The sequence below is a fragment of the Ostrea edulis genome, chromosome 7, assembly GCF_947568905.1.
Source record: "Ostrea edulis chromosome 7, xbOstEdul1.1, whole genome shotgun sequence".
NCBI classification, from domain to species: Eukaryota; Metazoa; Mollusca; class Bivalvia; order Ostreida; family Ostreidae; genus Ostrea; species Ostrea edulis.
In genome coordinates, this window is record NC_079170.1 from 77,422,774 (window position 1) to 77,494,862 (window position 72,089).

The 72,089-nt window shown below is 33.6% G+C and overlaps 2 protein-coding genes across 2 annotated transcripts in view; both read left to right on the forward strand.

Annotated features, from left to right (window-relative positions):
• Positions 1-9,599: 9,599 nt before the first annotated feature.
• LOC125653706 (ryncolin-1-like) lies at positions 9,600-27,683 on the forward strand. Its single transcript, XM_056145394.1, has 6 exons — positions 9,600-9,734; positions 10,159-10,290; positions 13,711-13,856; positions 17,665-17,764; positions 18,882-19,052; positions 27,381-27,683. The coding sequence occupies exons 1-6, from the start codon at positions 9,647-9,649 to the stop codon at positions 27,632-27,634; spliced, it is 891 nt and encodes a 296-aa protein (XP_056001369.1). The 5' UTR covers positions 9,600-9,646; the 3' UTR covers positions 27,635-27,683.
• A 38,101-nt stretch (positions 27,684-65,784) lies between these two features.
• The window catches only part of LOC130048539 (microfibril-associated glycoprotein 4-like), a 15,950-nt gene continuing 9,645 nt past the window's right edge, over positions 65,785-72,089 (forward strand). Inside the window, exons 1-2 of the mRNA XM_056145395.1 lie at positions 65,785-65,880; positions 66,306-66,437. Coding sequence (XP_056001370.1) covers positions 65,793-65,880; positions 66,306-66,437 — 220 coding nt within the window. The 5' untranslated portion in view covers positions 65,785-65,792. The remainder of the gene's footprint in view (positions 65,881-66,305; positions 66,438-72,089) is intronic.

The following is a 72,089-nucleotide window of genomic DNA, read 5'->3' on the forward strand; positions in this document are numbered from 1 at the left end:
TTCCCATTTTATGACCTTTGACCTTAATTCTCTTCATCATATTTTTTGTTAAAAACCTTTTAAAATGATTAAGATTTATTTAAAGATTATATTTGTAAAATAATGTGACATTTACTAATCATCGTTCAATGTAATTGTGTTTAAAGTGTGTCAAATGTATGTAGAAAGGCAAATTTTGGTCAAAATTGTACTACGAGTGTTGTTACTTAGCAACCGAAAATATTTGTTTGTCAATAAAATTGATTAATTTTATTGTGATGCGTTTGTAGTATTTTCAAAGGCACATCAGTTCATACACTTAGGATTTCCTATTTTTGACTCCAATCTAGTGAGGGGGTTCGTAATATATATATTTCAGAGAAAACAATTGCAGAAATGTGCACATATATGACCTGTGACCTCGTAGATCTCTTTGAGGATATGGGATACCTTGACAAACTTTATAAGAAATTATTCCCTGTCCAATTCCTAACAAAATTATAAGTCAAATGCCTATCCCAGATCGTGAGACATGCAGATTTTATTCGATGTAAAAATATTGTCATTTAGTCTTTAAAAACCTCTAAAATGTGCCGGTAGAGAAAGGGTTAATTTAAAGAACCTGATTCACAAACCCCATATTATGGCCCTTAAAATATATAAAAAGAAAGTAAATGTTGAACAGGAGTATTGGTGTTATAAATATGTATCAGAATCCGGGGTTTAAAAAACATGTTAGATTTTAGAAATAGGAGAACAACTAAATCTGTATACATACTAGAACCGGATATGGTACCGTATTTTTGTCATTTTTCACCAAAAACTGGTTATTTTGTAAAGATATTGGCATACTGGTTTCATCTCGCCCAAAATATTTAACGTATTTTAATAATATACACCTTTTCAATTGAACATACATGCAAAAATATTTTAGGGTGAGCTAGGAGCACTATTTTTATTTTTCAAAAAACGATATTCCGGATTGCTGAAAAATGTCACGGTTATAATGCGCTGGTGGTGGTAAACTTGAATTTTACAGATAATATGGCTGATTTAAGTATCTTATGGAGAAAGAAACTAGGTTTTTTATTTCGTGTCATGTATAGGTCATTTTAGTTCGGTGTTTATTTTTAAAGCAAGGGAAATCCCCTCACCTAATAATAGTTTTTGGTTGCAGCTTGTTTTGCCCTTTTACTAGGTTATAGATGTTCATTTTCAATACCTAGTTGTTTTCATCTTTTAAAGTCGTTCAAAAAGCATCTTCATTGCATCGTTGCTTAAAAACTGTGTACAATTTTGGCAGTTTTACATTATTATCATAAACATTATCATTGAACGAAACGAGTTACCGAAACTGTTAGGCCTAGTGACTGAAATGTTCATGGCGTCTTCTGTCACTTTGGGATATATCAGAAAATATTCAGGCTTCACGCAAGTATTTTTGTATGGTACTGATATCATATCGAATAATTTTTGCTTTATTTATTTTACAAAATTGTTAGTACGCAGCTTTAGACTGTCAACATTCGAAATAACTGTTTTATTTAACCTAACTTCACGTACATTGGTAGCGAGTCCTTCTTTGACCTACAGTACATCCAATTTTCGGGCTGAATATTAGCATAACAGATTTAAACTACAATATGACTTACCATAGCATGCAGCATTGTAGCCAGTTAAATCCGACACAGTAAATTATGTAAGCAATTCATAGATAGATGTTATCGATGAGACATGACGTCATCTGTTGTAAGACATTCATGACGCATTTTATTATTCGATAGGCGGATCAAGTAACCCCCATATGAAAATACTAGATATACCGGTTTTTTTTTAAATCTCACATATGATATCGTCGTACATGTCAAGATTTTTTTATTCATTTTTATTTTTATGTAACTTTACTTGTAAACAAAGACTGTGCGTTTTGTTTTTTGTTTTTGTTTTTTTTTATGGGGAGGGGGTAAGACAATACAGTATTTATTGTGTATGTTTAATTTCGTTGATTATCTATTTCATAGACCTAGTTCGAAGGCCTATCAACGTATCAGTGTTCCATTGTCCAATGTAAAATTAGAAAAGGAAAAGTAGTGTCGACTTAGTTGTCAAGGAGGTATGTCCCCATACCAAGTTACATTTATACAATATAAACAAATATTTTTTTCGGCGTGCTCAACAAGTCAAATTGCGTGATACAAGTAAAATTAAATTTTGACATACGGGCTGAATGCTATATTATATATGTTTTGCCAATTAATAAACTGGACATGTGTTTTGCCAATAAATATATCTTAATTTAATAATCCAGCCTACAATAGCAACAGGAAATTGTGCTTAAATTGACCAATCTTCAAAACCTTAAATTGTGTACATGTGTGTGGTGGCGGTGGTGGATGGTGGTATTCATCCACTCAAACTGTCCCAATCCCCCTCCCGAATTCAATTTCTTTAAGTGTGCAGTGTCGACCCATCCAAGTCTGCTGCTTTGAAATATCGGTGTCAAATGCAACTAGTTTACACACAAAAAAATAGAGACAAAATGATTTGACGATTTGCATTTTAGTTGCTTCTATTCATACACGCTATACAACAGTATTGAATGTATAACTGAGAGAGAGAGAGAGAGAGAGAGAGAGAGAGAGAGAGAGAGAGAGAGAACATCAGTAATTGTATACAGGTACGGGAAGTTTAATCAAATCTTGAAATGAACAATATTCTTGTTATTAACTAACCATTCCACTTCATTCTGATATATTTAATTTCCCTTTTTTTCCGTGTTAAATTATTCGGCTGGCACAAGTTAGGACTGCCCCCTCTCTTTTTAAAACCGATGTTACGTGCCTAGCTATCTAACGCCCTCTCAGTCAAAAATAAAAAATATATATAATCTATATTACAACAACTTCATTGGATTTACTAGTTTTTTTTTTTACCACCGTAATACATGTTTATGCAAGCGGACAATCTAGGCATTTTTAAAAATAATTTTTTCCATCTTCAATAACAAAATGTATTCAGTCCATTAAGAGCAGAATGGACCCAAAACTCAATGCTTTTATTTGTCATTTTATGGTCCATATTTCTTTGAGCTGGTATAACTCATGCTATTTATCAAATTGAAATCATTGCCAATTTATATCATGTGATATTCGATTGTTCATTTTTTAAGGCAAATGATCCTGAAAGTCTCTTATTTGGTGAAGTCGTGCTACTCGTGCTGTGAAACAATGTGCTGACTAACACGTACAGGTGTTTGTGTACGGGGTGTCGAGAGTTTAGCTGTGGACGTCTACGGGGAAGTCTGCATACGGATATGTATCAATATCTTGATATATCTATATACAAGAAATAATCCCGATTTACAAACATGTTGAGGTTTCTACTTAGAGATAATTAAAATCCATTTAGCGACACTGTCCACTCAAACATATAAACGTGAAAAACTAATACATAACGAACGTCATAAGTTAAGAGTAATTAAGATGAATTATTTCTAATAGCAAACTCCAACATGTAAACAATTTAAGTAAGTTATCAAATCAGTATGATAATTCTTTAAAGATAGACAGTGAAGGTGCATTTTTTACAATTAAATAACTATTTCAAATTTACAATAATATATATCATTAAATGATATGAATATATACAAGTCGCCGTTTTATACGTTTTAATTTTCACCCACTAATATTTCGCTTAGTATTTATTATCTTTTTTTATCACACGAAGGTGCACGTTGGCACAAAGGAGACACAGATGCCAAATATCCACTTAGATCCTCCGTGGACTTAAAGGTCTACCTCGCTCAGAAAATTAAGACTTCAGAGGTGCCGACAATTTTAAAGGTCCACCGTGTTTTATTTAAAAAAAATTTAGTTTACGAGGTGGATGTTCAAAAAATCCATTTTCTAATTAGTTACTATAATTACTCAAGTTTAACCAAAATTATACAGTTGTCTCTCTTTTTTTTTTTATCGTCAATTAATATCAATTTTAATGGAAATTGATACGAATAGATATAAATGCAACTTGAAAATAGAAACTCGTCTTTGAGATAGACTGTAAACCAATACTATTTGCTGTGGTCCTTTCACTGCAAGGAATTTTAATTTTTGATCACGATTTTTAGATTATGTCCAATACAGCGGGAAAAAATTGTAAAGTGTTATGTAGTGGGGAGGGGGGGGGGGATATATCACAAATTTAAACATCGTGATAGAAAATATACAAGTTCGTAGTATTTTAATAGTTGTGATTTACAACCAAAATAAGCTCAAAGAATATATATTAACCTATGCGTCCATTTTTTGTGTATTACACTGTGATTCTCACAACGTCAACATCATGACGTTATATAGCTTTTCTGCTGAAAAACAACACAAAGTTTAAACGACTTTAAAACGAAAACTAGAAAAGATATAGTTGTAAAATAAATTGTTCTATAACCTATAAATCCTAGAGCATCAACTGTGAAAGTCTCATTTATTTTGGCGAAAGGGCCAATTTTAGTACTTTGTGGCTCTGGTTCTTTAATATACAGACCAGCCAATGTTTATTGTATGGTGTTAAAGGATGCAACTTTAAGTATTATTTGATATGTATGTGACTTGTTAGAGAGGATTGTTTTGCTGAATAGATGATTTTAATAAAATATCTATGTATATCTTTCAATTTTTTTAATATATAGTTAATGGTCAAACACACTTGATGTTGTGTTAAGATATGACACATTTACAATGATTTGATTGGTATTTTATTTGAAAAGACAAATATTTATTTTCATGGTAAAATGTCGCGAATTTTGAGCTTTGAAAGTGGCGGTAGAGTATAAAAGCTGTTACCCAAGCATGTAATAATTTCCACTTGGACCTTACCTGGATGTCGTTGAAAGCCGGAGGATAGTGTGGCAGTGGTTTTTATAGGTGAAACATCGCCCATGTTTCTTTGTGGAGGTGACACACTTGAGTATATAATTGGCTAGTTGGTCAGTTTACACCTTACACAGGGGTCATGTGTCGTGATGATTAAAATCATATATAATCCGACTTAATAAAATTTATCAATTGTTTTGACTCGACAATGAGAGAGGAAGTTTTATACATCAATTTAGTTAAATGTCTCGAGTTTGTTCTTTGTTGGCCGTGTGGTATTAATATAGACACAACACAATTGATTTTTTGTTAGGTTCTATATTTGTGATCTTGAAGATGAATATAATATATACAAACACCCTACAAAACATATAACAACATATCAATTACAGTATTAATATAAATAGATTATCACATTGTTATGATAAAATCGAGATATCTTACGTTTATCACAGGGAATGAAATAATTGCACTACCCTGAATTAATATGTACTATGTAATAGAAATAACTTCTATTTTACTCAAGCAAAATAGATTGAACATAATATATCTCAATTATAAATATTTATACAATGCTAATATATAATTCGTCAATACAACCTCGCATTGGGTCAAATGCTGTCTGACGTGGTTCATACCGATTGTTAAGCCGTTCTTGGCACACTGATTTTGACTGCGGATAACTCCGTTTACCTGATCAGGATATGGGGCTCACGGCGGGTGTGACCGGTCAACAGGGGATGCTTACTCCTCCTAGGCACCTGATCCCACCTCTGGTGTGTCCAGGGGTCCGTGTTTGCCCAACTATCTATTTTGTATTGCTTGTAGGAGTTATGAGATTGATCACTGTTCGTTATCTTCACCTTGCATAATACCATAAGCAATAATTACAATAGTTACCGAATTGTGAATTCAGGCAAAAGAAAGAATTGGAACCATCTCCATGGTGTATTTACAACATATCAGACATGTATATAGTAATACACACATTCACACTTTATGTAAACATATATAATAATGTCTTACATCAAGGCTGGTATTATCACATCTACCGATACATAACATTCATTCTATATCAGTGTAATTTACTTTAAAAACTATAGATACATTTATATTTGATGATTACTCTCTTTCTCATACATACATGTATAACTATAACTCATCATTTTCATACTTCCATTCATACTCTAGAATTTTTAATGGAAATTATTAAAGAAAGAACTTACTTTCAAAGTCTTCAATAGCTTGTCCAATTTCCGTCAATTCTTAGATAATGGCAAAATATATAGCACTGGCAATCTCTATGACTGCTAACTTCAAAGTGATTTAAATTTACAGAATAAAACTCTCCAGAACTTTGACCTTCAAGACCTTCCAATAAAATTCTCAGGAATACTTACGGTGACCAATCAAAGACTACTGACCTCTAAACTAGTCCTTTGCCTATACTTGTCTTGAATGAATAAAACACTAAAGACAACTCTTATTCTAAACAAAGATAACTCTGGTTATAGAAACGTGCAGTGCTGGTTAATGATATGTACATGTATTTTATTTAAGTATTAAGTTTGTATTATTATTTGCAAGTATTTAATTGATATATCGATACTTAATTTTAGATTATTTTCAGTTTTAAAACACTTCAAACTAGTACGGGGACTACATTTAGAAAGTGATGTCATTTGTCTTAGTACAAGTGGTTTTGACCATATCTATCTGTGAAGCGTCTAAATATATAACTATTTCATAACTTTCAGTCCATTTCATGCTAAAACCGTTCAGTTATAGATATTTGAAAATTATGTTTTCTCCTTTTATTATTATATACAAAGTGGGTTGTTTTTGCATGTGTATGTACAGAGTTATACCTATAGATACATGTACAATGACTCTATTATATCTACAACGGGATTATGTCCGTGTCTCCATCGTATACTTCCCATATTTATGTAGCAATATTCCATTACAGTATGACCTGTAAATGGTGTTTATAACCTCTCAACTAATTCGTTACGCAATATCTTGTTCTGCGTATGATCAGATTTTGAATCGATCCGAGCTATTGACAAACAAGTTGATGGCACAGGGGTTTCAATAGTTTCGTTTAAAGTCATCATGTCGCAAGTTCTGGAATATTTTTGACAATCTGGTTTGTCGATGCAACCTATCGTTGGGTCGGGTGTTGTAGGGTTGTTTTGTGCCGATTGTTGGACTGTTCTTGGTACACTGTTTTAAATTGCGGATGGGTGTGCGTTTACCAGATCATGATGTAGGGCTCACGGCGGTTGAGACCGGTCGGCATGGGATGATTGCCCTTCCTAGGCACCTGATCCCACCTCTGATATATCCAGGGAGCCGTGATTCTCTCTATTTGTATCGCTTATAGGAGTTATGAGATTGATCATTGTTAGTTATTTTCACCTTTCATACACTAGCTACATCTTCCGCTTTCACGCATGATTAAAAATTAAGTGCTTTATAATTTTTTAAAAACATTTACTTGTCAAGATTGTTCAGACAATATTGTGAAGTCAACTTCTATTTTTTCCTGATGAAATAATACTACTTGCCTGATTATAGCATGAAAGGTGAAGACAACGAACAGTGATCAATCTCATTACTTCGGTAAGCATATGCTTTCATTGACTTTTTAATTCTAGGTGTCTGTTGTTTTTAAAACATGTCACTTCTGAAATTCTCAGTATTAGTTGCATTGTAACTTGGACACAATACGGATGTAACACACACCTTCCCAACTCCACAATACAACGAATAATTCTCCAATACTTTGAAAAAAACCTAGCCTTATGTTTGTCTTAGACATAATTCAACATGTTAAACATAAGTATAATAAAGAAATTAGTAGCGTATGTTTTACTATACACAGTTTGTTGATATTAATTATGTGAAGGTTAGGACCACAATAATAAATACACCGTCAACTCCCGGTGTAAGAGGGGTAACCGCAAAAAGGTATAGGCATCTGACACGTCTTCATAATTTATCTGACAAGTGATGTCTGACCTATACCAGCACAATTGTGCCATATTCATTACACTAAAAAGCTTCCCTGTTTTGTAAATCAAATTTCAGTGGTAGAGGCTATGTTGGGCGCATATTTTAGAGGGAAATGGGGAGTTCCGAATCCCACCTCTACCCCGAGTTTGGTAAAAAATAAATATATTCTGTAAATTCCTAAATATAATCGATTAATTTATTATCGCGTAAAATCACGAGAAACATCACCCGCGAAAAATTGCTTCTCTCTTTCATTTTTATATACACTTGATCAGCAGAAGACTCGTGATCTTTTTTCTCTCGCGATTTGACGTCCATGAGTCATTTCGGGGTAATAAATACACGCGTAAAATAAGGATCTACAGAATTCTATTTTATGTACCCCAATTGTAGTACAATGTATATTAAGTCTTATTCTCGAGAATAGTTGGGGAGTAGTGTTTGTGGGGACCCCATCCCCTCGGTAAAATATTCTGGATTATCTTATGTGTACAACCAAACTAATGCAACGTCAACATACGATTATTAAAGTTATGTCTTATAAATCTAACTACATCTACAACTCTTCAAAGTTTATAACGCAAAAAGAAGGACAAATCCCTCAGCCTGTTCGTGTACATGTACTACAGTGAACTTACGATTTATCTAGGATACATTCAGAATATGCCTAAATATCTTTCATTGCAAAATATTTCACTTCAATCATTTTCATACCCATGAATGTTACAATAACTTAACGTTAGGCCTACTCCATTTTTATAAATAACTTCCACAATTATGAAAAAAAAAATGATTGCAGATAAATAATCACTTGATAATTACCATTCACGTACAATGTGGTAAAATCCCAAAAATGCTAATAACATGAAGGTGCTTTTAAATTGCGTAGATGTGCCATCCTTGGCAGTATAGACAATGTACATGTAAACAAATGCCGTTTTTACCTTCTACATCTAAAAGTTATAACGGGAGGTAATTTGACCGTAAAACTGGCAACATATCGTGGATATAAATATTGTTTATAAACAAGTGATTCGCGTATGATTTTTTTGATAATTCTATAATAAATGCCATTATAAGCAAAATATGTGAATTAACATTGATATGGTTATTGATTTGTTCTAAAGTCCACTGGATTTACTGCTTTTTAAAAGCAAAATTATCTCCGAAAAATGAATATGATGTGTGAGTGAAATGATAAAGGAGCTCTTCTTAAAAACAGTTTAAGATATTTCTTACGAAACGGATTATTCATAGCTGAACAATGCATAGCTAATAAAACATAACTATTGTATTACTCAGTATTCTTTGCAGATGAATTATGTATATCATTAAAAAATATCATCCACGCACTCAGTGTTTGCTACTTTGTCTTTGGTAGATGCAGGTTTGTAGTTTTCCTATAATTTATATATGTAACTGAGGCACCTTACAAGGACATTATACTCCGCCTATTGATTTTCCATAATATTACCATGAATGTCGATTATTTTAAATTTTTTTATTTTATTAAAACTACACACGTTTTACAATACTTTACATATGATTGAGTATACACTGATATTGTGTTAGTGTTTAGTTTAATATGTGGTAAATGAAAATAATAATTCAAATTTTAAAACAAGAATGACAACATACGGTATTATGGACTGTGTAAAGATTGTATTTCATATTAATTGAATGTTTGGATGTCAGAACAATGCTTTGTGATGGTATCAGATATCGTGACGCACACAAGAGCCGTGTAATCATACCAGACGGTGTACGTCCTCCGAGGAAGAATGTTGTGTTTGGTGCCGTGCGTCCTATTTCTATTTCATCCATTACTAACGGATTCTTCAGGAATTAAACCCCATGCCTTTGTCAAAAGTAAGAATATAATAATCATATTTATAGCATTCTACATGTACATACATTACATATACCAGGATGTTTATCTATAACTTTGAAAGCTAATATATAATTTTATCTGCATCAAACCATTTTAAATGAGTTCCATATACCAGGATGTGTATGTATAACAAATTGAAATAATCGGTAATAGTCAGTGTGATAAAATAATTAATTTGAAATTAGCTAAACTCGTAAAACCGATATTAGATCTACCTGGAATTTATTTAGGTATGTTTTTATTCGTATACATCTGCACAGTCATATTAAAAAAAATCTAAATTCTTCAATGTTAAGAAACAATTCAGAAGGAATACAATTTGAAATATTGCGATAAGTGGTCTTTTCCTGAAATATTTTTTCACTACACATCTTTTATTTCATACGCCTTCTGTCCCAACAGGTGAGGTTGGTTCTTTTCTGAAGCATGCGCCGTGGAAACACACTGATATGTCTGCATCTCTCAGCGGTCCAATGATTTTGACTCTCCAGTCCAAGTATAAGTTAGGTGGTGGTCTCGTTTTCAGAAAGAAATGTAAGTATATAATTAACGACATTGTCAATAATTAGACTTGCTGTTTAAGGAACGATGTTTTATTGTACGTGCATATGTGTACTATGTTTAATTAGAATGTAAGCAATGAATCAATAGATGTTCCTTTAGTATTCTTTAACGATAAAATATGTATCCACGAGATAAAAAAACAAGATGGATGAAACTAGCGCAAAATACTTCTGTGATTATATATATTCAGTCAAATATCACTTTCAATGAATACCGGTGGGTTTTGTTTTTTGAGTACAAATATGGAGACAGTACGAACTTTTCATTTTTTCTGAAGTCAGATTTTACCTAGATTTTGGCACAAATGCCACACATTCGAAATATGCACTAAACAAGTTTATTTCAAATATAAGAATTATATCTTCTGTTTGTGTATTTGTGCTGTCTTTAATTCATGGATACACGTTTAAACAGTCTACGTCCTGTCGAAGCCCAACATTGCGCCGTTCAAAATGAAGACTTGAAAGGATTATCAATTCATACCAAGATGAATAATTGTAAATATTTATCACACTGAAAATTGTTCTAGAACAAACAGATAATATGAGAGGATCTATAACTATCGCCATATATGGTCAATAAACATTATACTGGCATTAATGGGTACATTTCTGATTTCTGTTTTTACAAATGGCAAAAACAGACAATTTTAGCATCCATCTCTTCACCTATAATATGGACATAAAATCAAAACCAGGGCACTGTCATGATCAATAACAATGGTATATATATTTGTTTGGAGATGGAAAACAATACATAGTTTGCGTAAATAACTGGAATCATTGTATTGTTCCATCACATAATGCAGCATGGGAATGTATCGCTAAAATATTCAAACACTTGCTAGATCCTTTAATTAGTTATGATCAAATACGGTTTTCCCCAGAAAAAATACAGTAGAACATGCTTTTGATAACTTCTAACTCGCACGAATTAATATTGATATATGAAAAATTTAAGTATTTTGATTGAAGCCCTTTATCTTCCTCTTTGTCAAATCCCTTGAAAATGATATATACTTTCCTCTGTATCACAATTAATATCCTGCACAATTCATTTAAGCTTGAACGAGGGTGGTAGACACAAGAATATCCAATAGGATCTTTCATTTCACTGTTGTGTTCCGAAATATTTTCAATGAAAAAAAAAAAAAAAACAAGCGCAAAAAAAAAAAAAAAAAAAAAAAAAAAAAAACAAGCGCAAAAAAAAAAAAAAAAAAAAAAAAAAAAGCCAAACCAAGAAATGTTCAAGAAATCGAAATTGATAATAATTCGCACATTAAAGGGGCATCGACACAATTTGAGCTACACATTTTTAAATTTTACTTTTTCCAGTTTTATTGTTTACAATGCTTATTAATGGTCAACCAAACTTTGAATATCAGGTGTTGAGTTACAAGCAAGATACAGCATCCTCAATTCTTTGTTATGCAAACAGGGCTCGTGTCATGTTTTTGTTTACATATAGATGGTTTAATAAAAAATAGCATGTTTAAAACACAATGAGATTTGCCAATCTCTAGAAACTGTTTAATATGCTTTAATTGAAACTTTTACTATTATATTTAACCTGCATAAACAAAAACATGGAACGAGCCTTGTTTACATTACATGGATTTGTCAGTTGAATTACAATCAAATTACGCATACCATAGTTAGTTTCTGATTTTTTAGGCATTTGAAGTGAGTGGGTAGTTTTTTTAATCTGGTTAAGACCCCTTTCTATATTTATGGTATCACAGAGTTCAGGGACATATGGGTTTAGCTCCTGTGGTTAAAATAGGTAGTGCCAGTTCCATTGCCAAACGCTCAGCACCAGATGTGAACGTTAATGGTTTGCAGAGATGACCTTAAAACGGATGTCCCGTGTCACAGTCGGTGTGACACGCTAAAGAACCCTCATTGCTGAATGGCCGTAAGTGTCGAGCAAAGGCCTAAATGAAGTCCTCCCCCGGTCTTGGTAACGTCTCCAGATGAGTGAAAAATTCTCGAGAGGAACGTTAAGCAAGATATAATCAATCAATATCTCTAAAGGTATCGCATTGAAATGATTTAACGAATCATTCTTAATTTTTATGCTTCGTTCAAGCAAATGACACTCTTACAGATGCGCCCCAGCTTTAGATCGTACATTATAATTGAATGTATACCAAATGATTAGAAGCGGCATGTATCCGAAGAATGATAAAGAAATATAACCTTAAATATCATTATAGATACACAATTTCATTAGAAACATTGTTTAACTTCGATGAATTTGTTAAACCAATAATTGATTACAGCAATTGATTTAGATCTTCAGTTCTGTAAGCAATAGTAAGTTCAAACTAGCACTATGAAGTACTGAAAACAATTGATGTCTTGTGATTATGCACAATACCTTGTAAAGGGTATGGAGTATATGAAAGGTGAAGGTAACGAACAGTGATTAATATTACACCTCCCTTAAAAATTACAAATTATACTTCGTCGGGTTTGTAGCTAAATGAAGAGTGAAGATAACGAATAATGATCAATATCATAACTCCTATAAGCAATACAAAATTAGAATTTGGGCAAACACGAACTTTTATGTAGCAATATTTAATTAGTGCTTTTGTATCGTACTATATATCTCAAATGGTTTAATATGCGATATTCTATTCTGTGTAAGTTGAAGATAACAGAGATGGTCGTAAAATGGATGTCCCATGTCATATTAGGTGTAACCCTCACTGCTCAATGGTTGTTGTAACTGCCGAGCATAGACTTATATTTAAAGTCCTTCACCGTAATGGTGACGTCTCCAAAATCATCGAGAGGGATGTTAAACAGGACACAACTAATCAATCAACAGAAAACCTGGTATGAAGAAACAATACCACGTTGCCACTTGGTCATCCTAACTACATTTACAAATTTTGAGATGATCCACATTGTTTATTAATGTTGACGGTGGTATAACTCTTGTGAAATTTCTACTGACATTATGAATACCTCTATTCTTTTCTGCGCAGCTACACAAGTCATTTATGGAACACTGCTATTTTAAATGACCTTCATTGTCTGCAGAAAAAATCTCGAAAAAAGTGCGAGCTGTTTTTTTTGTGTGTATGTTTTGCTCATCACGAACTAACGACAGACTATAAAACGGAACGTATCGAACTTAACGTCCCATCACGTTCTTTGTGCTCATAAACGTCCGCGTTGTCAAAAACTCCATTCATCGGACAAACCCATAATGATATATTTTCAATTTTCTATGAACTTTTTGTGTTTCAGACTTCTTAATGCTACCGTATCTTAATTTCTGTAAATTTTATTTTCATTTCTGATATTGTGCCTGATTCATATATCTTACGTAAAACGCCACATGCATTGATTTCTAAATATTTCTATTCTTTACCAAAAGTTCCTGAAAAGTACAAAGACTGCTCAGAAATTTTGAAAATGAAACCACACAGAAAAAACAGAGACGGTGTCTATACCATCTACCCCACTGAAGGAAAAAAGAAAAAGGTGTTTTGTGACATGACAACAGACGGAGGGGGGTGGACGGTAAGTCAATTATTTATAGCTTTTTATGATAACATTAACTCTTCAAAATTACACAATGAATTATATCGCTTGAAGATTAGTAACTAGCAAAAGCCGGTAACGTATAATCAATCGACATAAGTATTCGTTGCTGACCTCAAAATAATGGTTGTTTGTTTACATTATCTAATCAACAAAAACTACTCTCCTGCTGTTGTTTTACCTTAATATTTAGTGAGATGACCTTTAATTTCAATAACTTCTTGTAGTCGTATTAGAATCATGGCTTGTAACTGACGAATATAATTTACCGGTAGGTTTTCCCCAAAAAGTGTGACTTCCGTGATCAGCTGATCTCGTGAATTGATGGAGTTAAGTTAGGTTATAAGAAATCATCATAACTTTACGACACCCTATCTTCAGTTAAGATATTTTTTTCGCAAGTTAATGTCTGTCAACTATTAAAATAAAAATAGCTGTCCTCATACTGTTAGATGTTCCAGATATTTTTTTGAACGAAAATGAAAACAAACCTCCTCGACCTCGTTAAAATTTTCAAGACGGAAGAAAAGTTGAACGCTATACGTTTTCGAAAACATGTAATCTTCGCTTGACAGACAAAATAAAGAAAGTTAATTGGGAATTCCCCAAATGTCTACGTCCAATAATACTTTTAAGATACCACAGGCACATTTTGACACGGGGGAATTTGAAGTTCAATCTCCACACAAAAAATGATGAAATATGTGACGTCATGGTCTTTCGTTTTGACATCATAAAGCAAATGATAAAGTGGCGGATATAATATCAAAGAAACTGTTACAGAAAATACAAACCACATCTAAAATTAGAGTAACAACCGCTCTCATGTGGTATTCAATTTCAACCCCTCGTGCATTGAATGGTAAGAATTTAGGATGAAATAAACCTAAGCAGTTAATAAACGATCACCCCCCCCCTTCTTCATGCATTATTTGAAGCTTAGGGAATATTTACTTTTTGGACAATAATTGTATACCATTGTGATGTAAATTTGTGGGTCCCCTCCACCACTTTGAAAAACGGTCTTATATCCCTAGACCCTAAAATTAAACCATGATACTTTAAATACTGGCAACATATGTTACCAAAAGCTTGACATCAAATGATGATGATGGTCAGCTAGATCAATTCTAGTATTTTGAATGAGTCTCAGTGTATCCTTACAAAAACGAGGGGAGAGATCCTAAAACGCTGTAACATTTAACCATTGTATTAGATATTCGGTTTTTGTACAATATGGTATTGTTCTAATTTATTGTTTGAAAATACACCAACGCTACACTAGGATTATTAAACATGTATAGAATTTCAAGATTATCACAGCCTTGTTATTAACCTTTTATTCTATATACATTCAACATGGGGGTAGGTGAGGGTCAGAACGACAATCCCAGTGCTTGAGAGAAAATGAATAGTTATTTGAATCTACGTATAGAGGTAGGGGTACATAATATTTACCCCTCCACCTGGTACAACATAGATATATTTGCCTATTCCCAATGTACGTGAATTTCTACTTTTAGAACACTAGGGCGCGCTTGCTCTCTCTACACCGATCATAAAGTGTACATCTTTCCGTGGTGTATACTTTTTTGTTGTTCACTTTCTGCACCCTGTCCAGCGAAATTGCATTCGTAAATGCACCGAAAAGTTCGATATGGCTTAAAAATGGCGGGACTGCATATATTTCTCTCCTAATATATGTATATATTAAGAGGATAATTCCAATGTATTATAGTTATGTCAGTTTACCTATAGATACATGTTTATGTGCATGTAGTCATTTTCAATAGTTTAAGATGTATTTAAATAATGTATAAAAACGATTGATATTCCATATGCAATTATCAAAAAGAAAAACCTAAAAACTAAAAATCACACACCCCCCAAACCAACAAGTTCGGTGACTAAAATCGACAATTATTCTTGAGGATGATGGTCTATTTTCAGATGTATGTAGGTATTAATAGAACACATTTTCCTACAAAAATTTTCTTAGATTCTTGTAAGAATTTATTTGGCAATTTATTTCCATTATAATCGTTAATTCTCCATAAAGCATCTTCTCAGCTGTTGAACGCCAATATTGAATATGCAGGAACGTTGTGCATCCTAATGTTCCTTTATGGACCGACATTAGTTAAATAAATACATGTATCATAATTATGATAATTATGATATATACTATGAAAGCGAACGTAACAAATGCGCTTCAGATCGTATGTTAAGAATATTTCGTAAGTTAAGTTTACGATGTAAACTTATGAACACTTTAATGAAAGAGAAGTGTCGTATCTTAAGTTAAAACTTACGATATTCTTAAGTCAGAATGTGTTTGCGTAAGATGAGAAGTTTAGTGCAATACATGGATACATTAGTACTTCCCTTTATCGTAAATATTTTCATTACCAAGGATGATAATCATGATTCACAGTCAAAACAGATATTGAAATTGTAGTGGGCTTGAAACGAAAACAGATGTCGACTTCCTTTCTATTAATAAATCATGTAAAAATCACTAATGCATGTTTTATTGTCTATTGATAAAGTGTGTCAAAATCACGGGTACCTTTCTTATTTTATATTGATAAAATGTCTAAAAATCATGAGTATCTGTTTTATTTTTATTGATAAAGTATGTAAACATCATGGGTACCTGTCTCATTATCTATTGATAAAACGTGTAGAAATCACGGTTACCTGTCTTATTTTCTATTGATAAAATGTGTAAAAATCACGAGTGCCTGTCTTATTTCAAAATAAACCGTTGACAAAAACCACGTCAAACAAAGTTATATACAGAACTAAAATTTGCCGAAAGAGTAGGAAATACACTTGAAAGTGTCGCTTCAGGTTTTTGCTGACTACTTTTCCATTGTGTACGTGCCGAAAAAAAAAATTAAATCTATGACAATCAATTTTACAACAATGCAATTTGAGACTATATTCGTATGAAATAAAAAAAAACAAAACTCAAAATTCTGTCGATCTTCCAGGAGGATATATTAAAAAAAAGGAAGTGGTTGATTATATAACACTATGAAAATTAAAAAGCCTGGACCCGATAAAATTCAATCACAATATTTGATTCATGGAAAAGGTGTATTATCAAAATATATGTGTATTATTCAACAGTATAATACAACTAGGTGAAATTCCCTCTGTATGGAAACAAAGCTTGAATGAAAGGTGAAGACAACGAACAATTATTAATCTAACAACTCTTACAAGAAGTACAAAATAGAGAGTTGGGCAAATGTGAACCCCTATACATACCAGAGGGGAGATCAGATGTCCTTGCAATATAGAAAGGTGAAGATAACGAACAGTGATCAATGTCATAACTTTCAGAACTCTCAGAAATTTCTTGATGACCTCAATATATAAGGTATATTTGCTAAAACCACTAGACGTTGCATTATGACGTCAGTCTAATATACGTGATATTAGATATCATAATCCTGAATATGTACATTTGTAGTTCATCATATTTGATACAATATCAGCAAATTTCCAAATTTTCCATCCGTCGTAATGAATGATGTCTTTCAATTGCATATTTTCGGCGAAATTTACCTTCGTCACCTTAACTATGTTGCGTCTTGATTCTCACATATAAATGTGATTGTTTGGTGAAGAAGCAATTACTGCCTTAGTTTTGAAGCAGTCATGGCAAGAGCGGGGTTCAGGGGTTTACACTCATGACCTCTCGGTGATAAAGCGAACGCTTTACCACTGCGCTACTGGCATATATCATGTATTATTCACTTTTCCATCCATTTTTCAGGTGATACAAAGACGAATGGATGGAACCATAAACTTTCAAATCAAAAAATGGAAAGATTTTGCAGAAGGATTTGGTCGTGCGGATCACGAATACTGGCTTGGTTAATGTTTGATTTTTGTAGAATGTAAATTAGTTTTATGCAAGATCACTAGCAACTACAACTCCACAGACAGCGTGATCGCTCTATAATCGTTGTAACGAACGATCTAGTTTGTCATTGTAACCTATCATTGGGTCAAATGCTATCTGAAGTCTTTCATGTCGATTGTTAGGCAGTTTTTGGCACACTGGTTTTGACTACGGATTACTTAATTTACGTGATCACGATATAAGGATCACGGCAGGTGTGAATGATCAACAGGGGATGTTTACTCCTCCTAGGCCCCTGCTCCCACCTCTGGTATATCCAGGGGTCCGTGTTTGCCCAACTATCTATTTTGCGTTGCTTATAGGAGTCATGAGATTGATCCCTGTTCGTTATCTTCACCGTTCATGCTTGAATGGGATATTATACAGCTTCGTGGATAAGGTGCCATGCTTATGATATATATATAGCATGCACCCTTTCCAACCTCTCGGGGTAACTACTAGAGGATTTTAAGAACGGTTCCGGGTTCATTTTTTCTGCGGGTCAAAGCTTGTGTAATTTTATCAATCCTTCATATACAGATAATGTTAGCGTTCATCGTTCCGGGTAAATCGTCCGCCGCATCGTGTAAAACATTCAACGTTCGTTTCGGACTGGTCAGTGCCAGTAATGTAGCTGAAGGATGAAGGGTCTCTAAATAAAAGTGGGGGAGCGGAATAGAATATTTATTTTTATCCTCGTTACTTCATTTCTAAGATCTTTTCGAAGATAGTATATACCATGAACATATATATTAATTGATTTATATCTCTAGCATATATATTCTAAAATATTCTTAGATATTTGGAAATTTTAGAACACGTATTGAAAGCAAATATACAATTTCAATTCTTAGCTGAAAAGTAAGAAGTGCGCCACAGTATACTTTACAAATAAAGACATAATATTAGAAATGGTTGTTTTTACAAACATGAAATATTAAGAATATGTAATGCATTAAGTTACTGATTGATCACTGTTCGCTATCTTCACCTTTCTTTATTTACGTACTTTTGCAACGAAATGTTAGGTAAGATGCATGTCTATATCTTCAGACATCAAAGCTGGTATGTTTTTAAAATTCTTTCAGGTAACAATGCCATGCATGATTTAACAAAAAGCGGGAAAATGAAGCTAAGAATAGATATGAAAAGGTTTAACGGGGAACAAGGATTTGTACAATACTCCACGTTTGTTGTCGGAAGTAGATCAGATAAGTACAAGCTGAAAATAGCGGGGTTCCGGGGATCCTTCGGAATGAGTAAGTATTTATTGTTATTATTTGTTTTATAATTCATTGGATTTTTGTCACATATATACATACATATACTATCCTCTCACACTGATTCATTCATTTTTTAATATAATTATTAAAGAATTAGAAAGTACTTGCTGTACAAAAATAAAAAAAAAAAAACAGAAAAAGACAAAATAAAAAAACCGATAAAGACAGGTGAAAAGTAGCTAGTAAAAAACAAAAATAAACTTCCATCTGATCCACATTTTATCAAAGCTGTGTATTTTAAACTTTTCGATTGCAGCATATTTTTCCACATGGTATTTAAACCTTAGATGACATAATAATCCAACCAGGTTTAAAGTTTGTTATTAAAAGGCAATGGAAATTCACCTAATATGATATTGGACACATTAGAACCAACTCTTTATGAAGTATTTCTGTATACATGAAGACTCAACTCACTCCACAATATTTGGATTATATCACATGAAGTAAAAATATGTATCTTTCTTTCCACATTTTTTGTAAAAAATCTACAACAGTCATGTGTTTTAACATTAATTTTCTGAATATAATACCCAACAGGAAGGATTCTATGTATAATTCTAAGCTATAGCCGTTGAGCTGACGAATCAGTTGTTGTTTTGAAACAAATCTTTAACACACCTTGCTCAGAAAAATCATCTACTCATGTGGAATTAATTCAGCCTTCCACTTGCCTTTTGAAGTTGGGATATCCTCGTTTTCATTCAAAAGATTCTAAATGATTTTGGAGCATTTTTCATGCAACAAAACAGGTTAAAAATATTGGCATACATGGATTAAGGATTTTTTTGGTTGAATGTCTATCGAAAGACAAAGTGTTTAAGTATTTTGAAATTACTGTTATAATGCTATTATATTTCATTACATATAGTTTTTTGAGATTTTAAGTGGTGTGAAATTTATCTAAGGTTAGGAAATTACAATCATCATACAAAAATCTTGAATAACTTTAACTCCTTTCTCGTACCAGTCTTTGATAAAAACTGGTTTACCAGTTATTTTTATATTAGAATTGTACCACACTGAAAAATTTTGAAAACTGCCTTTTTAATTTGGAGGATTCTGTCTAATTTTCAGACAGGAAAGCCAAGAATTCAAAACATCCTTCCAAAATGTATTGTTTTCTTTAAGTAAACATTCTACAATAAAACTTTCACCAAAGTCGTATAATTTCTTTAAGATATATTTTCCATAGACTGCAAAAAAGATATTCATCCACAGTTTACAAGCTTTTGTAAGTCTCTTAATCCATGAACATTTCAGGGATGTAATAAAGTTGTTTATATATACCATTTTTATATACCCCTGATAGGGATTCAGGTGAACCATCAAGTGTTAATGAAGTATCATCTGTATATTTCGATATTTATGTTCTGTGTTTTCTATACATATGCCTTCAATATTATTGTTTTGTTTTATCAATATTGCAACAATTTCAACACACACGAGAAATAAATATGGTGCAATAGGGTCCCCTTGTCTACACCCCTTTTGTATGTCAAACTGTGCCGATAAATATCCACTCTGGAACATTGATGCTCTGAAATGTGTGTTTAAAATCTTTATCCATTGAATAAAGTGTTCCCCAAAACCAACACACTTTAATACCTTATATATGGATGACCATGACATTGAGTTAAAAGCCTTTCAAAGTCAATTAGTACCAGAAGACCAGGGATATTGTTGCATTCAGTGTAGGACATGATATCGTTTATAAATCGAGTATTCTCCCCATTATATCTCCCTTTTAAGAAACCAGACTGTGTATCAGATATAATTTAATCTAATACTTGTTTGATTCTGAAGCTAAGACAACCTGATATGAGTTTGTACAGTACATTTAAGAGAGTAATTGGTCGTCATTTTTTTTAAGTATTGTCTGGCTTTATCATATTTAGGTAAACATGAAATAATTCCAAGTCTTTGTGAAATAGGAAGTTCTTTCTTAAGGAATATACAATCAGTGGCTCTTACAACATAGTTTTTAATATCTCTCCAATTTTGTAAAGGAATACAGTCGTGTATCCATGACTTCCAGGGGATTTATTGGTTCTTTTTCACATTTGTTAATACACAAAGAACATCTACTTCTACAATGTTAATCTCTAGACTTTCAGCGATATTTGTTTCTCACTTAGATGCATTGTAATTGGAAATGATGTTTTTCAGATCTACATCAACTAAATTTGAATAATTATTCTAATATAAAGTTTCATAATATTTTTAACGTTATCTATTATTTCTGATTGTTTGTATATTGTTTCAGTACCCTCCAATTGAATTTTTTGATAGTTGTGTTTAAATTATTACTAGAATCTAAATTACAAACTATTTTGAAGGTTTTTCCCCTTCCTCCATTCAACGGGCACGAAACCTTATCATGTGACATTGTAGCTTTTCTTTTCTGATATTTGCAAGAGCAGTTTTCTTCGCATTTAACAAACTAAGATTAATAGAAGATTCTGATTCCAAAACCTCAATTTCTCCCAAGAGTTATTTTTCTTTGCTGTTCTTTTTCCTTTATTTATATGTTAAGTATGAAATGGTAACTCCCCTGATTTCCATCATCAGAACCTCAAAAAAAAAAAAAAACTTTCATCAATGCCATTTTTGCATTGAAAATTGACTACTGACAGATTGAATAGTTTCTTTGACCTTAACATAGTCTTTATCTATTGATCAATTGTTATCAAATTTCCAAAGGCTACGACCTCTCTTAAAGGGATTGAATCTTAATTCAAGTACAACAATAGAATGATCAGATATATATCCTGGCTGTGTGATACAGTTTTCTACCAAATTTGACAAACTATCGGAACTAAGAAAATAGTCAAAACGACTTTGTTTTAATGGATTTCTTTTTACGTCATATGTATTTTTTAATCTGGATTTAGAACTCTGAAATAATCCAGGAGATGGAAGTCCTCCATTATTTCTATAACTTTGCTACGGGCCTTAGGATTATTAATTCCACAATAATTGTAAGTACCCTGTGAGGGGTTTAGTGTAAGATTGAAATAACCCCATATAATGAAATATTCATTATCGAATTCTAAAAAAAAATATTTCTAACAGTTTCATAGAACTGAGGGGTATTAGCATTTTGGCCGTATATGTTTATAAGAGTTACCTTATTCTCTTCAATCGTCAAATCTAGTGCAAGCAGATTACCTTCACTATCTCTTTTTTCACAGTGAATTTCAAACTCAAAGTTGTTATTGAACAAGATACACACACCCCTTAAATTCGAAATGTATTAATTAAAAACGCACTGAGCTTCAACATATGGTTCGTGCTCAGCGATAAAATGTGTATCTTGCAAACATATGATAGAGTAGTGTGTTCGTTTTAAGAAGTTAATAACACTCTTACATTTAGATAATGTAGCAAGCCATTGAGAGTTCACTGTTGCTATTGTTATATTTTCAGACAATGGCATCTTGGAAAAGATTGTAAAAAATAGAACATGTACATAATTTAAGCAAGTAACCACTTACCAGCATATCATTTGAACAAACACTCACTCACGGAACAAATACATGTACACACTTATCTTGTATGGCGACCCCGATCCTATAGATTGTCAGAGTTTATTGTCTTCCAATTCCGATTGAATTGTTGCTTCCGCACTATGACCTAAGGTTTATTAAGCTTTCTGCCGTCTGTATCCATGATGTCAAACTTGCGACGAAGCTCTTTTTGATCTAACGCAAAGATTTTTCCGTTGAATTGCCAAGCACTCTGGATTCTCGTGTCATTGTTCAGTTCTCTTAGAAGTTGCGAGTTCATCTGCGTTAGATGGTCAAACATCATGAACCGGTTTTTTTTTCACTTCCTCATTCGATCTATTTTGGATTATTTTGATTTTCGTTTCAGAGATTTTGAATTTGGCAAAAACTGGCCTGGTTTTTATTTCTGACCCGGGAATCCTTCGGATGGCTAGTACATCTGAAGGGTCGATGGTCACGCCTGACGTGTTGTTCATTATGGCGTATAACTCTTCACGAAGATTTTCCTGCGCCTTCTCCTTCCACCCTAGAAATTTGATGTTGTTTTTCTGGGAATATTGCTGATTATGATTCGCCAAGGTTAATGCAGACTCTGTTAACGTTTGGTATTTTTTCATTCTGTTTTCCTATGATCTTAATTCTTTCATGTGCTCTTGGATTTTTTCTCTAATGTTTGTTAAGTCCATGTTCACACTATCTGCTATCTCTTTAGGCTCAAACACAAACTCTTTAACTTTTAAGTAAATTTTGTTTTCCAATTCGTCTTTAACCTGGGTTTTAACACTATCTACGATTTCTTATTTCAATGCCTCTTTAACATCTGTAATAATGTCATTTTTTATACCCCCTTTACTTCCGACAGAAGTGTTCTTACTATGCTTTTTATATCTTCATTTTTCAACATCGACTCCCTGATTTCGGATAGACTTTCATGAATGTGCCTTAATTCATCTGATAAGCCAGTACCCGGAGTGAGAAGTTCGGTGTTGGAGCTGCTAGTACGTTGTTGTTTTAACAGCCTTTCATCTGAGACAATGGGACTTTTTACAGATGACGGAACTGATTGTAAATCTAAATTCAGCTGACTCTGTACCAACCTTTCATCTGTTGATTTGCTGCTCTGATCTGCCGGGTTTTTTTTTTTCATTCTTTTTGTTTGCCCTTTGTTTCGTGTCCATATTTTGTGACATGCTAAGTCCAGTGAGTGAGTACTCACGATGATTTTTGCACTTTAACGAAAAACGATGTCAGATCCACGAAGAATTATCACAAATATTCACAAAACATCCTAGAAACGGACTTTTCTTTAATTAAGCGCATTTTGAAGCTTTATAACGTTTTTAAGAAACAAAAATTAGATTTGTTTGCGGAACACTGAAAAGTCCGTCACTCTACCACCATCACACAACAGGAAGTCGTCCCGTATTTATTGTTATTAATACGCATCACTATTTCCATAAATTAATTAATATGGTGATTGTCTATGGGATAGTGCTACAGAACAAACTATCAAAATGATGTGTCTCTACAAGACACTGTCATATTTCTAAAGAGATATATAATATAAAGTATTCTGTTTATAGCGTATACAATTTGGGGGTCGATCACATTACAGAAATAAGATTAAATAATTTCAAACAAATTTATGTAATTGTGCCATGTTCTTTACATACCACAACTTTTGATAATTTGACTTGTAAATCTTCTAACGTTGTCATTGAGTGTAGCCCGTGTGACTTAATTTATGTGGCAGAAACCAAGGGTTCACTTAATCAAAGAATATAGGGTCACATATTTCAAATCAATAATGGTGGTAACCAACTTCTTTACAAGCATTTTAATGCACCGGAGCACTCCATTTTGTCCATGAGGGTAAGGATATTGGAAAAAATTACCATCGCACAAACAATCCAACATTAAGTACCCCTTTTCGCAGACAACGAGAACATCACTGGATCAGGACCCCAGGCACTTCTTTTTCATATTTAGCCCATCGTCTGGCATAATCTTCGACATATTTCATAATATAGATGAAGTTCTGTCGTCAATTAAAAGACCGAGGTTCTCTGTATTTAGGACCTTTTAGAATAAGTGAGCTGAGGTCCTCATTTTCAACTCTCTCAACATCACCAATAATGACATGTCCAGCTGGACTATAGTTGAAAGGAGATGAAGAACAAGAACACATTGGTGGATTACGTATAAGATGGTCTATATCTAGACACTGCAAAGCTTATTTATAATTAAAAAGTTTGGATGCAATATTAGAAGTATAGCTGTAGGAAATACAGGGTGTAGACTTGAACTTGAAATAAGTTGGAATACACGATTGAACCCTTTTATGGTGAAGAATGTTGCTTATGTTGACGGCATATATTCCTTTGTATGTAAATTGGAGCTTAGGGAACTAGTGACATTATTTGGAAGGAATATCATCCATGGTTCGTGCTGGTGTAAAGAGCCTGTGATGGGCAACATCCATAATCATATAGTTCAGTTTATATTCAGGTGTTGAAAAATCCAAGTATAGACAAGCCATAGATTCTTCAAATAACGTGTGTAAAACTCTCAATGAAACAGAGTAAAGTTTTGTACGACTATGATGTGGACCTAATTGTCTGCTGACGCACGGCAAAAGTGAATCAAACGTGACATCATTTATACTTGGTCTTTTATATGAACGATGTCCATGACTGTGTTTCCGTCTTTGGTTATTGGGAAAGAGTCCCATCACGTTCACGTTGTTTCTTTGTGGACTAGTCATATTTGCCACATCATACACATTATCATTGCATCCATATGGAAATGCAGTAAGAACTTGAAACATTGTCAGAATGGGTTAAAAGCATAAGAGAAATATTAAAATCCCTCATTCGACATATGAAAACAACAGTACCTACCAACCATCCTTCTGTGTTTAGTAAACCAGAAGTGATAAAAGAATTAGATAGGTTACATGAGAATATGTTTTGGTTCCAGCTGACAAAGCTAGTAACAACATTGTCTTTGTTTATAGGGCTCATTATTACAACTGTATTTTCAACGAACTTGGCATTAATTCCACTTTTGGTAATCGTACTTATACTCCAACTGCCCTTTCAAAAGATGAAATTCTTTAAAACCATGCTTCAGTTTTACACAAATTTCATATCCCAATCAATGGGTCAAATGAATATGAGTTACCGTATCTATACTGGATTCCTAAACTACATAAAAACCCTTACAAACAAAGATACATTGCTGGATCCAGTAAGTGCTCTACCAAGCCCCTATCTTTGCTCCTCACGAAAATATTGACACCTTACTGTGCAACTAAATATGCCAGAAATGGTGTTAATCAAATGTGGATTTTAAAAAAATCTAAAGAACCTTTAGTAAACTTGAAATCGCAGAATTTTTCCTAAAATTAATAACATTAAAACCTATGACTTTTCAACACTATACACGACCATTCCTCGCGATAAATTAAAGACTAGACTTTTTGATATCATAGATAGTTGCTTCTTCAACAAAAATGGAAAACAGAAATATTCATATCTAGTGATCAGTCATTCAAAAACTTACTTTGTTAAACACCACTCTGAGTCCACGCAAAAGTACTCTGAAGTTGAAATGAAAAATATGCCAGAGTTCCTCATTGACAATATCTTCGTGGTTTTTGGTGATCGGGTCTTCCAACAGTCTGTTGGAATTCCCATGGGCACTAATTGTGCTCCTTTCTTAGCTGACCTGTTTCTATATTGATATGAATCAGAATTTATTCAAAAAAATCTATCGCTGTGGCCTTCAATTCGACATTTCGATATATCGATGACGTTTTGTCTATTAACAATCATAACTTTCATTCATATGTAATTTTGATATATCCCTTTGAGTTCGATATATAGGAGACCACAGAGTTGTAGACTTCTGCTTCATACTTAGATATCTTATTGAAAATAGACATTAACGGCAAACTGACAGCTCAACTGTATGGCAAACGGGATGATTTCACCTTCTCCATCGTCAACATCCCATATTTATGTAGCAATATTCCATTATCACCTGCATATGCTGTTTATATATCTCAATTGATTCGATATCCAAGAGTTTGTTGTGCGTATAGTCAGTTTTTGAATCGAGGTAAGCTACTGACAAACAAGTTGATTGTGCAGGGGTTTCAACAGTCTCGATTGAAGTCAGCATTTCGCAAATTATATGGTCGTTATAACGATCTAGTTCGTCAATACAACATATCATTCAATCAAATGCTGTCTGACGTGTTTCATACCGATTGTTAAGCCGTTCTTGGCACACTGATTTTGACTGCAGATAACTCCATTTAGGATATAAGGCTCACGGTGGGTGTGACCGGTCAACAGGGGATGCTTACTCCTCCTAGGCACATGATCCCACCTCTGGTGTGTCCAGAGGTCCGTGTTTGCCCAACTATTTATTTGTATTGCTTATAAGAGTTATGAGATTGATCACTGTTTGTTATCTTCACCTTGCATAGAGTATACAATATGGGACTGAACACATCACAGGACTTACACAGTTACTTTTGAAATATGTTATGTAATTATATCATATTATGTACATGTAGCAAATTATCCCTATATAAACGAATTGGTTCCCACAATGAATTGCATCCTCGGCCTCTTGTTTCCTAACTCATCTACACAGAAATATCTATTTCTGCTCCTCGATCAATACCCATGATCAATACGTACTGACATATCAAACATATTTTGATATCGAGTTGTTGATATATTGTCTTTACAACACTTCTTAAGTAATACACTTTTTTTCGCAGAGGATTCCTTTGCTTATCATAATGGGATGAAATTCTCTGCAAGAGACAGTGATAATGACCAATGGAGCAGTAACTGTGCCGTATCGTATGGAAATGGATGGTGGTTTAAAAGCTGTCATCATTGTAATCTTAATGGTGTATACTATAGAAAAGCAACAGTTAGTAATAACGGAATGACCTGGCTTTACTGGGAAAACAAAAGCTCCTGGGATGTTTTGAAATCCTCAAAGATGATGATCAAACCAAAGACATAAATGTAATTGGATATGATCCATGCTGACCAATAAATTCTTAGAAAGTGAACTACTTCATTATTTATTCCTATTTAATTATATATCTCTACTGTCATACAATTTTACATGACTGTTTATATTTTAAAAACAACATCGTAAATGCATGTATATAACAGATCGCGTAATATACTTATATTTAGAAAGCATTTATTACGTATGATTCTTGTGTTTAGACTTACATTTAATGTATTCATTATCTAAAGATTGTAATCTTTCCATTTTTTCTCATAGTTCTGCGTATTTACTTTTCACCAATCGAAACCACGATATACCTTTTTCCAAAGAAAATATATCTTGTTTTATTTCGTGGAAATGACCTAGTAGTTCCGATTAGTTTACACCTTAACATAGAGGGCGCACCAACAGGACTGAGACTACACGACCAGACTACGTTATAAATTATCTCTTTCATATTTCTGGTGTATCGGTGTTAGTAGCTTTGTGGTGAAGGTTTTCTCTGCCAAACAGGGAAGTTCCGGGTTGGATTCTCGATCCTGGCATTTCGTCTAAATTAAGTTAGCAAAACCGTCACTGTTATTTGTTAAACCGGACGCTTGATATTGGAAATGTCACTACCTACGTTAAATGTCGTAATTTAGACGAAGTGCCACGCGGTTGAGTTAAGACTTTCCCCATAAACTTTTTAATACCAGTGCTGTACATAAATATACTTTATCGCACTGGGATATTGCACGGCGTCACAATGAAAAATACGTCATGACGAAGGTCATGATGTACATATCTACAGTCCTTTTGTGGTTGGAAATGTCAAAATATTGTTTCGTTATTTACCACCGTTGTTAAACGGTAAACTGCAATTGCGTAAAAGTTTCTGTCAAATGGGTTATATTAATTATCTCTGATATTGAAAAAGTTTCATTTCTTCTTTATATAGCATACATGCTAAAGTAATATCCATATTATATTGTGATCTTGATATCGCCCCTAATCTACACGTATAGTTACTTTCACAATGGACTCATTTGCATAAACAGGGTTTCCATACATAAAAAATTCATCATTGGCAGGACACCCCGAGATTTTTAAGTGAAAGATGTTTGATTTATGTGCATGTGAACTTCAGTGCCAAAGGAAAGTTAGGGGAGCAAGTTCTGGCTTCAACAGAAAATATGTTTTTCAGGCTAGATTCAACTTCGTATGTGCAAAAATTGCTGCATCTTGCATATTCAATGTAAAAATTAGACATGTTACAAGTCACAATAAACTTGCTCTCAGCACTTTTCAAATTAAGAAATAAATATGCTTTGAAGTTATATTAACTTCAACTTGCATTGATATCTGGATATCGTGCCAATTCAACGATTTATACATTCACGATACGTTTTTATCTTGCTGTTTGATCACGTGATATACAGTTGATGTAGAGACTGTCGGTCTGGTGAAAAATGTATAAGAGGTCAATATGCACTTAATGATATATACATATTGTTTTTGTATAAAAGGGTTGTGTTTACAGAATTTGTCACAAATTGATCTGTTTATTAACGCTTTTTTCCTGACATATTTGTATGGCCGTACTTAACACAACTGTGCAAGATCGAGAATCCAACCCGGAAGTTCCCCCTGGGCAGAGTTCTTTACCGTCCTGAGATGCATACAAAATTTCCAAAAGAAAGAACATACAAACAAAATTAGAAACAAGAATTAACTAAACATGTGAACACTTGTAAAAATTATCTTGAGCATATTAAAATTAAAAAAAAAATATAGTAGGCACGTTGGTAAATAAAAAGTTATATGGCAATGCGAAAACTACTGCAAAACTTTTAAAATGATGATAGATCGCATTGTAATGAAGCGTAACTCGCGCGAAAATCTATATACATTCGCCAAGCACCCCATACGCACACAAAGTAATTGGCTAGTACAGTAAAAGTTCATTTGAATGAGGTGTTAATTAACCACAGTGTATATTAATAAAGTTCTAGCTATGTCACGGAAAGAACGTTGGTATTTGATTGGTTAAAAATATGTGATTGTTACATGTATTTAGATATGACTTAATAACTTTTAAAGTGATGACTTAACAGCGATGCTGATTGGATGAAAAATTCGTTTGATTTCTTAGTAAAAAAAATCGTCCGGAGTTCATCTGCACTAAGCACGCGGAATTACTTTTTTCTGAAATGCGTCTTCACCTTTCAAATTTTAGCGCTAATTATAAAACGGGACTTTCCACACAAGCATTACCAACGAAATGTATTCGTTTGATGATACCAAATATAAGCACAACCAATGTATGAATAAAATACAAATTGATTTAAAGAAACAACAGACACAGGCCTAGTAATGACGTAGCAGAATAGTCAACTCGATGACGTATGACACTGACTAGTAGAACTAGAAAGATTGTATACACGAGTTCCCAGTATGTATCGTATGCTTTAAGAGTCTGATAACACGAGGGAACAATCAGAGACTTTTGGTCTGGGAGATATTAATGAAAATGAACTGCGTTATATAGGGTTCAGTCAACGAGGGCAATTTCTATGAAGAGGTGTTGAGCTATTTACTTGATATTGGGATGGAGCCGAGTCGCATTCCACCGTTCCTACGACCAAACCAGTGTTCAGCGTCTCCTCCAACACAATGCAGCATACATCCAGTCACCATTTGTTTTCTTCCTTTATATATATTTCAGCTTTGAATTGTTACATTCTTCATCTGATAACATAACGGATATATGTACTAAATTATATTACAGCCATTCCAAGTTTAATAAAAACAATGATGAATATGAAGGAGCAAAGTTACAAATTGTGAAATTTCAAATAGATTGAATACTTTAACAGACTTAAACTCTTTTGAAATTAATTATATGAAATTAATAACCGTCGAAAGGATATTTGAAAGGGCTTGGGTCGTTCACCACAAAGCGAAGGGTATCAGATACATGTATCACGGAGTTAATGCTGGAGTTCAGTTACCAATTTACAAAATATAGGTATTTTTGTAATCTTTATTGTACTCCCGAAAAATGCATTTTCTGTTTGTGACAATCACAGATAATTTACATGAACATACAATACAGTATACCAAGGAAAACGTGAACTTCACGACAGATTGATAAATAAATACATCACATTTTCCCCATATGATAAAAATAACGGACATGAAATGGAAAATTTATACTGTTAAGAAGTACTTAAATTTCATATTTACACACAACTTGAATTCTTATTCATTTGATAAAAGAAAAAAGTTTACAATCCCTGTGACCTCTATGTACATCTATTAAACTGTGTTCGCATGAACTTCCTTTATAGCTTTTAACATTTCTACATGTATATCAATTATAACAAAACCATTAAATAAAGATTTTGCATATTTGAATGCACGATCAATGAATTTACCCTAATTGCGAAGAAACTTTACGCTAATCGTGTATTAGCATTCTAAAAAGAAAAATACTATAATCTGTACCAAACCTTAGAGGCAGATTTTCTTGTTAAATACGTGTAATATAAATAAAATATCAAAAAAGCAATTTCAAACTAACACTACCTGTTTAATGAATACAAAATAAATTCAGAACTCAGGAAAATAACATCAATATTTTTAGGAGAAAAGAGGAAGCGTATTTGCCTATCATAATCTTACACTAGGATAGCACATTTTACCCCAGTCCGTTTCTACACAGTGTTATCGTGGAGTTGTAGTTTGAATTTACACTAGACTATTTAGTTTTACAAATGCTACCATTGTGGTTTTCAACAAAAGATTTTGTTTTCTAAATTATAAGCGAAATAAGTAATAGAAGTGGGAATTTTCATTACATTGAAAATCCTTGCATTTCTCTGGGAATAGTTTTGGGACTGGCTCAGATCCCTCAAAGATTGTCCATTTTGAATAGTAGCATCCCCACAGCAAATACATATTTTCAAAATTATGATAATAAATCGTAACTGACAAAAGTAACATTTCCAATGATATTTTGAACTCTTTATCCTATTCCATGTTTTTCTTTTAAAAATGAGAAAACTATTTCATGTCACCTTCTACATTATTACATGAGTGTTATTCTATCAAACTTCTACAAAATATTTAGGACGACCTGTTCCTTCTTCAGGAGAAATGTACAAGTTTACAAGATATGTCTGATAGGAACAGATGATAACAAAATAACACACAAGCACATCTAGCACTAGAATTACACTAAAGCTACTAAACTAATTTACACCACAGACTACATGTTGTTGGGGGGGTTGGGGGGGGGGGGGGGTAGGCTTCATAATGAATCCAAAGTGTGGTGTGAATTAGGACGGTTTATTCGTCCAAACTGCTGATCCACAATGCTCGAAGAAGTAACAATAGACTTTATCTAATTAACTGATTACGTTAATAAATAATTGATAAACGAATAGTAACGAATGATAAAAGATATATATATATATATTCAGTGGAGCCTTATTAATCCGGAAACTTTGGTTCCCAGGAAAATATTTCTAATAAATGAAGCTTCCGGATAACTGAATCGCATATTTTCTATCTTTACATAAATAACAAATATGCTTACTTCATTGATGCGTAGTGAATTAAACACATTCTATCATTGGATTTAACCATTTGCATTAGTAGATTAATTATGAAAATATTAACATTTACATGCATTTCAAAGCACTAAAATTGAAATATACGCGAGCAGTGTACATTGTACATATATATTAGCACTACAAATAAATATATAAAACTCTGTACCATTTGCACTAAAACAAATAATGAAGCACTATATGTAACTATAATTAAATAAATCATTAGTAACTAACATGATTATTTACACTTTAAACATTTCATCACACTTTCAATTCTTAAAGAGGCCTGTCATTGCCATCTCTCAGGAGTCACGGGTTCTTTGGTCTGTTAAAACAATCGTCATCGTCCAAAGTTGATTTACGAATTTCGTGTTTATCATGTCAGTTGACAACACTCTTTAACCAAAATTCCATCTGCCAGAGTTGATATTTCTTATTCTATAATTATCCAAGGCAATATCCGGAGAAGAAAATCATTTAAGCTCGTAATATTAAGACCTACTACTACTTTGATCTAACCATTTTTCGTGATGCGATAATAACGGAACAAAACTAGGTTGAAGCCAACATTGCGGGTACATACAAAATTCAATTGTCATTTTCATTATAATGGTAATTTTCTCACTTCTACCCAGAGTTTAAAAATTCGAAAGCAATAAAGCTCTTCGATATCGTAAAAAGAATCAATTGTACACAGGTACATTCTACATGTGTGGCATTCTAAATAGTAAAAACTTACTACAGATTCATGTGCATGCACATACATATATTGCACGCCAATCATCAGTATAAAATCCAGAATCTTAAAGTATAGTCTACACGCTTTGGATTTAAATAAACTGTTATTAATTTATGAATCAGTACAACTGAAATGTGTTAACAGTTCAATAAAACATATTACGGTTCGATGTTTAATTTACCAATACTATTGGGCTATTGATCAAGGCTATTAGATAATATGCTACAGATGTATTAACAAAATTCAACACTACACACAATACAGATCTTATGTGCAAAAATTGGCAATGCAATGTCTCGATCGGCACGTGCTATCTAACTGACATATCATCACACACCACCTAATTAAAGGGAGATGTTGACAGGCTACAGGTAATCGCTTCAATTAGACAGTTTGGCTTGTTTTCTTTATAATTCACGCCTTGCTAAAATTGTCCGACAAAGACCTTATCGCAAAAAATTACTGTCTGGATTTATGGTACATTTTTCAATGCATTTTAACGTTTTGTAGTAAGATATGACCGTCCTGATCCGGAACGCGAATTTCTGGATTAATGATGCAAAATAACGTTTAAAAATTCCGTTCCCTAGAAATATTGTCAGGAAGGTGAAGCGTCCGGAATAATGGCGTCCTGATTAACGAGGCCCCACTGTAGATAGATAGATAGATAGATAGATAGATATATTGATATATTGATAGATTGACTGATAGACTGATATATAGATATATTATATTTTATGATTTAATTGGTATTAGTAATTCAAAAACATGTTCGTATAATTCGATTAACCATTGCTCAGATTATTGCGAGTATCTCCCATTGAACAACTGACAAAATACAAAGACGAAAGATCATATCTACAGTTGAAAACAAAATTCGAAATATGTTTTATTTCACATTTATGTCGCCGTATCGTTTTACACATGACAAGAATAGACAAAGGTGCATTTGAAAGCAGATATACTGATATTGCTTGGATGAATCTTGAAATATACAATTTATTTAACTATATGCGCAACATTTAACGGTTGCAGCTCTCTCATCGTTGAGCACAGTCTTTACATCATCTGAAGTTCCTTTCCCTGCTTCCAGAGCAGTAGAAGGAAATATGAAATGTATAAAGATGTTCCAACATGCACTTACTCTTGCAGAACAAAATTCATGGTTCCGAATTGGTCTGAAACGGAATACCAATGTAAGAAAAGTTTTAGTGTACAACAGACAGGGCATGGCTGGTAAGATGCAAGACCTTCCATCTAACAGATTTAAAACAATTGTTCTCTCTGTTTCTGTCTTTGTTCTCCCTCTAAAAACATGCTACTCATATCAGTATCATAACATGAGATAGCTAATGTATGCTTTTGAATACGTACGAACATGTTACCATCAACTGAGTGAAATAACTGTGTTGTCTTTCATGACAAGTCAGGGGAAGGTGTTAAGTGAAACTATTGTAACCTGAAAGGTGAAGACAACGAACAGCGATCTATCTTATAACTCCTAAAAGTAGGGAGTAAATATTCCCTGTTGACCAGTTGCACATGCCGTGACCCCATATATTGACCAAGTAAGCAGAGTTATCCGTAGTTAAAATCAATGTGTGTCATTGAGGATGATAAAACAGTATAACCTTATTTATCACATTGGATTGCCCAAACAGAGATATGTCACCACCAACATCCGAAGTATGATATAAAGTGATTAATATTGATTTCCCATGCACAGTCCGAGAACACTAAACCGGAAGAGGGTCAACTTGTCTGTATATATCACCATGCTTGTTAATATGTGTATCGATTGTTGAATAGAGATACATTTTTTATTGTCAATTAGCCTTCAATCATCTATAAATCGGGATTTTTTTTAAATATTGATTATTCTTTATGAGTATAGAATACGTTATTGATTTGATTGTTTTATTAACATAATACCACGAGTAATTTCAGACTAGCATGATGAAGTCATGATGACAAGTACATCGCGATCAAATTTTTCCTTATATCTGGAAGGTGTCAGATTACATATGAAGTTTTTATGATGTGCTGTACTTCCGTGAATTATAGAAAAAAAATACTTATCTTATGCCATGGTATTTTAAAGGGTTGCGTAGTTTTGTTGTTCATGTGTAATGTCAATACAAATTCCTGTATAGGTTAGGACATACCGCCTTGCTGGAACATTGACTGCACTGCAATTTTAATCCCATACCTTTATTCTTCTTGTTGAACTGTGATAAATATTGCTGTTCTGTTATATTTTGATGACATATTCGATGCATTACTGGATAACGACTACATTTATTTTATCTCTACAATAACTGCAATAGAATCATCCATATTTGGCTCGAAACTGATGAATGATCAACGATATGCTGATATCTGAATGACGTCACCAGTTTAGAATCAGCACAATGGTTTTCATCCATCATGTTATATTTAAGTAGAACACTTCATTTTTCTTGACATGCGATCGACTGTAAGGTATAGGTGTAACCGTCACAGAGCATGAAGTGGATTATTCTTGTAATTTTCCCCGGGACCAACTGTCACTGGAGATATCATCCTGTTCATGTGTGAGAACGACGTTGCTGGTGTTAACGTCACAATCCAGATCATATCTGAAAATGGGCCCTTTACTTACCTTACTGTCTGCGAAGTAGAGGTTTTTGATTAACTGTGACTTATGTTTTCCTACAACTGGAGAGATACGATAAGCTGAATATACATGTATATATATATTTCTTTGTTTGTTTTACGTTCCGTCGAAAATTTGTCACTCATATTGAGACGTATATTGTATGCTGGTCAGTAGTCAATGTAAATTGCATGACACTTATCGGTGTATTACTTGCTTTAATCATAGATTAATATCATGGTGATATATCAATACCCCCTCCCCTCATACGGAATGTCTAATATGTCTTTCTTGAAACATTGATAAGTGTCTTGGTATAATTCACGATTAATGATCATTAACGCCAATGTGTACACTGTTGTCCTATAACCTTGACCTAAAATAGAAATGTACATTCATCCGATATTCTTTACTCTTAGCACAACATTGCTTTTCCCCAATAGAGGAATCAATAATATCTTTAAAATCTCAAAAAATTATGAAACTGTTATATAACATAAACGTTGCATGCATTCAAAAATAGCTACATATACCTGTTTTTATATTCATATGAAGCAGAATTTATTCAAAAACTTCTACGTGAGAAGAAAAAATATCTCGCTGTGACCTCCAATTCGACTTTTACATATATCGATGACGTTTTGTCTATTAACAATGACAGCTTTCATTCATATGTCGATTTGATATATCACTGTGAGCTCGAAATAAAGGACACCACAGAGTCGTCCACTTCTGCTTCATACTTAGATATTTTATTGAAAGTAGACATTAACGGCAAACTAACAACTCAACTGTATGACAAACGGGATGATTTCAGCTTCTCCATCGTCAACTTTCCACATTTATGTAGCAATATTCCATTATCACCTGCATATGGTGTTTATACATCTCAACTGATTCGATATGCAAGAGCTTGTTTTGGGTATATTCAGTTTTTAAATCGAGGTAAGCTACTGACAAACAAGTTAATGGTACAGCGATTTCAACAGTCTCGATTGAAGTCAGCATTTCACAAATTATATGGTCGTTATAACGATCTAGTTCGTCAATACAACCTCGCATTGGGTCAAATGCTGTCTGACGTGTTTCATACCGATTGTTAAGCCGTTCTTGGCACACTGATTTTGACTGCGGATAACTCCGTTTACCTGATAAGGATATGGGGCTCACGGCGGGTGTGACCCGTCAACAGGGGATGCTTACTCCTCCTAGGCACATGATCCCACCTCTGGTGTGTCCAGGGGTCCGTGTTTGTCCAACTATCTATTTTGTATTGCTTGTAGGAGTTATGAGATTGATTACTGTTCGTTATCTTCACCATGCATACTATGTCATCATATGTCTGAGATAGAAGATCCCATGCAGTATTTTCGCTTCTGCTATCTTCATTTTAACCGTCATCATGCTTTACGAATCATATTATTACATTAACAGCAAACTGATAAATCAACTGTATGACAAACGGGATGATTTCAGCTTCTCCATCGTCAACTTCCCATATTTGTGAAGGAATATTCCATTATCACCTGTATATGGTGTTTATATATCTCAACTGATTCGATATGCAAGAGCTTGTTCTGTGTATAGTCAGTTTTTAAATCGAGGTAAGCTACTGACAAACAAGTTGATGGTACAGGGATTTCAACAGTCTCGATTGAAGTCAGCATTTCGCAAATTCTATGGTCGTTATAACGATCTAGTCCCTCAATACAACCTCGCATTAGGTCAAATGCTGTCTGACGTGTTTCATACCGATTGTTAAGCCGTTCTTGGCACACTGATTTTGACTGCGGATAACTCCGTTTACCTGATCAGGATATAGGGCTCACGGCGGGTGTGACCCGTCAACAGGGGATGCTTACTCTTCCAAGGCACCTGATCCCACCTCTGGTGTGTCCAGGGGTCCGTGTTTACCTAACTATATATTTTGTATTGCTTATAGGAGTTATGAGATCGATCACTGTTCGTTATCTTCACCTTGCATGCTAGTGACTGCATTCTCCGTGCACTGAAAGGTCAATGTCAAAATTACATAGTTGGGAAAAGACACGACCGTTAATAAAGTTCATTATCAAGGTCAAATTAATGCATAAATTAGTTATTCAGATTGTATTACCAATCAACTGGAATGTATTTGGCACCAACCCAGAAAACCCCAGCAAAGCATGTCTTTAATTTGTGACTAATGAGATGAAAGATTGATGAAGTTTATATCATTTTAACTGACAAGAGATATTGTTTTATTGCAAGAAAAGGAACGACATTTCCTCTACTATGACACGTTCGCAGAAAATAGACACAGACATTGATGGCGCAAATGAAGAAGACCTAATAAAGGTTTAGCGGTATTCATGAGACCTGACATTCCACATAGTGATAAAGTAGATTTAGAGGAATATTTATTTCACTACAGCACAATGCAAATATATTTAGGTAAACAAAAATGTATTCTACACATAAATGCCCTTGTTTCATGTGCTCTCTGCCGTGTTTCCTAATAATACTTAGGAGTTGTGTCGTTCTTTTCAGGCTGGTTTTAACTACGGATTATTCCCTTATTTTCACCTTTTCATGTACATGGGATATATTACACAAAATTTGATGACATTACTGCCTTGTTGTGAAATTTATATTTATGAGGATTTTATTTATTTTATTATGTATGGTGGCAGAGTTCTGCTATCACTTGTCAAAAAAAACCATGTCAACTTGTCGAATGATTTCGTCGACTAGTCAAATATTAGGTTGAAAAACGTACAATTGCTTTTACGCCTGACATTTGCCATACGCTTAACAACATAATGATCAAGTCGCCGTGAAGATCTTACACCTCTACAAAGTGATCTGACAACTCGACATAATGATATGTTTCCACCTGTCAGATAATGATGTTGACTTGTCAAATATAAAGACAGATAGTAAATGTCAGTGAATGAAGTTAGTATAATTATTAGAAATTAAACGATTATGAGAAAATGAAAACGAGTGGTTTTTTTTTGACAAACCGATACATGATCATCTGAAGAATCAAGAAAATCAACTGACATGTTGAGGTCATTGGATACATTGTTCACAATGAAAGGTGAAGATAACTAACAGTGATCAATGCTTTACGAGTTATTTCCCCATGGATGCAGATTACATGCAGCACGCACAATATTTCGGTCCCCAATAGAGGATGCCATCGGAATAGATAGATTTACTATTTCTGATTTTAATTAATGCCAGGTAATGAATTTTACTAAGGACTTAAAACAGTATAACTGAACAATATTACTTCAGTGACTCGCAACATTTTTATATGTCCCTTTTGTGATTCATTCGCCGAAAGAACAAAAAACAATGTAATTGTTAAGCAGTCCTCGACTTCTTTAGACCAGAATCACGATGTCTTTAACATATCTGCAATTCTTCATTTTTTATTAATATTCTTGATAACAAAGACATAAAACACAATTAGAACTTACATGTGTGACTAATGCACACATGTGGATTGTTAACTTATAACACACTGGACAAAACTACGTGTTGCTAAATGTACATGTAGTGTCAATAAATAGAACATGTTAATTGTCTCAAACTGGTATATCTAGTGTAATATTTCTGCCGAAATATTTTTTGCATACAATTCGATGTTTTGAAAGTTGGATTCTGTGTGTATAAACTTTCAGCTCTTCTTTCATTGCAAATACTACAATGGGCACAAAAATAATTATCAAGGGGGTACCAACAATAGGTTTTTCTTTTTATCATTATATGCAAATTTGGTTGTTTTTACATGTGTAGGTACAGAGGTATCTTTATAGATACCTGTATGATGACTCTAGTATATCTGGAACGGGATTATGTCAGTGTGTCCATTGTTAACTTCTCATATTTATGTAGCAATATTCCATGATTACCTGTAAATGGTGTTTATAGCCTCTCAACTGATTCGATACGCAAGACCTTGTTCTGCGTATGATCGGTTTTTGGATCGAGCCGGGCTACTGACAAAAAAGTTCATGGCGCAGGGGTTTCAACAGTCTCATTTGAAGTCAGCACACCGCAAGTTCTGTAGTCGTTTTGACAATCTGGTTTGTCGATGCAACATTGTCGTTGGGTTGGGTACTGTCGGCTTGTTTCGTGCTGCTTGTTGGACTGTTACTGACACACTGTTTGGAATTGCGGATGACTGCGCGTGTGACCGGTCGGCATGGGATGATTGTCATTCCAAGGCATCCGATCCCATCTCTGGTATATCCAGGGATCCGTGTTTGTCCAACTCTATTTTGTATTGCTTATGGAAGTTATGACACTGATCCCTGTTCGTTATGTTCACCTTTCATACACTAGTTACCCCTTCCACTTTCACTCGCGATTTAACATGTATAGCTTTTTACTTTTTCAAAAATTTACTTGTCAAGAATATTAAGACAATTTTGCGAAGGCAACTTTTATTTCCCCTGATGAAATAATACTACGTGAGTGATTATAGCATGATTGGTAAAGATATCACACAGCAATCCCTGTCATAACGCCTATAAGCAAATGCTTCCCTTGCCTTTTTAATTATAGGTGTCTGTTGTTTTTAAAACATATCACTTCTTAAATCCCCAGTATTAGTTACATTGTAACTTTGAAAAAATACAGATTTAACGCGCACTTTCCCAACCCCAAAATACAACGAAGAATTCCTCAATACTTGGAAGAAACCTAGCCTTATTTTTGTCTTAGACACAATTCAACATGCAAGGTGATGATAACGAACAGTGAGTAATCTCATAACTCCTATAAGCAATACAAAATAGATAGTTGGACAAACACGGACCCCTGGACACACCGGAGGTGGGATCAGGTGTCTAGGAGGAGAAAGCATTTTCTGTTGAACCTAAACATAATAAAGAATTAGGTAGCGTATGCTTTACTATACACAGTTTGTTGATACTATTTATGTAAAGGTTAGGACCATAATGAATACGCCATAAACTCCTGGTGTAAGGGGTAACTGCAGAAAAATAGGCATCTGACAAGTATTCATATATATCTGACAAGTGATGTCTGAAATACACCAGCACAATTGTGCCATCTTCATTACACTAAAAAACTTTCCTGTTTTGTAAATCAAATTTCAGTGGTAGAGGCTATGTTAGGCGCACATTTTAGAGGGGCATGGGGAGTTCCGAATCCCACATCCACCCCGAGTTTGATAAAAAAATAAATATATTCTGTCAATTCCTAAATATACGCAAGAAATTTAATATCGCGTAATTTCGCGAGAAATATCACTCGCAAAGAAATGTTTCTCGCTTTTATTTTTATATTGCTAAAATACGTGTAAACACACTTGATCAGCAGAACACTCGCGATTTTTTCTCTCGTGATTTGACGTCCATGAGTCATTTCGTGGTAATAAGTACTCGTGTAAAATAAGGAATCTACAGTATTGTTTTGTTTGTTTGATATTCGAAGGATTGGTTAACTATATATGGTTCACCGATTGGTGACTGTATTATCTGCCATAATACTATCCATCTCATTGCGATCCAGCCTCACCCTCCAACACCTCCCAAATGCACCAACATAGTGAGGTTGAAGTGTGTTGTAGTAACATACATATGCTCCGTATGGGACGTATGGGTTGTCCCATGGTTTAGAAATAAATAAATATAAATAAATAAGGACCATCGTGTACCAACACGTCTGATGACTGCGGTACTGTCTTTTGATGGCCGGACACATACATATGGTCATATGTCGTAAATCATAATGAACAAATGAAGTAACTTGTATTTATTAAAAATAAATAAAAAGTAAACATTAATAAAATAAATTATATCTTTTTATAATTAATACTCTTTAATAGTATTTTTTATTTAATTTATCAAATAAGTAAATTATAATAAAAAAAAAGTAAATAAAATTAAATATTTAAAATATTATATATTTATCTGGATTTTAATAGAAGTTAATAATTAGTAATATTAGTAACACTTAATAGTAATAGGGTGTAAGTATGTATATGCATGTCAAAAACTAAAATATATACAGAAAAGAATTAGGGTAGGGTCGCCAAAAAAATTTGATAATAGAGTTCCACTAGTTATTGGTTGTTAATCATAAATTATGCCAGGCAACAATTTTGAGATCGTCATCAGGCAAGAATTTTGTAGGCCTGCATGCATTCAAACTATGATAATGCATCTGAATGGTTGTCATAAAAGGATAAGTTTACAAAATGCACACGTATAATAACATACCTTAATTATATGTATATTTTCATATACATGTAATTATTATATACCAGGATTTGATGTATAGCTGCATCTAACTTTAATTTTAAACTACAGGTTTATAGAAACCAATACGATAAAAACGCAAATTTTATATTTATAATATAGATATGCTACCATACTTATATGTAGATGTTTACATATTGATAAACATATAGTTATACACAATAGAAACTCCGATTTATATGCTTAGTTGTTTATATAAGTATAATACATGTGGTTGTTTCCATATTAATAAACATATGAATTTAACATTCTAATAATGATGCTTAGTGGTTTATATACTTATAAACACACGGAATTGTTTACATATTTGTAAACATGCACGATAAAACCTTATTTATACAGTATAATCTGTCTAAACCGGCTATGTGTGGTTCCAAAGAAATTGGCCGGTTTGCACAGAGTCCGGAGTGCAGAATGTTGACAAGAATGAGAGTTGCTTCCCTTGTATTCACTATCTATGCATACGCGTGTAATGATTGCTAACGTTGTAATATATCACAAAAGAATTCAAAATGTAAAAATATAAATGTCGGTGTTTTATTGTCGTGCTCATTTGAAAAAGTTTCAATTTTTATTAAACAGTTTAAAATCTGGGAATTATTCGTGCAATTTTCTGTTGGTAAATTGTCGATTTCGTCTACATCATCGCCGTTATCAAGTGCTACATTATGTACGTTCGTCAAGTTTGTGTTGTGTTCGTTTAAAATTTATCTTTCCCAGCTTTCATTGTAAATGTATCGCTTTCAACTGTCTCAATTTGTGAAACGGAATCTAATGTAATGCCGAGTGATCGACTGGACATGGCGAGTTGTGCTAACTAACTGCATATCATCACTGTCTGACTCGCCGTAGAGCTCCGAGAAGTCCACGAGGGGAAACCCTGCTTTTGGAAAACATAACGGGATTGTTGCCAATTTTGTTTCATTCCAAGAATGTATCGAATTAATCGATTAATTGAACTTTGTCTTTTAATGTCAGTTCTCGTCTCTGTCGTTAGGGGGGGGGGCATTACCTCGTGTGTTGTACTGTCATAATTGAAAGGTGCACCCCATAAAAATCAGATTTTATTTTAAACTGATCGCGACTCATCACCAGTTGCACTCTTTTACTTACCTGTGGCTTCCCTTGAGACACCCTTAGTGTACACTGCATGTGATCGACCGAATACCGGCAGGTTGGTCATAGTGGGGTGGCTGGTTTAAATGCGATAATTAGATCTAATTACGAGCAGTTGGGACCTTGTGTACACCGAATACAATTGACCGCAACAATTAGGGTGGTGTATCATCGAGAGGCCGGTTTACACAGGATAATTAAAGTTAATTGATAGCAGTTGGGACTGTGTAAGCCGGCCGATATACAGAATACGCAGTATCCGGAGTACAGGGAATTATTAATAAAGGATTTGTTAAAGAAATGTTAGGGACTATATTTTATGGCCGGAATTCACAGAGCGCCGGAGTACTCAGAGGCCGGTTTGGACAAATTATACTGTACATATAAGTAAAACACTTTACTCACCAACCGGCAGGAAACATACGAATGATATTGGAAGCTACACATCATGCAAATTGAATATGTTTATCATGTTTCACTGAATGCAAATTGAAGATAACGATCAGTCATCAATCCCATACGTTCATTTCCTCTCCCATTCCAGTTACAAGACATTTAGGCCTTGTGAGAGTTACACAGTTACACAGGTCTGAACACGACAGCATAGTCTTCTGGAATAAGTTTGGCGTTGTATTTGATCAATACTAGCTTATCAAACGTTCATATACAGGTTGTATGTACAACACACACACACCAAACTCATACATGTCTATTTCAATTCCATGATGCACAACAAAATGAAAGCTATCTGCACACCACTACTACACGAAGTGTCGACTATCAGTAAAGAAACAACGATAAACCGGAAGTAACCCCGTGGAACAATTTTAAAGTGGCATGAATAAACACAGAATAAACACTGTGTTCCGTAAAGACTCGAAAGATGGCTTTGGTGATATCAATAAAAAAGCGATTCGACTGATAACCTTCCATGACTATTCAATCAAACGAAGTTTTTAAAACTGCAGGGCTTTGTAATTTAAGTTTATGTTTCACGGTATGGATAGACAAACTCGTAATGAACGACTGTTATAGCTTTAACTCTAGAGTATCTCACATGTCTTCATTCCTTGCGTTTTCGTATCTTAATTCCGGAATAAAAACTATGATAGGAAATTGTTTCATTACGGTCATTGTCTTACGTTAAGCTCATATTTCTTTATTGGTAAGCTGATGTGAAGTATGTCCACATTTGATTTACAGCAGAGATAATGTTTAAGAAAACGGTATACTACAAAACCTGGCTTGGCCCCATATGCCTGACCTGACCTCAAAATTAGCCTGGTTCATTTTGTTGTCTCTAATTTGGTTCCAACCTAAATTTTGGCCTGACTGGGCCTCAAATTTGGTCTCTAATAATGTTCGGTGTCAACCAAATCTTTTTCATTCAAGCTTTTGAGGAATTTCATTAGTTTTTCAATGTCATAGCAGGTGAATGATATCTTCCTCTAATTTTGTAAATGAAACATATCATTCATGCTCAACAATTTTGAAAAAAGTCAAAATCAATAATAAATCAATAATATCAATCATAATTCAGATGAAATGAATACGACAACCATTCCATTAGTAGTGTATACTTTTTGTGTGTACAAATACAGAAGTTACATGTAGGAATGGAAAGGAAAATGATTTTATCAATAAACTGATCAACAGATAAATCAGACTGGCGGTAGTTCATGATTATTTAAAAGTGGACCTTTGATAAACATCATAACATATGTTCTATATGCTATGACTTTGGAAAACTAAAACCAATAATAAATCAATAATATAAATCAAAATTTTGAATAAAAAGTTAGTTTTGGTTGAGGTCAAAATATTTTTGATTGAGGCCAAATTTGAAGCCAGGCCAACTGTTGACGCAAGGCCAAAATTTATTTTGATCGGAGCAAAATCAGAGGCCAACATTGATGTTAGACCATGGGACCAGATTATGTTTTATAGTACGCTTAAGAACATATGTGCGCGGTTTCGAGAATGTTGCGAAAGAATTGTCTATGTATGTGGATTAAACTCTGAGTGCAGACGATTGTATATTATTGAATATCAAATATCCTTCAGTCATTTATAATTTCTATAAGAAATATTGATTAATCTTTATGAAAATAAATAAGTAACAAACACAAAGCGTAAAACCAATAAGGGAAAGTCACGCAACAGCCATGATATGTGAAAAACGAGATACCAATTTGAACTCATTTCTGAAGTCTGATATGTAGTACTGTTCAGATTATAGTTTAATGACGTAATATATGTATTGCAGAATAACGGCCACAGCCTTCTTTAATATCTTCAATAACCGCAGAGGAATGATCAATATTTGGCTCGAAACAGATCAATAACAGAATATATGCTGATACCTCAATGACGCCACCATCTGCAAAATGGTTGCCATTCATCATGTTTTATTAACGTAGAATACTTCAATTTCATCGACAGGTGATCGACTGCATAATGTAAGTATAACGGTTACAGGAAATGGGAGGGGTTATTCTTGTGGATTTTTCCCGGGACCAGCTCCAACTGGAGATCTCGTCCTGTTCATGTGTGAGAACGACGTTACTGGTGTTAACGTCACAATCCAGATCCTATCTGAAAATGGTTCATTGAATTACCTTAGTGTCTGCGTTGTAGAGGTTTTTGAGTAACTTTGACTGGTGTTTCCCTACAACTGCAGATATGCGATAAGCTGAATAAATACATTGTATGGTGGTCTGTAATAATTGTCAATTTTATGACAATATACTGTGTATCACTTGCTTTTATAATGTAAGGATATTCATAATAGTGTTGATATAACAATGACCCTCCCTGCGTACAGAATGTCTAATTCCCTATAAATTAACGCTGGATAATATAATGTACATAAACACATATGAGATTCTTCGTTACATCGATGCATCATCCATTGCCTCCCAACATTGATATTGAATGTATGTATCGTTTTCCAACTATCTTAAAGGCCAATGCATACACAGTTACCCAACAACAATGAACTTAAATAGAAATTTATATTCATCCCATGTTTTTAAATCTTAACACAAGATTACCCAATAGAGCAATCAATGTTATCTTTAGAAAACCACCACAAATTGTGAAACTTTTATATAACATGGATGTGGCATGAATTCAAAAACTAACTAGATATACCTGTATACTGTGCCGTTATGTGCCTGAATTAAAAGATCACGTGCTGTATTTTCTCTTCTGCTGTCTTCTATCATAGCTTTTGGATCGTATGATAATGGCTACAATATCGATGCACTGAAAGGTGAAGGTCATACTTACGAAGTTGGGAAAAGATGCAACCGTTAATAAAGTTCATTATCAATGTCTATTTGATACATATATTAGTCATTCGGATTATATTACCAATCAGCTGAAATATGTTTGGCGCCAACCCAGAAAAAGGGACAAAACAGCAAAACACGTCTTTGATTTGTGACTCATACAAGGTGAAGATAACGAACAGTGATCGATCTCATAACTCCTACAAGCAATACAAAATAGATAGTTGAGCAAACATGGACCCCTGGACACACCAGAGGTGGGATCAGGTGCATAGGAGGAGTAAGCATCCCCTGTTGACCGGTCACACCTGCCGTGAGCCCCATATCCCGATCAGGTAAACGGAGTTATCCGCAGTCAAAATCAGTGTGCCAAGAACGGCTTAACAATCAGAATGAAACACGTCACACAGCATTTGACCCAATGCGAGGTTGTATTGACGAACTAGATCGTTATAACGACCATAGAATTTGCGAAATGCTGACTTCAATCGAGACTGTTGAAATCCCTGTACCATCAACTTGTTTGTCAGTAGCTTACCTCGATTTAAAAACTGACTATACCCAGAACAAGCTTTTGCATATCGAATCATTTGAGATATATAAACACCATATGCAGGTGCTAATGGAATATTGCTACATAAATGTGGGAAGTTGACGATGGAGAAGCTGAAATCATCCCGTTTGTCATACAGTTGAGTTGTTAGTTTGCCGTTGATGTCTACTTTCAATAAAATATCTAAGTATGAAGCAGAAGTGGACGACTCTGTGGTGTCCTTTATTTCGAGCTCACAGGGATATATCAAATCGACATATGAATGAAAGCTATCATTGTTAATAGACAAAACGTCATCGATATATCTAAAAGTCGAATTGAAGGTCACAGCGAGAGATTTTTTCTTCTCACGTAGAAGTTTTTGAATAAATTCTGCTTCATATGAATATAAAAACAGGTCAGCTAACAAAGGAGCACAATTCGTGCCCATGGGAATTCCAACAGACTGTTGGAAGACCTGATCACCAAAGACCACGAAGATATTGTCAATGAGGAACTCTATCATATTTTTTATTTCAACTTCAGAGTACTTGTGCGTGGAATCAGAGTGGTGTATAACAAAGTAAGTTTTTGAATGACTGATCACTAGATATGAATATTTTTGTTTTCCGTTTTTGTTGAAGAAGCAACTGTCTATGATGTCAAAAAGTCTAGTCTTTAATTTATCGTGAGGAATGGTCGTGTATAGTGTTGAAAAGTCATAGGTTTTAATGCTATTGATTTGGGAAAAATTCTGTGATTTCAAGTTTACTAAAAGTTCTTTCGAATTTTTTAGAATCCACATTTGATTAACACCACTTCTGGCATATGTAGTCGCACAGTAAGTTTGAAGTTTCTCCTTCACAGCTGTTAACATTTCCGTGAGGAGCAACGATAGGGGCTTGGTAGAGCACTTACTGGATCCACCAATGTATCTTTGTTTGTAAGGGTTTTTATGTAGTTTAGGAATCCAGTATAGGTACGGTAACTCATATTCATTCGACCCATTGACTGGAATATTAAATGTGTCTAAAACTGAAGCATGGTTTTGAAGAATTTCGTCTTTTGAAAGGGCAGTTGGATTATAAGTATGATTACCAAAAATGGAATTAATGCCATGTTCGTTGAAAATACAGTTGTAATAATGAGCCTTACAAACAAAGACAATGTTGTTACTAGCTTTGTCAGCTGGAACCAAAACATATTCCGCATGTAACCTAATTCTTTTATCACTTCTGGTTTACTAAACACAGAAGGATAGATGGTACGTACGTTTGTTTTCATGTGTCTAATGCGGGATTTTAATATCTTTCTTATGCTTTTAACCCATTCTGACAATGTATCAAGTTCTTCTTTTTCATAGTTAGCCCATCGTCTGGCATAATCTTCGACAGAACTCATAATAGAGATGAAGTTCTGTCGCTAATTAAAAGACCGAGGTTCTCTGTATTCAGGACCTTTAAGAATAAGTGGTAGACAAAAGATTGACGAAATTCATAGCATTTCAACTGACAAGTTAGATTGTCTTATTGCAAGAAAAAGATACACATCTCTTTCATTCAGACTTTAACGGCGTAAATGAAGAGGACCTGTTTTAGCGGTATTCATAAGATCCAGCATTCCACCTAGAGATAAATTAGATTTAGAGGGAAAAAATTCTTACTTCATCACACTAGAAGTATATTTAGGTAAACAAAATTGTATTCTACACATACATATCCTTATGTCACGTGCTCTTTGACGTATTTCCTACTGATACTTCGTAGTTGTGTCGTTCTTTTCAGGCTAATTTTAACTACAGATTACTCTGTTATTTTCACCTTTTCATGTACATGTGAACTATTACATAAAGTGTGATGACATTATCACATTGGCGTTGAATTGACATTTATGAAGATTTGATTTATTCTATTGTGTATGGTGGCATAGTTCTGCAATCACTTGCCAAATAATCATGTCGACTTGTCAAAAGATTTTACCCACTAGTATAGTTTTATATATAGTAATACGTTAAACACATACAAAAGCTTTCACACTTGCACCCAAAGTCAATAAAAGCGTGCAATTGAGGGTTTCAAAATCATAGTTTATCGACCATTCAAAATATATATGGTAACATGCGTTTATTAATGATAAATATCTGTTGAACACTCATCTCAAATTGTTTCAAGTTAAGTATGACAGATTTTTTTACGGTAGGTTAAAGTATGGTATATTTTTAGAGATTTTTCTCACATGTAACCTTCGTTACTGAGTCCTTGACATGATAATATGTAAGATAAACATTAATTTTCCATGTATTATTTCATAACTTGTATTGGAATTGATTGAGTATATATTTTTCTAATTTGCGAAAGACAATAAATACAGGTTTTCAAAGAAAATATTTAATCAACACAACAAGAAATTATCTGCTGTAAAAGTCAGCAATAAGATTTTAAGAGCGCAAAATAAACGACTAGATATCACTTTCAATATCTTTGAAATGGCAGAAAATAAAATTGATTATCAAATATTCTCGAACAGTTCAATATGTATGAAACATGAAAACAAAAGACTAGCAATATATATAGAACGATAGCTTTTTTGTATGTAAATGAAGTAGAGCTATAATTATGTAACGTATGTTTCAACACTTACACAACAGTACATCCATGAAAATATTATGCCAAAACGATGTCATCATCAGTTATTCTTTACGACTGATGTTGCAAAATCATAACGACATCACTTAATTCAATGGAAATACCAATCTTAATAGAAATATAACGTAGACAAGCAAAACATTTTACCAAATGTGTCTTTTCTTCTGAATTTGTTAATTTGCAATAAATATGCGATTAAAACAAAAGTAAAAGATCGATGTTTCGCTATATAAATGCTCATGATTCTTATAGAAATAACAGACACAAATTTTGAAACCTGGATTGCTCTTTGTTATAATAAACAATGGAAGTAACGTATGTTTCTTATTTTTCCTTTCATTACTATAAACACATCATTTCTATTCAAAAAATGGAAAGAATCATATTTACCCATTTCTACCAATCTGTTTACAATAATAATATAAAGAAAATGTTTAATTTCCCAACATTTTGATTAAATGTATAACGAATCTTATGTTTTTGTTGCTTCTTTTGGAATACCTTTCCATAGAAACTGTCAGTATAATCCACCACGCGGTGTTATGAATGAATATTTAACGTGAACCTTAAGACATATATGTCCCCTATTAATTTTGAAGTCAAAGGGACAACGGTTAAACTACTCTGGACATACGCTATTGTCCATTGAGAAATCTTTCCTTGATAGACATCAAACTTGAAACACTGGTGCCCCTTATGAATAGATTACCCCCATTGGATTCCAAGTCACAAGGTCAAAGGTCATACAAAATTACTCAAATGACCAGTTGCTTATAAGTATTTTGAGATACAAAACTTACATGTATCATTGTGGTAACCTTTGACCGGTAGTTAAACCTTTATTTTCACTGTCTATACAGACATTCTACCTTTTCAGTATTGCCACAAGGGGAGCATATAATATTATTTCTAAAACATTTTTTCATGGTTGTTCTTATGTTTTAATACATTTTTTTTCATGGTAGTTATTCTGTACTTCTGCTCTCACAAGCGCCATTTCTGAAAAAAATAAATAAAAAATTAAAAACAAGTAGAATAATATTACGTAACGGAATTTCTGGTAACATACGTTACACTCAGATAAAATATTTTTGAATGATTTCTTTATAAGATTGCATAGAACAATCATTAGAGATTAGTCCCTTCATTTCTAGGATATATTATGAAAAGATGCTGAATTTTAGCAAATTGATAAATGTAGAGTTGCATAGTCACATGTATCAAAAATAGGACAGTAGCAGAGAAAAACATGGTCTGTATTTCTTGCAGAGGATATCTGTATATGATGGTGAATACGGGAACAATAACACATGTGTTTCTTCATAACATAGTTGATATTCAACAAACATATCATTAAAGATGATATTTTATCAATATGTAGTTCAATATTTGATGTCCAATCAAGCATTTCATTAAGTAACATACATTACTTTGAGTATCGTATGTTACCAACATTCTACTCAATGTAATTCTTACACCAGAGGAATTTCGAGATATTTGGAATACGATATACATTCTTTGATATCAGAAGAACAAATTCAGACCAAAACATTCCATCTTGTTTAATCAATATTGTATATCAAGCATTGTAGTTGTTGTAACAGTACTTACCGTAAGAGAAAATTAATCCTAATTCTCAAAGTTTAACACGTATAGACTTTCAAACTGAAATGTTCATAGTAGACGTTCATGTCGTATACCACATCATGCAGAGAGAGAGCAAAAATACGCCGGAAATTGTTCTATCATTCCCTTTAATTAATTTCTCGGTAACGAATGTTACATCTTGACACGTTTGTCAAATTTCAGACCAACCAATGACTTCTGCAAAAGAAATGTTTATATTTTCATTATCTGTACACTACGAGAATTTCATAAAAGGAGTAACATTTGCTCTGGAAATACGCTTTCATAAAAAGTTTATTGTATCGTATGTTACATTTCTAAAATCAGAATGCAAAATTTTGAGAATAATGATGACTTCTTCTCAATGCCACATCCAAATATCGCTTGATGAATATTTTCCCACAGTTTTTGAATATTTTAGCGCCAAAATAGATCAAAAACATAAAGATAATACGAAATCTTTGTCCATACATTGGGTGTTTAATTGACCCTATGATCACATAATATAATCTGGCGACATGGAGTAATATATACACCACTGCTTAAAATCATACGAAAAGGTGTTAAACTTTTACTGAATGGAAATTTAGGAAATACAAATGATATTAACGCAAAGAAAATTAAAAAACACGCTATCAGATCTTTATATTTGCTTGTTCAATTTTTAAAATTGAGTCGGCGACAGTCACGTATGTTACAAAATTAGGGTATCTACGCTTCCTACCAAGTTTATAAGTAAAGGGGAAATAAAAAGTATACCATGCCTAGGGAGGCTATGGGTCCATGAATGTATAGCACACAAAATATATGATTTGATATAGCTTATTTTCTAATAAAGTGTCGGCGACATCGATTGCACGCTTTTATTGACCTTGAGTGCTGACATGTGTCATCCGCCTGACAACATAATGATCTAGCCAGTCAACGTAAAGAGCTGACAAGTCTACAAAGTGTTCTAACAACTTGACATCATGATATTTCTTTCGACCTGTCAGATAATGACGTTGACTTGTCCAATATAAGGATAGAAAGTAGATTTCAGCAAATGTCATTAGCATAAGTATTTGAATTAAAAGATGAGAAAATAAAAACGTGGTTTTTTTTTACCCACTGATATATAATAATCTGATAAATCAACAGAATTAACTGACATGTCGGGGTCATGGTCAGGGTTATGGGATATATGTTTTGAGGACAACGAACAGTGACTGATACTTTACGAGTTATTTCCCGATGGATACAGATGGCATTCAACACGCAGCACATTTCGTTCCCCCAATTAATTGTGTCATATACGGAATATATGGATTTACTAGTTCTGATTGTAATTAATTGCAAACTAAGGAATCTTATCAGGGACTTAAAACAGTATAAATGAACAATGATAGTGACTGGGTACATTTTTATGTGTCCCTTTTGTGATATTCTCGCTGCAAGAACCAAAATGTCATTATTAAGCAGTCCTCGACTTCTTTAGATCTGAATAAGGATGTCTCTATCATATTTGCAATTCTTCATTATTTCTATAATATTGTAGGCACCTAAAATATAAAACATAATTACATATGCTTGAAATTACATGTGCGACTAACGCATACATGTGCATTATTAACTTATAATCCCACACTGGACGAAACTACTTGTTGCTAAATGTACATTAGGTGCCAATGGACAGAACATGTTAACTGTCTCGAATTGGTATCTCTGGTGTAATGCAGGCGACTATCGATGGCTCGAACTTCGACTGGTTAGAGCATCGCGCTTGAAATCACACGGCCTCTCACTTCTGTCGGTGCGGGTTCGAATCCCGCTCGCGCCGGTAAGTGAGGAAGTTTCCCAGTTTACTTTCGGAAGGTCGGTGGTCTCTTCCCAAGCATATTTTATATGGGTTCTCTCTTCCACCAATAAAAACTGGGCGCCACAAGATAACTGAAAAATTGTTGAGTGTGGTGGAAAACACCAATCAATCAATCGATTGATATATCTAAGTCCTCAGTCTTTCGAAGTGAAATTATAGTCCCGATTTTTTTTCTCTATATAACAAAGCAAAGAACCAGAGCCACAAAGTACTAAAATTGGCCCTTTCGCCAAAATAAACGAGACTTTCACAGTTGATGCTCTAGGATTTATAGGTTATAGAACAATTTATTTTATAACTATAGCTTTCGTTTTACAGTCGTTTAAACTCTGTGTTGTTTTTCAACAAAACAAATTATATGACGTTGACGTTATGAGAATCACAGTGTAATACACAAAAAATGGACGCATAGCTTAATATATATTTTTTTGGGCTTATTCTGGTTGTAAATCACAAATGTTAAAATACTAGGAACTTGTATATTTTCAATCGCGATGTTTAAATTTGTGATATATCCCCCCACCTCCCCACTACATACCATTTTACATCCCCCCCACACTGTATTGGACATAATTGAAAAATCGTTATCAAAAATTAAAATTACATGCAGTGAAAGGACCACAGCAAATAGTATTGTTTTACTGTCTATCTCAAAGACGAGTTTATATTTTCAAGTTGCATATATCTATACGTATCAATTTCCATTAAAATTTATATGAATTGACGATAAAAAAGAGAGACAACTGTATAATTTTCGATAAACATGAGTAATTATAGTAACTAATTAGAAAAATGGATTTTTTTAAACATCCGCCTCGTAAATTAAATTTATTTAATTAAAACACGGCAGACCTTTAAAATTGTCGGCACCTCTGAAGTCTTAATTTTCTGAGCGAGGTAGACCTTTAAGTCCACGGAGGATCTCCGTTGATACCTGGAATATGTGCCTCCTTTGTGCAACCGTGCACCTTCTTGTGATAAAACAAAGAAATAAATACTAAGCGAAATATTAGTGGGTGGAAATTAAAAAGTATAAAACGGCGACTTGTATATGTTCATATCATATAATGATATAATTATATTATTGTAAATTTATAATAGTAATTTAATTTTTAAAAATGTACCTTCACTGTCTCTCTTTAAAGAATTATCATACTGATTTGATTCGTTATGTAATAATTTTTCACGTTTATATGTTTGAAGCAAATAAACTGTTTTTTAAAAAAACCAGAAATAGAGTGGACAGTGTTGCTAAATCTCAATATGTTTGTAAATCGGGATTATTTCTTGTATATAGATATATGAAGATATTGATATATATCCGTATGCAGACTTTCCCGCAGACGTTCACACCTTTATGAAACGCCCAAATCCTCGACATCCTGTAAATAAACACCTGTACGTGTTAGTCGGTACATTGTTTCACAGCACGAGCAGCACGAGTTCACCAAATAAGAGAAGGATCATTTGACTTTGAAAATGAACAAACAACTATCACATGGTATAAATTGCCAGTTATTTCAATTTGATAAATAGCATGAATTATAGCAGCTCAAAGAAATGTGGACCATAAAATGAAAAGTAAAAATATTTGTGCAACTATTTTAAAAGATTGACATTTATATTAGTGCATCACATGTCTTTTAATGTATAATTCTTATTGTAATTAAGAATATTAGATGATTTAGATCCGCTGTCTACATGTTTACAGGTAGTGTAGAAATATCAAAAAGTGTACAGTTGACGACGATTGAAATAAGAATGTGAACGATTTTTTGTTTATTCAGTGACTCACGAATTTACCCGCCTTCTGAATGAAAGTTGTAAAACAAACATACTATTTGTTGGTCAGTTATAACACGCGAAAACGGGGATAAAACTCATCTTCGCTTGCAATGGGTTTTGGGTCCATTGTGCTTTTCGTGGACTGAATACATTTTGCTATCGAAGATGGAAAAATTATTTTTAAAATGTCTAGACTATCTGCTTGCATAAACATGTATTACAGTGGTAAAAACAATCTAGTAAATCCAATGAAGTTGTAGTAATATAGATTATATATTCATTTTATTTTTGACTGAGAGGGCGTTAGATAGCTAGACACGCAATATCGGTTTAAAATAAAGGGGGGGGGGCAGTCCTAACTCGCGCTAGCCGAAAAATTTAACAAGGAAAAAACTAAATTGAATATATCAGAATGAAGTGGAATGATTAATTAATAAGAAGAATATTGTACATTTTAAGATTTGATTAAACTTCCCGTACCTGTATACAATTACTGATGCTTGCTCTCTCTCTCTCTCTCTCTCTCTCTCTCTCTCTCTCTCTCTCTCTCTCTATCACGATGTTATAGATTCCGTACTGCTGTATAGCGTGTATGAATAGAAGCAACTAAAATGCAAATCGTCAATTAATGTTGTCTATATATTTTTGTGTGAACTAGTTGCATTTGAAACCGAGAGTTTACAACATCCTTACAGTAGACTTGGATGGGTCGATGTGGCGACCTATCTACTGCACACTTAAAGAAATTGAATTCGGGAGGGGGGTGGGGACAGTTTGAGTGGATGAAGAACACCATCCGCCACCACACACATGTACACAATTTAAGCTAAGGTTTTGAAGATTGGACAATTTAAGCACAATTTCCTGTTGCTATTGTAGGCTGGATTATTAAATTAAGGTATATTTATTGGCACAACACATGTCCAGTTTATTAATTGACAAAACACATATAATGTAGCATTCAGTCTGTCTGTCGTAATTTAATTTCACTTGTAACAAGCAATTCGATTTGTTGAGCACGCTGAAAAAAATATTTGTTAATATTGTATAAATGTAACTTGGTTTGGGGACACACCTCCTTGATAACCAAGACGATACTACTTTTCCTTTTCCAATTTTATCTTGGACAATGGAACACTGATACATTGATAGGCCTTCGAACTAGGCCTATGAAATAAAAAATCAACGGAATTAAACATGCACAATGAAAACTGTATTGTCTTACCCCATCCCCCCATCCCCCCCACCCCCCAAAGAACGCAGAGTCTTTGTTTACAAGTAAAATTACATATAAATAAAATATTTAAAAAACTCTTGACATGTACAACGATATCATATTATGTGAAATTAAAAAAAATGTATATCGAGTATTTTCATATGGGGGTTACTTGATCCGCCTATCGAAGTATAAAATGCGTCATGAATGTCTTACAACAGATGACGTCATGCCTCATCGAAAACATGTGGGTCACTATCTATGAATTGCTTACATAATTTACTGTGTCGGATTTAACTGGAGGCAATGCTGCATGCTATGGTAAGTGATATTGTAGTTTAAAATTCCTGTTTCCCTGACCAGGCCATGCTAATATTCAGCCCGAAACTTGGATGCACTGTATATAAATCAAAGAAGGACTTGTTCCCAATGTACGTAAAGTTAGGTTGAATAAAACAGTTATTTCGAATGTTGACAGTCTAAAGCTGCGTAGTAACAATTTTGTAAAATAAATAAAGCAAAAATTATTCGATATGATATCAGTACCATACAATAATACTTGCGTGAAGCCTGAATATTTTCCGATATCCCAAAGTGAAAGAAGATGCCATGTACATTTCAGTCACTGGGCCTAACAGTTTCGGTAACTGTCGTTTCGTTTAATGATAATGTTTATGGTAATAATGTAAAACTACCAAAATTGTGCAGTTTTTAAGCAACGATCCAATGAAGATGCTTTTTGAACGACTTTAAAAGATGAAAACAACTAGGTATTGAAAATGAACATCTATATATAGTAAAAGTGCAAAACAAGCTGCAACCGAAAACTATTATTAGGTGAGGGAATTTCCCTTGCTTTAAAAATAAACACCGAACTAAAATGACCTATACATGACACGAAATAAAAAACGTAGTTTCTTTCTCCATAAGATACTTAAATCAGCCATATTATCTGTAAAATTCAAGTTCACCACCACCAGCGCATTATAACGGTAATATTTTTCAGCAATCTGGAATATCTTTTTTTGAAAAATAAAAATAGTGCTCCTAGCTCGCCCTAAAATATTTTTGCATTTATGGTCAATTGAAAAGGTGTATACTATAAAAATACTTTAAATATTTTGGGCGAGATGAAACCAGTATGGCTAAACCTTTACAAAATAACCAGTTTTGGGTGAAAAATAGCAAAAATACGGTACCATACCCGGTTCTAGTATGTATACAGCTTTAGTTGTGCACCTATTTTCAAAATCTAACATGTTTTTTAAACCCCGGATTCTGATACATATTTATAACACCAATACACCTATTCAACATTTACTTTCATTTTTATATATTTCTAGGGCCATATTTTGGGGTTTGTGAATCAGGTTCAGAACAAGCAAGATCGCCTGTGTAGTCGTATCTCAATTTGACCGGTGGCGCGTAAAAACAGGGCAACGCAAAAGGAGTGCCTCTAAATCTTTGAAACTACGGTCATAAGATATATGATCTATATATCATATTTTTGGAAATTTCCTCTATTTTTTGACTATGTAAAAATCAAAAAAGTAAATAAAGCCATTAAATTAAAAAAAGCATTTAAAGTGAAGGATGGCTTCGTCTAAATATGACGCAACGCTTTTTCGCAAGGTCATATTCCCCCTCGATATGATTTTTTTTATTTTCCTTATGAATTCATTATTTTTTATATTTTTGAAAAGCATATATTCCCTGCTTTCAGAAGGTATAAAAATTATTTTAATGCCTGGCAAAGTTATAAGAAAATAGCAATTATTTGCACATGTACGTTTTCTTACGATTTTATTTCTCAAATTTTAAACATATCAGCGTTTTACCTATATTTATATATGGAAATAGGGAAAAGTAAATACAGCCTGTAAAAGTAGGGGGAAATTTCCATTTTGATGGGCCCTTATTCGTGTTATAATTCCTGGTAGTTTTTATATTACGATAAAATGAAATTGGGACATGCTGCGCGGTTTTCTTTAAAATTAGCGACAAAACGTCGTCACTAAAAGCGATCGACGCGCGTCGCACAATAAAGTGGTGATAACTATAAAATTTGTATTGTCCTCTTTTAGTAAATTCAGTACCTTTTGATACACTAAAACAATATACACATATGTATGAAATAATCAGCCAATTATTCTCTGCTTTTTTTTTTTAAAAGCATAATACGAATATTGGTATATAACAGTTACAAACTACATGCAACTTCATAAAACACCTATTGAGAATGTTACATCGGCAGAGTAAAAAAAAGATAAATAAAATACTTTAATTTCAGATATAAACGTTATATTTGTTCGGAATAGTAATAATTTCCCCCTGCCAAACAAATAAAACTAGAAAGAAGTTCACATATAGCCTATAGGTCTATAGTTTTATTTTTCCGTGATCGGGATCGCGGGCCCCGCGGGGTTTTCTGAAAGTGTACACGGGGAACACAAGTGTTTCCGTTTCAACGAAAACGACACAGCTCTACTGTCACAGCGAAGGCTTGTATTTTACATCTTTAAAACGACCTGATGTCAGAAGAAGATGCCCTGGAATTCCTGTTGCAGGATGACCCAAACGATCATGCATTCAGTATAAACATGTACATGTAAGTTGATGTAGCCACATAGGCCGACTAGAAAAAAAAATGCAGTTTTGTTATGTTATGAAAATTTCACGATTAATCAACGCGATTTGATGCCATAATTTGTCATTTCATGAAAGAAAATATTTATATTTTATGATATCTAAACCAAGTGAATAACACCCAATTGCTTATTAAGCGCTGACATCATTTAATCTGTCCTGGTCCGGCATTAATCCGTCTGATTAACACCCCCTCTTTCCAGAATTCTCTCCTTACCTGACGCGCGAGTGTAAGAAGTGGGTGGATTTATTGTACAATGAGAAGGGGGATGGTGTGGTTTTAATCAGACTGGGCATTCATGGCCACTGGTGAGAGCGCTTTTTTTCAGGATTTTTCCATGTTTATTAAAAATTATCTTTCTATGAAAAGAAAACACAATCTGTTAGGAAAACACATATTACGTCATTGTAATGACATAATTTATTATCATAATTTGAATTATTTTCTTCATATTGTAACAGAAATATAAACGAAATGTGTGTTTATGCCGAAATGGGGGTGGGGGGTGGGGTGGGTACGTAACATCAAAATCTGATTATGACAGGCTAATGAAAAATCATATATATTTCTCTTTTATCCAATTGCATGTATTTTATATACACTGAGTAGCTTATAACCATAAATTACATGTGATCCATACATGCTGGTACTGGTATGCTATGAGCTATGATCTTGCCTAGATTTTCTCTAATTTCGACTAAATCCACACCCCATCAGATTACCATGCAAGGGGATTTAGACACTGTGTACCATGAAGAACCAATTCAATTCTACTTTTATATCTGGGGTCACATACTTTCCCTCAGAGTTACAGTATTTTCGCTGGACCCTGTAGGTTTTAACTCGAAATTCTTCAGTATCCCCCCCCCCCATGTATATGCTAGGCATAATGCTGACACCTACATCATGCATATCTTTTTTTTCATTACGCACTCTGCTACACTTACAATGTATAATAAAATATTCCATTCATTTCTAACAAATGTACGTACGCAATCCCCTACCAAATGTCACTTCAAATACAGGACATCTCTATCTTTGAATAAATTTAAGCTGTACTTAAGTGCGAAATTGTCTCTTGCTACCATGCAACTTATATTTTGCCTTAAAACATAAACCATCAATTCTTAATTGTAATTTCTTTTCATCTTTAAAAAGGGTATTGGACATCCCAATATTTAATGGGAAGTTCCCAGGTATCGTCCGCTAGTGACAGTCTGCTGGCAAATCCAGGCATGCGATAGAAGGATGCTGATGTGAAGGACACAGGGACACCAGTGACCTGATCCAAGAACTGTGGCATTTCATTCAGAATGACAACCTGATATTCAGTTGGTATGACTATTTGAGGTTGAATATAGGGTTAAATCTGTATACATTTGGTTAACAATAAATAATAATAAATAAATCCAGATAATACATTCACAAATGGAATCATGACGTCATGATACACTGAAATGCGTGTTTTACTGTGTTTTTACTGCATTACTAGGTATCATATACATACAAAAAGAGACAAAAAATGGAAAATCATTATTCTGTTTCTAATTATAAGGTATGACAAGTTTCTAAATGCTGACGAAAATGGTATGGTGGCCAATACTGATTTTATTTGCAATTTCCTTTCAGATATGGAAACCGATTATTCAGAGAACTGTAGATTTTAGGAAGCTGTTTTTGGCAGACGATTTGGTTTTCTCCATCTGTATTGCCACCAACCATTATGCTGAGATGGTCATATCTAGGGGGAAGGATTGTCATTATGCTTCCCAAGGAAGTTTGCATCCTCTCACTGAAGAGGAATTGTACAGGTATTACTAGTTTTAAAGTGCCGATACTGTGACAGTGATTTTCAATTTAAAACGAATAATAAAATGCATAATAGAAAGATTATCTTTACCAAAATTAATCTTGCTGTGCGTCTAACACATTTAGTAGATGTGTACTACAATTACCTCTGATAAAATTTCATAAGTAATTAATGCATACTAGTAATTTTCAGAGGGCCTTGACTTTAGAAAACATTACAGAGTCAATTGAGCATTCAAAAGCTCTGACAATACATTCGTATTTAGGGCTAAGTATTAAGAATTTTTCCCCCAGATTTTTGTTCATTATCATATACATGTTTGCTGTGAAGTTCCAGTCGATAGATAGATATTGATAAATACATGCCTATATCGGAACAACCCAGTACAGTGTATCAGGAATGATGTCTAGAAATAAGTTGTAAGAGTTTGAATATAAGAACATTTATGTTAAATATGATGCAAGTACATTTAAATCTAGTGATTGAAAGTAAGTACTTGACATTCGTATACGTTGAACTTGCAGAGGAAAAACGGGTAGTACTTTTCGATAACATTTGATAAGGTGCTGTAACTGTTGTCGCTTAGCAACCAAATATATTTGAATGCAAAAAATTAAATTATTTTACATTAACAATAAAGATCTTTCTTTTAATGTTACAATATTTATTCTATTTAGTGGAACATAATGGCAAAACGTCATATTATTAGAAAATGATGGATATGTACAATGCATATAAAGTACAAAGTTTCCACTTTATGACCTTTGACCTTAATTCTCTTCATTACATTTTTTGTTAAAATACTTTTAAAATGATTAAGATTGATTTAAAGATTATATTTTTAAAATAACGTGACATTTACTAATCATCATTCAATGTAATTGTGTTTAAATTGTGTCAAATGTATATAGAAAGGCAAACTATGGTCAAAATTGTACTACGAGTGTTGTTACTTAGCAACCAAAAATATTTGCTTGTCAATAAATAGATGATTTTAATAGAATATTTATGTATATTATATCTTTCAAAGTTTTTTTTATATATATAGTTAATGGTCAAACACACTTGGTGTTGTGTTAAAATATGATACATTTACAATGATTTGATTGGTATTTTATTTGTAAAGACAAATATTTATTTTCATGGTAAAATGTCGTGAATTTTGAGCTTTGAAAAAAGGTCGTCGCGCGCACAATCCCCCATGGGGATTTTTAAAAGTTGACATGTATGGGTTCTTTACTATCGATCTCTCGAAATGGCGGTAGAGTATAAAAGCCGTTGCCCAAGCATGTAATAATTTCCACTTGGATCTTACCTGGATGTCGTTGAATGCCGGAGGATAATGTGGCAGTGGTAATTAAGTGTTTTTATAGGTGAAACATCGCCCGTGCTTCTTTGTGGAGGTGACACACTTGAGTATATAATTGGCTAGTTGGTCAGTTTACACCTTACACTGTGGTCATATACACACATTCACACTTTATGTAAACATTTATAATACTGTCTTACATCAAGGCTGGTATTATCACATCTACCGATACATAGCATTCATTCTACACCAGTGTAATTTACTTTAAAAACCATTGATACATTTATATTTGATCATTACTCTCTTTTCTCTTACATACATGTATAACTATATCTCGTCATTTTCATACTTCCATTCATACTCTAGAATTGTTAATGGAAATTATTAAAGAAACTACTTACTTTCAAGGTCTTCAATAGCTTGTCTAATTTCCGTCAATCCTTAGATAATGGTAAAATATATAGCACTGGCAATCTCTATGACTGCTAACTTCAAAGTGATTTAAATTTACAGAATAAAACTCTCCAGAACTTTGACTTTCAAGACCTTCCAATAAAATTCCAGGAATACTTACAGTGACCAATCAAAGACTACTGACCACTAAACTAGTCCTTTGTCTATAGTGGTCTTGGATGAATAAAACACTAAAGACAACTTTTATTCTAAAGAAAGATAACTCTGGTTATAGAAACGTGCAGTGCTGGTTAGTAATATGTACATGTATTTTATTTAAGTATTAGGTTTGTATTATTATTTGCAAGTATTTAATTGATATATCGATACTTCATTTTAGATTATTTTCAGTTTTAAAATACTTCAAACTAGTACGGTGACTACATTTAGAAAGTGGTGTCATTTGTTTTAGTACAGGTGGTTTTGACCATATCTATCTGTGAAGCGTCTAAATATATAACTATTTTATAACGTTCAGTCGATTTCATGCTAAAACCGTTTAGTTATAGATATCTGAAAATTATGTTTTCTCCTTTTATCATCATATACACAGTTGGTTGTTTTTGCATGTGTATGTACAGAGTTATACGTATAGATACATGTAGGATGACTCTATTATATCTACATCGGGATTATGTCAGTGTCTCCATCGTATACTTCCCATATTTATGTAGCAATATTCCATTACAGTATGACCTGTAAATGGTGTTTATAACCTCTCAACTAATTCGATACGCAATATCTTGTTCTGCGTATGATCAGATTTTGAATCGATGCGAGCTATTGACAAACAAGTTGATGGCACAGGGGTTTCAATAGTTTCGTTTAAAGTCAGCATATCGCAAGTTCTGGAATAGTTTTGACAATCTGGTTTGTCGATGCAACCCATCGTTGGGTCGGGTGTTGTAGGCTTGTTTTGTGCCGATTGTTGGACTGTTTTTAGTACACTGTTTTAAATTGCGGATGGGTGCGCGTTTACCAGATCATGATGTAGGGCGCACGGCGGTTGTGACCGGTCGGCATGGGATGATTGCCCTTCCTATGCACCTGATTCCACCTCTGATATATCCAGGGAGCCGTGATTCTCTCTATTTGTATCGCTTATAGGAGTTATGAGATTGATCATTGTTAGTTATTTTCACCTTTCATACACTAGCTACACCGTCCTCTTTCACCCACGATTAAAAATTAAGTGCTTTATAATTTTTTAAAACATTTACTTGTCAATATTGTTCAGACAATATTGTGAAGTCAACTTCTATTTCTCCCTGATGAAATAATACTACTTGCCTGATTATAGCATGAAAGGTGAAGACAACGAACACTGATCAATCTCATTACTTCGGTAAGCATATGCTTTCATTGGCTTTTTAATTCTAGGTGTCTGTTGTTTTTAAAACATGTCACTTCTGAAATTCTCAGTATTAGTTGCATTGTAACTTGGACACAATACGGATGTAACACACACCTTCCCAACTCCACAATACAACGAAAAACTCTCCAATACTTTGAAGTAACCTAGCCTTATGTTTGTCTTAGACATAATTCAACATGTTAAACATAAGCATAATAAAGAAATTAGTAGCGTATGTTTTACTATACACAGTTTGTTGATATTATTTATGTGAAGGTTAGGACCACAATAATAAATACGCCGTCAACTCCAGGTGTAAGGGGGGTAACCGCAAAAAGGTATAGGCATCTGACAAGTCTTCATAATTTATCTGACAAGTGATGTCTGACCTATACCAGCACAATTATGCCATCTTCATTACACTAAAAAGCTTCCCTGTTTTGTAAATCAAATTTCAGTGGTAGAGGCTATGTTAGGCGCATATTTTAGAGAGAAATGGGGAGTTCCACATCCCACATCTACCCCGAGTTTGGTAAAAAATAAATAGATCCTGTAAATTCCTAAATATACGCGATTAATTTATTATCGCGTAAAATCGCGAGAAACATCACCCGCGAAAAATTGATTCTCGTTTTCATTTTTATATTGCTAAAATACGTGTAAAACACTTGATCAGCAGAAGACTCGTGATCTTTTTTCTCTCGCGATTTGACGTCCATGAGTCATTTCGGGGTAATAAATACTCGCGTAAAATAAGGATCTACAGTATTCTATTTTATGTACCCCAATTGTAGTACAATGTATATTAAGTCTTATTCTCGAGAATAGTTGGGGAGTAGTGTTTGTGGGGACTCCATCCCCTCAGCAAAATATTCTGGATTAACTTATGTGTACAACCGAACTAATGCAACGTCAACATACGATTATTAAAGTTATGTCTTATAAATCTAACTACATCTACAACTCTTCAAAGTTTATAACGCAAAAAGAAGGACAAATCCCTCACCCTGTTCGTGTACATGTACTACAGTGAACTTACGATTTATCTAGGATACATTCAGAATATGCCTAAATATCTTTCATTGCAAAATATTTCACTTCAATCATTTTCATACCCATGAATGTTACAATAACCTAACGTTAAGCCTACTCCATTTTTATAAATAACTTCCACAATTATGAAAAAAATGATTGCAGATAAATAATCACTTGATAATTACCATTCACGTACAATATAATAAAACCCCCAAAATGCTAATAACATGAAGGTGCTTTTAAATTGCGTAGATGTACCATCCTTGACAGTATAGACAATGTACATGTAAACAAATGCCGTTTTTACCTTCTACATCTAAAAAGTTATAACGGGAGGTAATTTGACCGTAAAACTGGCAACATATCGTGGATATAAATATTGTTTATAAACAAGTGACTCGCGTATGATTTTTTTTGGATTAATTCTATAATAAATGCCATTATAAGCAAAATATGTAAATTAACATTGATGTGGTTATTGATTTGTTCTAAAGTCCACTGGATTTACTGCTTTTTAAAAACATAATTATCACTGAAAAACGAATATGATGTGTGAGTGAAATGATAAAGGAGTTCTTCTTAAAAACAGTTTAAGATATTTCTTACGAAACGGATTATTCATAGCTGAACAATGCATAGCTAATAAAACATACCTATTGTATTACTCAGTATTCTTTGCAAATAAATTATGTATATCATTTAAAAAAAATATCACCCATGTACTCAGTGCGTGCTACGTTGTCTGTGGTAGATGGAAGTTTGTAGTCTTTTTGTACTTCCTATAATTTATATATGTAACTGACGCACCTTCCAAGGACATTATACGCCACCCTACTGTTTTCATTGATTTTCGTTTATACCATGTACTTATCAACTTAGAGAAACAAAGCGTGTACTGACTATTGATTTTCCGTAATACATGTATTACCATCAATGTGAATTATTTTCATAGGGTTTATTTTATTAAAACTACACACGTTTTACAATACTTTACATATAATCGCATATACACTGCTATTGTGTTAGTGTTTAGTTTGATATGTGGTAAATGAAAATAATAATTCGAATTTTAAAATAAGAATGACAACATACGGCAGTGGGGGCTGTATAAAGATTGTACTTCATATTAATTGAATATTTGAATGTCAGAACAATGTTGTGTGATGATATCAGATATCGTGACACACACAGGAGTCGTGTAATCATACCAGACGGTGTACGTCCTCCGAGGAAGAATGTTGTGTTTGGTGTTGTGCGTTCTATTCCTATTTCATCCATTACTAACGGGTTCTTCAGGAATTAAACCGCATGCCTTTGTCAAAAGTAAGAATATAATAATCATATTTATAGCAAACCATTCTACAGGTACATACATTACATATACTAGGATGTGTACCGATAACTTTTAAAGATAATATATAATTGTGATAATATCAAACCATTTTAAATGAGTTCCATATACCAGGCTATGTATGTATAACAAATTGAAATAATCGGTAATATTCATTGGGATGAAATAATTAATTTCAAATTAGTTAAACTCGTAAAACCGATTAGATCTACTTGGAATTTATTTAGGTATGTTTTTATTCGTATACATCTGCACAGTCATATTTTAAAAATCTAAATTTCCCAATGCTAAGAAACAATTCAGAAGGAATAATATTTGAAATATTGCAATAAGTGGTCTTTTCCTGAAATATTTTTCACTACACATCTTTTCTCTCACTCGCTTTCTTTCCCAACAGGTGAGGTTGGTTCTTTTCTGAAGCATGCGCCGTGGAAGCACACCGACCTGTCCGCTTCTCTCAGCGGTCCAATGATTTTGACTCTACAGTCCAAGTATAAGTTAGGCGGTGGTCTCGTTTTCAGAAAGACATGTAAGTATATATTAGACGATATTACCAATAGTTAGACGCGTTGTTTAAAGACCGAATTTTAAGTTAACACCCCCAAATGGTAAGCCGCCTGTCATACAAACATTTAACAATAGATCTCAGGTGGAGTGAAATCTGCAGAAACCGTGGTCTGGAGGGGCCCCAGAGAGGTGTTTTCTCGCAATTATTAACGATGTAATTTTAATATAGTTGTATTCTTTTCTCCTCTATATAAATGTATTATAAATTATACAATCAGAAATCAAACAATACTTTGCACATTAATTTCCAAAACTTGTAACTTACTGAAATGATTTATAGTATCAATTTATGATGGTTCTATATTTATAAATAAAATTATGCATTCAGCCAATGAATGAGAGCAAAAGAAAGAGAGATAGAAAGGGGTGGTGGGTGTAGACTTTGTGTCAGCTACCGTTAGAGATACAATCATTATACAAACACTATCACCACTGAAACTCTGCAGACGCACCTGAGATATGTCCTATGTATATCAAAAGTATCCATAACCAGGTAAATAGCAAAGACCGTATGCACTAAACATGCTTATTTCAAATGTAAGAATTATATCTTCTCTGTGTATTTGTGTTGTCTTTAATTCATGGGACATGCAAAAACGTTTCAACAATATACACCCTGCCAATGTCCAACATTTCGCTGTTCAAAATGAAGAGTTCAAAGGATTAGCAATCCATTCCAAGATGAAGAATTGTAAATATGTATCACACTGAATTTTTTTTCTAAAGCAAACAGATAATATGAGAGGATCTATAACTTTCGTCAGACATGATCAATAAACATTACACTGGTATTAATGGGTTCATTTCTCATTTCCGTGTTTTTACAAATGGCGAACATAGATAATTTTAGCATCCATCTCTTCACCTATAATATGGACATAAAATCAGGGGACTGTTATGAACAATAAAAAGAGAATACATATTTGTTTGGAGATGGAAAACAAAGCATAGTTTGTTTAAATAACTGGAACCGTTGTGTTGTTCCATCATATAGTGCAGCATGGGAATGTATCGCTGAATTATTAAAACACCCGTTAAATCCTTTAATCAGTTCTGATGAAATATGATTTCCCCCAGAAAAAAATAGGGGATGATATGCTTTTGATAACTTCTAACTCCCACGCATTAACATTGATATATGAAAAAATTAAGGATTTTGATTTAAGCCCTTTCTGTTCCTATTTGTCAGATCCCTTGAAAATGGTATATACTTTTCTGTGCATCACAATTGATATCCTGCACAATTTATTTAAGCTTGGACGAGGGTGGTAGACAAGGCTATCCAATACGATCTTTCATTTTACTGTTGTGCTCAGAAATATTTTCAATGAAAAAAAAAACAACAACCAAAAACAAAAACAAAACAAATGTTCAAGAAATTGAAATTGATAATAATTAGCACATTAAAGGGGCATGGACACAAATTGAGCTAAATATTTTCAAATGTTATTTTTTCCAGTTTTATTGTTTACAAAGTTTATTAATGGTAAACCAAACTTTGAATATCAGGTGTTGAATTAAAAGCAAGATACAGAACCTGCAATTATTTCCCATGATTGTGTTTATATATAGATGGCTTGATAGAAAATAGCATGTTTAAAACACAATGAGATATGCCAAACACTAGAACCTATTTGATTGTATTCAGAATTAATCTGCTTTAAATAAAACGTTTACTATTATGTTTAACCTACGTACACAAAAACATGACACGATCCTTGTTTTTATTACAAAGAATTGTGAGATCAATTGAAATTAAATTACGCATACTGTAGGCATTTGCATTGAGTGGGTAGGCTTTTTTATCTGGTTAAGACCCCTTTCGATATTTATGGTACCACAGAGGTCGAGCCCAAACGGGCTTAGCCCTTGTGGTTAAAACTGGTAGTGCTAGTTTCATCGCCAAACGCTCAGCACCAGGTGTGAACATTACGGGTTTTCAGAGATGACCTTAAAACGGATGTCCAGTGTCACAGTCGGTGTGACACGCTAAAGAACCCTCACTGCTCAATGGCCGTAAGCGCCGATCATACATGTAGGCTTAAAATTTTAAGCCCTTCACCGGTCTTGGTAACGTCTCCATATGAGAGAAAAATTCTCGAGAGAGACGTTAAACAAGATAGAATCAATCAATATCTCTAAAGGTATCACATTGAAATGATTTAACGATTCATTTTCAATTTTTATGCTTCGTTCCAGAAAATAACACTTTTACAGATGCGTGCCAGCTTTAGATCTTACATTATACCAAATGATTAGAAGCGGCATGCATCAGAAGAATGATAAAGACATATAACTATAAATAACATCATAGATATACAATTTTATTAGAAACATTGTTTTACTACGATGAATTTGTTAAACTAATAATCGATTACAGCAATTGATTAAGATTTTCAGTTCTGCATGCAATAGTATGTTCAAACTTGCACTATGAAGTACTGAAATCATGTGATGCATTTTGAATCTGCACAATACCATGTAAAGGGTATGAATTATATGAAATGTGAAGGTAACGAACAGTGATTAATATCATACCTCCCATAAGGATTACAAAATATACTTCGTCGGGTTTGTAGCTAAATGAAAAATGAAGATAACGAACAATAGTCAATATCATAAATCCTATAAGTAATACAAAATAAAGATTCGGGGAAACACGGATGTCAACTTTTATGTAGCAAAATTTAATTAGTGAAAGTGTGTATGGTACTATATCTCTTAAATGGTTTAATATGCGAAATAATATTCTGTGTAAAGTGATGATAACGAACAGTGATCAATCTCATAACTCTTATAAGATATACAAAATAGATAGTCAGGCACACACGGACCTCTGGGCACACGAGAGATGCCGAGAAAGAGTAAGCATCCCGTGTCTACCGGTCATACCCGCCATGAGCCCTATATGACTGTGTATAATGAATTTTAGGCACGCTACTCACAAATAACTTCATGTTACAGGGATTTCGATAATGTGATGTAAAGTCGTGAATAATAATATTATTTACAAATAATATCTTTCATTGGTTCTAATGCTGTCTGATCTATTTCAGATCAATTGTTAGCCCGTCCTTTACATACCGATTTTGACTACGGATTACTCCGCTTACCTGGTCAAAATGAATGGCTCACGACGGTCAAGGATAAATGCTTACTTTTCACGGGCACCTGTTCCCACGTATAGCGTGTATAGGGCTCCGTGTTTTCCCTTCTACTTTATAGGATTTATGATTGATTGATTGTATATTGTTTAACATCCAGCTCGATACTTCTACACTAATATGGATTCCTCAAAGTTTGTTTTGTTGTTGTTCGTTTGCTAAATGAAGCTATATAAATTGAAATAGATGACACAAAATTTAAAACAGTTCTAAAATTAAAAACAATTATTTTTACAAATCAAAATGTTGTTATCAGTTATGCATGGTGAGCATTTTAGGTTTATACTTTTTTCTATTTTCAATTTATTCCTCTTTGCATCGAATAGATGATAGAAACTCTTCGCAATTCACCAGAAAACTCACATGTTCTTGATTAACACTCACCTAGTTCCTAATTAAGCACAGGTGTGACAGTTTGCTTTTATTCCTGGTTATTCCTATGAACATTTCGTTACTGGAGTTTCGAATTCAATCTCACATATAAAGGTAATCATTCAAGCACTTTTTGATAAAGGAGGCATTACGAACTATCGATCAGTTTCAAACTTAAATCTTTATAGCTAAAGCATTTAAGGTAATGAAACGAGTCATAGCAGTCACATTGATGTTCGTCTTATGAAGTACAACAATCGGCCTATCGATGTTGTCATTCTACGGATACGATCTTCTTGAAAATACTTCTTGATATAAGTATATCTTTGGACAACAATTGCTATACAGTTTTAGTTATACTAGACCTTTCAGTAGCATTTGAAGTGATTTATCACAAAATCATTCTATATCGTCTGGACTTCTCTTTCGAAACCTTTAAACCTACATCGGCATGAATATGATCATTCCTGGACATCGGTACATTACCACTGGCTCATCCTTATCGGATGTTGAGGAAGCTTTCATCACGATCTACGAGGATTAGTTATCACTCTCTATATATATTTATTATATTTTCATGTAAAATACTGGAATCTGATTGGTCGAGAAGCATTTGAAAAAACATATCGTTATCCTCAGAGAACAGAAAGTACGCCCTCCAGGGTGATAGTATCTAGCAACGGGTAACAGTACTTGACAACGGGTGATATTATAAAAAAAGATCACATGCGTCAAATTCATGCGCTTACAGTTCGCTGTAGATTGTTAGACGACGTCGTTTGAGCGTTTGTAATAAACAGGAATACCAGAATCGATATACGAAAAATCGCATGACAGTGAATGATCAAATGTCAACAGACGTAAGTATTTCTGCTTTGTTGTTTATATAACATTCAGTATAATAAAACAAATAGTGCATGTAGTTGAGGGTAACATTAAAAATGTTCACCCCTCGAAAAACCATTGACAACCTCGGCTACGCCTCGGTTAACAATGCTTTTCTCGTGGTGAAAATTTTCAATATTACCTTCAACTACATGCAATATTTATATTAAATATATATATATATATATAAACTCTAAACACTTTGTAGAAATATTTTGACCGTGTTACCGGTCTTCTGCAGTCGTGTTTATCTCTCATAGCAACGTAACGCATGACTACATACACGAAAGTACTATGACGTCACAGTAAGTTTTATAAACGTCAAAGTTGATATTGCGCGAAAAATATTTGAGAAAGGTAAGAGTCTAATAATAAAATGAACAATACTCACCCGACCTCGTGGACACATCCTAAAATATGACTATGCGTACAATTAAATATTTCGTTTTAGTAGTGAAACAATTTTAGAAAGGTTTGTTCACAAAGCAGTAAACTGCTGGTCTAAGTGAATGCAAACAAGAAATATTACAGTAAGTAGTTAATCGTAAATACATCAATATTGTTATAATCAGTTATTATAACACGTTCTTTGCATTCAAGTTTTACAAGACATTAATTATTAAAGACAAAAATGTTCCCTTTTGTTTATTCCGTGTGGTACACCAGTTTCTCCTACACATACAATTTTGTTGCATTTTTTTGCAAAACACTCCATAAACTACATTGCTGGATTTAGAATTGATATAATTTTTAATATGATATTTGTTATTGTTACAGTCCTCAAATTGATTGGTTTTATTGACATATTGACATAAAGTACACTTTTTAGCACCACACGGCTCGCATTAGTTTTCTTTTCTAAAATATATATCATTGTGTTTCTTATGTACCAGAGGGTCTTTTAAATTTTTGTCTCTTTTGAAAGCCACTATGGGCATATCTCTAAAAACGTTTTTGAGGCGGTCAGAATTTTCAAGAATTTTTTGACGGTTTTTTAAAATCTTATGAATATTGAGAAGCCCTTTAGAATAGTCCACCAAAAAGGGAACACGGTTACCCTGCTTTGTCTTTTTTCTGTATTTTAGGATATTTGATTGGTCGAGTTTATCTAATTTCTTAAGTTCATTTTCTACACCATCATCTAAATAACCGCGTTTTCTTAGATTTTTTTTTAAATTTTCTTCCGCTGAATT

Excerpts from the sequence above, each read along its gene's own strand:
- LOC125653706 (XM_056145394.1), top strand. The coding sequence starts at position 9,647 with ATGTTGTGTTTGGTGCCGTGCGTCCTATTTCTATTTCATCCATTACTA. Across the intron at positions 10,291-13,710 it reads TCTCGTTTTCAGAAAGAAAT|TTCCTGAAAAGTACAAAGAC; the intron begins GTAAGTATATAA and ends CTTTACCAAAAG. Across the intron at positions 17,765-18,881 it reads GGATCACGAATACTGGCTTG|GTAACAATGCCATGCATGAT; the intron begins GTTAATGTTTGA and ends AAATTCTTTCAG.